Here is a 52,351-nt window from a genome sequence, read left to right on the forward strand (position 1 = left end):
TAATAACGTAATGTTTTGAAAAATGATTCATATACTGCAACTATAAGACTCAAATATAACACTCAACTGACAAAGATTACAAACAACATTAATCACACGTATTTCACATATGTAAAATGTACTCAATGAAAGTTTATCACTGACCTTGGGTGGGTATGACCCTGTGGACCTTCCTGGCTCCTTTAACCACTGAGCCTTGCTGAGGGAACATTTGCTGCTGAAAAGGGCGCGTGGCCTCTTCTGGAATGGAAACACAGAGATGTCAATCAGCAGGGTTCCACAACCCTATAGCCCCTTGATTTTGTGCTTGGTCCCTAGATATTCTTAGAAAACTCCTTGTGTCTTATTTACATGACGTATTGAATGCACATACATGGGTACTGTAAGTGTATAACCTTGCAGCAGCATGGGATAATATACCAGGAAGTATTGTACCAAAACTGTTAGCAAGATGGGTTTGGTATTCAGCTACGTGCCCTGTATGTTAAAAGCATTCCTTTAAATATTAAAATTGGTTAAGATCCGAATGAGATCTTATAAAAAACTTTGGGGACTTGAGAGAATAAATGGCTAAACATGAACATCTTTGTATGAGGTAACTCACACAAAAATATTCTTCTCCATGATCAATGTATTTTAAGAATTTATCAATGAACAAAACATAACTTAACTGACCCATCTTGGCAACTTTAAACACTGGTTTGGTTGAGTCATATTTAGAGAAGATGATCGTAAAGTTTAGCATTTCAGTAAGTACTTCACATAAATATGAGCCTCACACTGTGAAAACAGGGCTTAATGCATGTGCATAAAGTGTCCATAGAGGCTTATAATGGACAACACATTAGGTTTTCATAGACTTTTTGAAGACTGCACAGGCTAATCATGTACGACACTTTACGCACATGGCTTAAGCCAGGTTTTCTTAGAGCAAAACACATATATAATAATAAAACATTTCTTTACCTTCTGTGAAGATGTCAGTCTGTGAAACGGTGGTTGTCATGATGGTTGTTGTGGGAGTTCTGGTTGTCATCTGCAATCCATGCATAAAAAACTCCAGAAAACGGTTATTATAGAAAAACAAGAGATGTGTTTGTCAGAAACACAATGCCCTCCACTGCGCCATATATTTGACCTTTGACTTTGAAGGATGACCTTGACCTTTCACCACTCAAAATGTGAAGCTTCATGAGATACACATGCATCCCAAATATCAAGTTGCTATCTTCAATATTGCAAAAGTTATGGGAAATGTTAATGTTTTAGGACGGAAATACAGACTGACAGACGGACAGTTCAACTGCTATATGCCACCCTACCAGGGGCATGAAAACTTCAACTGTTTTTGTTTGCAAAGTATTCAATATAATCAAAGGGAAAAAAAAGTCAAGAGTAGTGGTTCTTATGCACTTCTCTATTAATCTAATTTTTCTTTTGGGATTATTGTAGTTTCAAAAGTTGACATCTGTTATTGTCTTTGAGTAATGTTCTGGTAGCCTACCAACAAAGCGACAACTTAATGCTTGCAGAAAAGTTGTTAACATCAAATGGAACTTAAATAGCTTAAATTGTTTAAGATATTTAGCTAAAATAATTTGTTTTTAGAAATCAAGAACTGCATTTTGCAACAATATTCTTCTGTTTTGAAGACCATTTGAAGATCAAGACTAGATCTTGTATTGTCCACAAACTGAACTGATAAGCAGAATTTGCCTTACATTTTTCAGCTCTTCTCTGCAAGGTTTACCACCACCTTCTTGCAGTTGTTGAACATCTATAGAAAAAAGTAACATAATTTCCATTTATTTGTTCTTTCTGACAACCACTGTCATCAATAGGTGAAAGTTGACCAATTCTTACAATTTACAATTCAAATCTCTATCCACAATTCTCTTATTTTCTGTATTTAAAAAAATATATATTGAATGTTGAACAAGAAAAAATTGTCTTTAAGAGAATACAAAAGGAAAAGACCCTAAAAGACTTTTAAGGAGTGAAGGTCTAATGACCCAAACAATACAAATGTGAACTATCTAAACCTTTCATTAAAAAAATAAAGACAACATGTTTTATCTTTTGGAATGTTCAAATTTTCAATTACAGATCTCAATGGAATACTAACAAGAATTATGGTATACCTGATGCATTCTCCTGAAATCTGCAACGGGTTCAATCCTGGAACCAGACAGCCTCTACAATGGACACATGTTTTTTTTAAATGACATTTGAACACAAAAGTAAGACAACACATACCAAAATAATGTGCTTTTTATGTAACCTTTGTTGACCAATTTTAGTGTTTGAAACCTGTTTGATTTAGTTGGGCAAGTAAAGCTATTCTTTAGTTGAGTAATTATATAATAAAATAATTGTTCCCTTTCGTTATTTATTTTTTACGAAATCAAATGTTTAGATATGCACATTGTGGTTTGTTCACATCTCAAACTTGTTATGAAACACTCATCATTTTTAAAATCTTATTACTATCCTTCATTCAGCTTCTTTTTTTAAAACAAACAAAAGATGCGTTTGTCAGAAACACAATGACCCCTATTGCGCCACTTTGAAATAACATTTCAATATATCATTTGACAGGTTTGAAATCATCTCCCTTTTAAAGCTTATTACTTCCCTTTGATTGTATTTCTTTACTTTTGACCTTTAAATTGACCTTGACCTTGAATTTTCACCACTCATAAGGTGCAGCTTCATGAGATACGCATGCATGCCAAATATCAAGTTGATATCTTCAATATTGCAAAAGTTATGGCCAATAAAGTTTTCGGAAGGACAGACTGACAGACTGACGGACTGACGGACAGTTCAACTGCTATATGCCACCCTACCGGGGGCATAAAAACAACCTAAGCTTAAAAAATAAACAACCTAAGCTTAAAAAAATTCTCCTAAAACCTTCGCGGCTGAAAGCAGTCGATGACTGTGCAATCTGATTTCTCTTTTCCTCCACATCATTCCTTGTCCAAGAAAATTGCAGGGACTTCCCTGCCAAGTAGTTCTCCACAAACTGAAGGAAATTCATTTTCACAATTTAGCATTACTCCAGCTTTCTTTATAACATAACTATAAACAAAAAGACCAACAAATTTCAATATACATGGTCCATTTGAATGGTCCATGTAAAATCAAACTTTAAGCATTTGTAAAAATCTTTCCTGTGTATACCTACATTATCATGTATATTGCATACTCATATTTATATAAGTGAGGTTTTTAGATGCTGTGGTTCCATTTTCCCAAAATTTTCACTGTCACAGGTACTCGGTGTTTGCAAAAATGTTGAGTCCATGCTAAATATGGTGGCTATGATTTGCAGTAATTAGATTTTTTTAAACTGTTATGAACTACTCTTAAATTTTTAAAAGTAATATCTACATTTTAACTGGTACCTATTTACGTAAATATGAGGTGTTTACGGTGTAAATGCTCACCACAAGTACTTTGATGGTGCTCATTAGTATTTGTTTCAACACACCCTACCTGAATTACATAGACACCAAATTAAGTGCAAACAAACTGCTTTGTGTGAGGAACACTCTCTATGGTCCATGACTGGGGATGTGAGATTTCCAATCCTGGCCTGAACCTCTCATTCAGAGATGCAAAGCAAACGGATAACACTCTTACATTTACACGATTTTTTTATACCTGCAACAATATTCTAATTTTTATGAAAATAAGTCTTGCTACTGGTATAAACTTCTTTTATTTTTCCACAGCTCAGTGATCAGAGAGCCTGCATAATACTGCCCTAAGTCCAGGTTGTAGCATACACTGTTAGCCATGTTGCAGAAGTAAGTTGCCTAGCAGATGAAGTGACCGTAATATAAATCCGGAACTCAGGGAATCAGTTCCCATGGAATGCATATAACAAAATAACATTGATTTAATGATGTTGTTATAAAAAGGATCATAGGTATGGATTATTTCGACAGCAAAAGAATAAGATATATAACAGTAGTTGTGATATAACAGATATCTAAATAACATTCAACATTCTGAAATAAAAGAAAGCAAACAAATAATTACAATTACCTTTAGTTTCAACTTTGTATTTTATATTGTAATGTTTTCTGTCTGTCTGTCTGTCTGTCTGTCTGTCTGTCTGTCTGTCTGTCTGTCTGTCTGTCTGTCTGTCTGTCTGTCTGTCTGTCTGTCTGTCTGTCTGTCTGTCTGTCTGTCTGTCTGTCTGTCTGTCTGTCTGTCTGTCTGTCTGTCTGTCTGTCTGTCTGTCTGTCTGTCTGTCTGTCTGTCTGTCTGTCTGTCTGTCTGTCTGTCTGTCTGTCTGTCTGTCTGTCTGTATGTCTGTCTGTCTGTCTGTCTGTCATATACACATCAGGTCAAAATGAGGTAAGGGATGTGTTTATAGTGTTCAAAGACAACATTAAAGAGAGGATCAAAGCTCTGTAGGATTGTGCTATTGACGTTATAGGAAACATGTCATTTTGTAATAGCCTTACACAGTAGGAGACGTACCAACAGACAGGCCAATTTCTATATGCCTCGAACATCAGTAGATGCCGCGGCTCAAAAACAGAGAATGAAGCTAAACTGTGTTGTTCTAACTGAACAGTAAAATTTACATACTAAATGCATAAAAACAGATTTGTGGTTTCTTCCTTCACCTGATGATTCTCTAACACATCAAGCCACTCCTCGAATGTCCGAAATATGTTCTGGTCCTTATAATGGCAGACAAAAAGAAGACCGATAATTTTAAGGAAATTTGTCTTGTTTACATACATACATTATTTTCTCCAACTAAATTTTTTAAGTATCCATATGTTGTTATACAAGTGTATAAGACATGGCCATTGAAGTCTTTCATTGGTTTGTAACAAAACAAATAAGTGTAAAAAAAAAATAACTCTTGATACAAGCAAATGATGAACGGTAGTAATGAGGCACACAAACTTGGCAGACAATATGTATTTGACCATAAAGACTAGAGATGACTTTGAAAAAAAGATATGCAGAAAATGAAGTAACACCAGTTCGTACACAGTACTCAACTTACATCATAGAGATTATAACTCAGAACTTTGATACAATCTCCCCATCTGCAGCACTTTTCTTGAGCCACATGAGAGATGATATGTTCATCTAGCTGTCTTATGGAGTGGAAGTCTTCCTTGCAGGATGTCCATTTGCATGAATACTCTTATAACAAGCAAATTTGTTGAATTGATATCCCCCGCCAAATAAATTTTATTTAAGGCCCGGTCACACCGAGGTAACGGACAAGAAACGGACACAAAATCATTTTATCCGTTTGTGCCTGTTTAATGTCCGTTTCATATTCGGTGAATCCACTCCTTGTTCGATGATGTCCGGTTACATCCGTTCCGTCCGTTGGGAAGTTTGAGCATGTTCAAGATTTTCTACCGGATAGAATGGACAGAGACTTCCGTTTGATGTGAGGTCTTCATACCTTAGTTTACGATTTGTTCAGAACTCGTGCATTACACCTCCTGGTCCACCATCAGACAACTACCAGACTAATAACAGACTTGCAACGGATAAACCGCAACGTTCTGGAAACCTAATGCATGTTCAACAGATAATAACAGACAGCTTACGTATACAAAAGTGCGAGAAGTGTGGCGGAACAAAAGTATGGACATAAATGTAACCATAATAAGTCTGTGGGTAGAAGTATCATTTCATTTTGGTACGCCTTGTGAGAAGGACATGTACAATGGAGTGTCGAGCTTGCATTAAATTATAGTGTCAAGCCACCCTCGTGCAAGCCCAGATTGGCCTTTTGGATGCTAATCTGGCTATGCATCGTTTTGCTCAAACGAGAGCAAGGACACGGAAGCAGCACAGATGGAGGGTCAGGGCTTGGCTAGGCCCAGAGGTGTCAGTTCAGTCTGTATGACCAACTTATGGTCGAACTACGACGAGAGGACCAATGCGCATTCATCAACTTCTTGAGAATGCCACCTGAGATGTTTGATGAGATTCTCGCACGAGTGGGCCCAAGGATAACGAAACAGCGCAACAAATACAGACTTCCAATTGAACCAGGGATGAAGCTAGCAATGGCGCTGCGGCATCTTGTGTCTGGTTCGTACGTACGTACGTATGTATGTACGTATGTATGTACATCTGTATGTATGTATGTTTGAATATACATTTTTATGTGTATGTATATTATATGATCAAAAATTATGAAGAAACTTGTGTGTTTTATCCACTTTCAGTCGATTGGCCGTTTTTTGTACGTTGGTGTTCAGTACTTTCCGTTTCTTTCACGTTGGGAGAATGTTTTGTCCGGTACTAATGAGTTACACTGCCGTTTTATCCAGTAGAAGTCCCTTACTCGCGCGGTAATATCCGTTAGCCGACCGTTAATTATCCGCTTCAAATCCGTTAAACGTGCGTTTTTTCCCGTTACATCACCGATACTTGTGCCGTCATTGTGTGTTTCCTACACTTCACACACCAATTGCAAGAGTCTTAAGCGGCAGAGCATGTAAATTTTATCATCGGATAACCAAAATCTGCATTTTTTGTCAGTTTTCTCGCCGTTACATATTTGTTAGTCGATCTGACCGGGCCTTTATGGATGAGTGTAGAACTAAAAGAAAAGGTATAGTAAAGAAATGACTAAATTGATTAATAATTCATCAAGTTTGTGACCTTTGACCTCAATATGTGACCTTGACCTTAGCCCCTAGGATAATGGGTGTAGAATGTGAAGCACCCCCAGATGATTGAGAACAACTATTGCAAGTTTCATGGCATAGTAAAGGAATTACTAAATAATGAATAATTCATCAAATTTTTGACCTTCTACCTCAATGTGTGACCTTGACCTTAGCCCCTGGGATTATGGGGTTTTAATGTGAAGCACCCCCACATAATTGTGAACAACTATGGCAAGTTTCATGGCTCTGGCTCATGTGTTTATGGAGATAAAGCTCTAATCTTATATTAAAAAGCATTGTTTTCAATATACAAAGGGCCATAACTCCGTTATTAACAGATGGTGTACAATGCCATTTGGCGTGCATCGTCCTCTTATCCATATATATACTCATACCAAGTTTCAATGAAATCTGCCAAATCACTTCCAAGATATGGCTCCGGACACAAAAGTGCCGGACGGACGGAAAGACGGATGGATGGATGGATAATGCCAAAACCATATATCCCTCCACCTATGGCGGGGGATAACAAGCAAATTTTGTAAGTGCAGATGTGGAAGCCAAAGTAAATTAACTTACAGTGTCCACATTTTAAACTTGAGTTATTATCATTGACTAAGTTTTCAACAAATGTTATTTTTGTTTAAAAATGTTAATGGAAAGGCAAGGCAAAATAGAGACTTATTGTGAAACAAGTCAATGGAGATAAGCCTACTAATAGCTCTTGATGTGTATTGTGGAGTTCACCATGATTTGTTTTACTCTATGTTTGTTTAATTTATCTATAGATTTATATTTTCTATTAGTATTTTACGCAGATACACATCTAATCGGAGCCTCTGTTAATGTAATAAAGTATGTTACTGTTCTGTTTTTATGTTAATTACTAAACTAAAAAGAAAGAAAAAAGTAAAATTTGCTATATTGTATGAATATAGCATACACACATTTTTAATGTTGAAATCTTATATAGTTTCTGAGATATAGCCCTAAAACGTTTTTGACGGACAGACAGATGGACTGACAGACTGACCGATGGAAACGCCAAAACTATATCTCTCTGCCTTTGGAGAGGATAATAATTCAACAGAAAGTAGAAATCATCAATAAAAACTTGATGTATCTCAGTGTATTTATTATTGAGGAAGTTCAATTGTCTCTAAACTGAACAAAACAGTTATTTAAAATACTTAACATGATTTGATACAAATATTAAGAAGCACTTACAGGTCTAGGGTTTCAATCACCAACATATGATAAAATTGGTTCTCAATAACAAAGGATACAGAAAATGTAAGAAAAAATCACTTAAAGATTAAAATAAATATATATGGTTATTCAATTAATAATATATATTTGGTCATAAAGTACCGGTCCTGGGTTTTTCTCAACATCATTTGAGAGCATCAACATTCGCTGGGACAGGTTGACATATTGTTGAATACGCAGCTGCATCATGCTGTAATGAAGACCACATTGTCCACACATATGCCCCAGAATCATCAGTCCAAACATCTTCATCCACATGGTGGGTGGGAAATGTTCGAATGTTCCTACAGAACAAAACATGTTAATGATTTATCATTTCAAGTATAAAAGGCAAGCCTTATAATTCTAAGAAATCTTTAACCTCTGTATCAGGTTAATATCATCCTAGCTAGCTGTGTGGATCTTGGTAATATACCCATTAAAGCATTCCTTAATGTTATATATATAAAACATTGTTGCATTGCTCAGTTAAGTGAAAATAAGTAATATCCATATCTGGTCACACAATAAATGTATAAATAAGGCTTAATTTATACACTTCAAACTGTTTCTCTTGACAGATAACAAATGTTGACTCAAAATTTCTTTATTTCCATTAAAGATCGTGTCACTGCATTTGGTTACAAATTTGAAATATGATAAACAAATGTCCAACAAACATAAATGCCCATAAACATCCAATCAAAATATTCAGAAATAGAGGTGCTCATTATACTAACAGTAATGACTAAGTTTGGATATATATTTTTAACATACTATGTTCTGCAAAATATTCTCCTGCAAACCAGGGTTGCTAATTTAATAAGCTAAATTGTATCTAACAGGGGGTAAGACTATTCTGATAATAATCCTTGTTGTGTTTCTCAAATTTCGATGAAACACTTAATTTATCACATACTAGCTAGATTTAAGGTTGCCATAGTGTAGTGGATATGGTATCTGCCTAGCAAACACTAGGTCACTGGTTGGATCCCAACTGTGGAAGCATGCTTTAGATCTCCCCAAAAGACACCAGTCCTATTAATGATCCTACCCTGGAAACGGACTTGAGGCCGTTTCACATATTAGCTCGATTTAAGGTTTTCATGGTGATGTGGATATGGTATCTGCCTAGCAAACAGGAGGTCACTGGTTGGATGCCCACTGTGGGAGAATTCTTAAGATCTTCCCCAAAGACACCTAGTACTGATCCTACCCAGGGAACGGACTTGAGGGCATTTCATGCAATCTAGCTAAAACAAATAGGTGTAATTAAAATAGCAAGATTAACTAAAATGGACATACCAGTTATATAGGGCTAGAACTATCAAATTGAGTATTGTGTCATTAGTTGCTAGAAGATACAGAAAGCATCATATTGGAAAGTGCATATCAAGACCTCCTTTCTTTTGTTTCTTCATTTGTACTTAAAAAGCTTGTCAAGCATACGCAAGTTAGGGATTTAAAGTAATACTATAGGTGAAGCTCTTAGCTTAATTTTACCCTCTTTTCCAGTCTCTAATTACTTGATGTGGCGAATGCAGAAGTTGCTGAGCAAAGCATCTTCGTTGGAGCAAACAACCCTGCATTCTGGACACCCAATGTGTGCCTCCTTTAAATATAAAACTTTGTGAAACACAAAAATATATTTAACATTTATTTTTTTTAATTTTAAGCAGGGAAAATAAATACCAAATAAACAAGAAATTTGAGATTAGTTTAGATAAGAAAACATGTACTGTAAGCAAGTTAGTTCAAATTACAGTGAACACCATTTCAATATTTTCTTATCAATTAATCAATAATTATGAATTTAAAAACAACAACCTGACAGTATCCTCACATCAATGTGACTGAACCGTCAGTCAAAAAATGTTTGTGAACTGACAGGGAGATATCTGTTATGAAAGAAGGTCCAAACTATTCTTGCCATTTCTTATATTATACTGCAAGTGTCAGTGCTTAGTGCTCTGGGTATTTTATATTTTTATCGACCCACTAAATTAAAAGTATTTTATTCAGAAAATAAGAAAATAATTAACAGACCATGGATGCTATCTATCCTAAGAAGCATAATTATGCAAGGTACACTGATAAGTTAAATTTCTTACCTTTTACAGCTTCATCAACAAAGGACAACATGCAAGTGGGTTCTTTTGTCTGCAGGATCGTGCAACTTCTTTCCTCTTCTTCTGCCAAAATATTAGTTTAACATACTTGGTAACCAACATTATTTATAATGATGACAGTAAATATATTTTTTAATTACAGACAATGATTATATCTCAATCATGCTTTCTCACCAGGTATGTTCCACAGATATTTGAAGCCTTCACTTCCACTGCAACTGTCCGGGCAAGTTCTAAAAATATACAATCCTTCGTACTTCTGTAGGACATCTGAATTATGGAAGATATACACACATATATATTGCCAAGTTGTATGATTTTGCTACAACAGTGATTTATTCCTCTATCATTATCACAAAAGAATCACAAACCCAACCAACAGCAGAGTTGTCTTCCTATGCTAACACCTAAATCTCTGTAAGGGGCTGAATTTCATGAATCTTGTAAAACAAGAACAAATGTACTTCAAGTATTCAGTTAATTATATGGACTGGCAAACTATGAATAATTAAAGAACTTAAAATAAGTATTGATTTTATCAATATTAAAAAGGTGTCATCATTTTGCTGGAACATTTTGCTGAATAGATTTAATTATTTTAAAAGAAAAATCACCTTAATCCGTTCGTATTTTTTACCACTTATAGATAAATTTGCAAACACAATAAGAATATGAAACCCATTTTAGATTTTTTTTTGGAAAAAATAATCAATTAACATCACACATAAAAAGGTTTATTAGACTTTAAAACTCATCGAAAAACAACACTTAACAATGAACTCAACAACATCAACAACTATTAACAGGCGTAACAAGATGGCCATGCACACTTTAGCATTGGATAACTATGTTTTTGCTTAAAACAATTTCATCAGAAAATATATGGCCTTGCTCTCACAACTACAAGTAACATGTCACTTCCTTAACCCCGAAACTTGACCTTTCATGAACAGTCTTAGATTTCTGGAACTTAAATTCAACATGAACAATTATATACATGCTTCTGCGGAAAGCTTTAACTACTGCAAATAAAGAACACATTTATGATGTGGCCCTCCGTCCACAACCAAGATTGAATGAAGCTGGCATTAAATAATTGTTGATTTATTGCCGGATCCAAAAGTTTTTAGAATGACATACAGGGCAAATGGAGAGTTTAACATATAGTCTCCTTCGGTGGTAGGGGACATATAAATAATTCCATATCACATTCAAAAGAAGGGTTGAATAAAAGAAGGTTTAAATGAAAACTGTCATATTGAAAAGTTAAAAATTAGTCTCAGTAAACTGCATACCTCCTTCCGGCCTAAAATTGGTGTTCGTTGATGTTTTCGTTCCTCGCAGACAACCACCACCTGCAAAAGACACATTCTTTATACAAGAGAACCGCATAACAGGTGCCACGCTCGGCTGCGAGAGCTTGTCAGATTTTTTTGATTTTTTTAGAGGTCACAGTGACATTGACCTTTGACCTAGTGACCCAAAATGGGTGTGGCTTGTAGAACTCATCAAGGTGCATCTACTGTAACATATGAAGTTTCAAAGTTGTAGGTGGAAGTACTTTGATCTTAGAGCCAATGTAAAGGTTTTAGCACGACGCCGGCGGACGGCAAGCAGGCTATGACAATACCTCGGGTTTTCTCCGAAAACAGCCTTGCTAAAAATGACAGAATAAAAAATTTAAAAAAAGGACAACAGTTTAAGTAAAACCTATAATATATTGTTAACTGCTTCTTTTCTTTTTTTTAACTTCACATTGTTTATGTTTTGTTCATTCTGTAAAAAAGCCGTGAAAACGACTTACAATGACAATGGTATAATTGCTAATACCTTCTTCATTATCTTGGGATGTAGTGAAGTCTTTTGAAATGGCTTGATGACAGAAGTCGCAGCAGCAGCCTGAAATTATGTGTTTAAATACACACAAAATGACAACCAGACATTGATTCCCCCCACACAATTTGTTTGGACATGGCCAGATCCAATAGTCAGTTAAAGAGGACATGCATCTATGCAAAAGCAATATTATATTTTCTCAATACTTGTAAAAACAGGACAAAGCGCCATAATTATGACAAAATCAGTAACAGCTAAAACTTCTTTCTTTATAATCTCACCTTAAACGCCATTCAGCTGTGGAAATATCAGCCAAGTCCTTCCACTGTTAAAGATTGCCAATTAATACCTACCATATAGTGGTGGGTTGGGAGGGGCGGGGGTGGTGGATAAAGAAATATGGAGAGCTAGTGATACAACTTTTAAGCTGAAAGAATATGTGCTCTAAAATACTAAATGACTTAGATGATCAACAAAATGTATTAAACATTTAAATGAGTTAAGAGGACAGACATTTGATTAAAAAGGAATTAAATCATTAAGCAACAATGCTTTCAATACATGACCATAATGCTGCCAATACATGGTACGTGACAAAAGTGGCCTAAACACGTTCAAACAAGTTTTGTCTCCATAGGAATGCCCCCGAAAAACGCGTTGATAGTTATGTAAGACAGCTAAATAACAGAACAAATTTTCGAAACCTTAATGAGACTGTAAGTTGAAGGTCAAGGTCAAAGGTGTAAAAATGTGTGTGGGTTTGGAAAGGCCTTGTCCATATACACATGCATACCAAATATGAAGGTTACATCTGAAGCGACATAGAAGTTAAAAGCATTTTTTGAAACCTAAACGCAGATTTTGAAACCTAAACGCAGACCTTTAGTTCACGGTAAAGGTCAAAGGGGTCAAAATTTGTGTGCGTATGGAAAGGCTTTGTCCATATACACATGCATACCAAATATGAAGGTTGCATCTGAAGCGACATAGAAGTTATGAGCATTTTTCAAAACCTAAACACAGATTTCAAAACCAAACCGCTGACCCTAAATTCAAGGTCAAGGAGTCAAAATTTGTGTGCGTATGGAAAAGCCTTGTTCATATACACATGCATACCAAATATGAAGGTTACATCTGAAACGACATAGAAGTTATGAGCATTTTTCGAAACCTAAACATAAATTTCGAAACCTAAACGCAGACCTTAAGTTCAAGGTCAAGGTCAAAGGGGTCAACATTTTTGTGCATATGGAAAGGCCTTGTCCATATACACATTCATACTAAATATGAAGGTTACATCTGAAGCCACATAGAAGTTATGAGCATTTTTTCAAAAAAGTGTGACGGACAGACAAACAGACAGACAGACAGACGGACAGTTCAATCACTATATGCCCACCTTCGGGGGCATAAAAACAACATTTTTATCATAACTTGTTTTCATACAAACAAGTATACCATTCGAACAACATCTGCGTATGATTTCGTATTTGCATCTGACACCATGGCTGGAGTGGAAACTGGAGGCCAGACACAATCAAGAACAACAGGCTCAGCTTCAATCTGTTGGACATCAGGCACTGGCTGCATGTCATCGAGGACTGTCTCTAAACAGCCACGAGCACCACTGGCATTTAGATGAAGGTCATCCCGGGTGAACATGTTCCTTGTCTAATTGAATATACATGCAAGCATTTGATTTATTTTCATGTTTAGAAAAATACCAAAAAATGTAAATTGAAATTAACAAACATAATGAGTTTTTTTTGCTATAGAAAGTGTTCCAGATAAGTATTCATGCAATTCAAATAACTGCATAAAAATTATTGAAAACACTCCTATTAAAACAAAACTGTACTTTTCTCTGGTAGAATATAAATGATATGTTCACATTAAAATCATTTTTAGAAGGAGTTATTGAATACAATAGTCCCTGTCTCTGCTATCTTTTATTATTCAAGAATTCTGAATTTCTGACACATGTCATATCTCGTTATTAACTGTGAAACACATTCTGTATATTTCTTTGTTGTGTATTTATTTAAAGAGGAAACCATTTTGTCACAACAGCAAATCATTACATCTTAAAGTTGAAAATATAATTGATCATTAAATAAAAGTTTTGGGAAAGATTTACAAACAGATTTTTTTAAATGATCTGAAAAACATAGAAACATGTTCAAGAAGTCAGTTACCTTCTGGTACACCAGAAACTTAACAAACAAAACCTTAGGACAGTAGTCCTGTAGAAGTGAGTTGGCTCCTTTAATCCTTTTCTGTATGGCAGGCAGACGTCCTTCTGGTATCCAAAAACCTTTTCTATAATCTTCACACCGAAGAAGCACTTCTAAAAAGACAGCTCGGTGTCTGGACTGACCTGATGGACCAAATTGCACAGGTCAGTTACATCTCTGGAAATATTTCAATAGATACAATCATTCTCATTAATAATAATATGTAACAAGAGCACCGCATAACGTGTGCCATGCTCGGCTACGGGTGCAGTTTTGAATAAATGAAAGCTTGTCAGATTTATTTATTATTTATTTTAGAGGTCACAGTGACCTTGATCTTTGACCTAGTGACCCCAAAATGATTGTGACATGTAGAGCTCATCAAGGTGCATCTACATATGAGGTTTCAAAGTTGTAGGTGGAAGCCATACATACCATACGTCACGGATTGTCCGTGATTGTCCCGGAAATGAAGAACGTGTCCCGCAGTCCCGGAAATCTGTCAAATGTCCCGGATTTTACAAAATCCTTATATACATGTACCTTATCTTGGGCTTAACTGCACCTCGAATCACTGTGTTCCCACTAATCCGCAGAGTCTCCATGGAAATGCCTACCCGAAGAGGTGACTACGCTTAGTGTCAAAATCGATCAATTAACAGGGGTCCTGTTATCATATCGATTTTCTCACGTTCGCAGTCAAACCGAAAAGGCGGCATTGTTTCATGTGGTTGACAAATAATTATATGATTTGCATTCCCCGGTTCAAAACATGTACTCCATTTGTTTGTCTTTTGAATGTTTACTGTATGCGATTGACATTTATTTGTCGCTTGCCATGGAAATATACCTCTAGGAGATGACAATATGTGTAAACCGATGATGCAGTATTCACAACAATAGCCTTTCATACAACATTAACATAATCTCGTTATTTGCAGATTGTATTAAATCTTGCATTTCTAATGTTGTAAATACACGTGAATATTTCATGAAAATATAACAGGGAATCACATACAACTTTGATGAGCTTTAACCTTGTATTTATATGGTCATTTCAGAATTGTACATAATGTATGCTAATTACATTCATCAGATTCAATGTGGTTTAGTATCACCAGATAAATAATTTGATTTCTTTGTATAATGTACTCGATAAGGAATAATACGATCGCTGTTTGTTACATGTACTTACCTACTGGCTATCAGTCTATTGAATGTCTTTCGTGTGCCAGCTTTAGCAAATGAACTGAAACTGTTGTGTTTCATGAGTGTTTATTGGTTCATTAAATGAAATTTAAGTATTCACAGATCAAGCGACGGATGGGCGGTAAATTCAAGTGCAAACAATAAGAGAAAGTGGGAAGAGTTCTTACCAAATCCTTGTAGCGTGTTAAACGCGTGTTATCAAACATATGAAACAAACGAATTGTTGATATATGTTATTCTTACGAGCCTCTTACTATTAAAGACGCATAAGTGGGTGTAAAGTAATCTTAAATAGCATCACAACGCAGATGATTAATTTTGTAAAAGCATTAGTTTAATTATGTGTCAATGGCTAAAACTTCTGAATAAATATTTAAAACAAACAAGCTTTTACCGCGATCATTGTAAGAAAACAGTATTAATCTTTTACGAGTCGTTTTGGTTTCTCGTTAAGCAACTGAATTTGTTTTATTATTTTTTATTTAAATTAACACACATTAGTGTTATTGAAGGATGAACATTGATTTTTTCGAGAGTTCTTATCTATGTAACACACATGGATGCATCTGTGAATAGAGGTGGAATTGAAGTATTTACGTTGTAGGGATAAATTTTCAAACTGTTTTTCACCAGTCTATAGCGCAATAGTCGGATGACTTTAGTGTACGTGCAATATTGTTTAAAAAAATGTTTTTAAATTATGTAAACGTAATACAACCTCATTCCTGACACGCCGGAAATGTGACTAGTGCATATCAATATATAATTGCTTAGCTGTTCTGTATGGACGTTTTTGTTGCCGGATTATTTTCTGTATTATTTATCATGTGGAGGCCATGAGAGCTTACAAAGCAAAGAAAATAGAGGAGCAAATAGGCAAATGATATAAGATGATAATATGTTTGGTATCATTATCATGACATGAGAGGTTATGTTGGGTTAATACACGAGTACATGATAAAAACCTATAATTAACATCTAAGCATAGAATCTGTAAACTTCAGTAAAATAGTATCATTTTTAAAAGTACAGTAGAAACAGTATTAAATCAAAGCGTCTGCATAACGATATTAATTTACGAAATCGTACAAACAAACATATATGCGAATGTGGAAGCACTTCGCAAATTGCATAAGTATGGTAATAGAAGTATTATAGTATACAGTAATATAAACTGTTATACAGTACAACAATAACTGAAGTGACATCTTAAACGAACACACAAAGCACACTATGGTTACCTTGTATATATGGACAGTGGCTGTGCATTGAATTTAACTCTTTACTCTTGCTTTCGTACCTGACAAGTATGTGATTACACGTGGCACGCACCCACAACGCACCCCCCATACCCCACCCACACACACACATTGTTGGAACGACTGACATATTTATAAGTTTAATACAGCATTAGTAATTTTTTGTCTGATACAGCTTAACTTCGCATCTGAAAACACAACACTCAAAAGTTTTAAATTGGTTATATGACTTTCTATTGTGGTCCTTATCAATATAGTTTAAAGTCTGTCCCTGTGGTCAGAATGTGTTCTTATATTGCAAAATGAAAACATATGTTCTCTGAAGTCAGAGCTCCATTATGTTTAATATTAAAAATTAAACAGTGTACAGGCGTTCCCTTTACAAAGAATGGGGTCAAAACTGGTAATAACCCGAGGTTCATGTGGTTTACATTGCTTAAAAAGGAGGCGTCATGTTAGTCACGTTCAAATAAATTATGTCACTGGTGACAACAATGGCCTCGCAACTGTGGTCATGTGGTTTAAATATGTTCTAGTAGTCGATTTAGTAGACAATTGACAATAAACTTATCTGGTAAAGCAAACAGGCTTAATGTTTGCGCTGTTAATATTTAGGAAACCACTTTTTCTTCTAGCCGTTCTCCACGAAAAATGTTCGAATTACAAAAATAGGAAAATCGGACACCCATCGGGCCAAAAATTGCAAGTGCTATCTGGGTTTTATGTTTAAGTGCAACATGGCTCCAGAGCATTTCTGTATTAAAATTGCATTCACAATAGTACATTACATCAGTAATACTTTTAATGTAGAGTTCTAGAGTTTGTATCCGAGATAATAGTTCATATAGTTTGTACCCTTTCTGTCGCTTTTGGAGTTTCCAGAAATTTAAGCACTCCAAAGAAAATATCCTCAACTGTCTCTATGATCTGGTCTACCAACGCCATCTCTTGTGCGTTCTTACCATACAGATCTGGAAAATAGTATATACATAAAGGCACGGTAAATGATTGCTGTCCAATAAATGTACTTTTGAATATTGAGAGCTGTTTATCTGAAATGTTTTGACATATTCATTTTGACATAAATTTTTTTAGCATGTCGTTTTGACAAACGATTTGAAACAATGCACTTTTCATTGCCTTTGTACACTCGTTCAGTTACTTTCTTTCCGGTCTGAAACATAGCATGTGATATAATTATCTTAAACAATTCTACATATATGTCGATAACATTTTTGTTACATACGTGTCTGACAAAATGTGTGCTCATAAAAAAAATAATCATAGTGATAAATACACATTTCGAAAGCATTTTATGGTATACATGTAAAATAAATGTAATTACCAAATTGCCTGGCCAGGTAGCGAGATATCGCCATGCTCTGTGTGATGTTCGTCCGCCCGTCAACCTCGAGCACTGGTACGACATACTGGGGCATTGCTGGAATATTTAATAATTTCTTGTAAGCAAATATGATCCGCGCTCAGACTCTGGGAAAACCGGGTTTCATTCATGTGCGTAAAGGTTCATCCGAGATTAGCCTGTGCAATCCGCAGAGACTTATCATGGACGAAACTTTCCACTTATATGGTATTTTTCGTTTGAATGAAGTCTTTTTAGCGACAAATCAGTTTAAGCGGAAAGTGTCGTCCCAGATAAGCCTGTGCGGACTGAATCTGATAAGACACTTTACACACGTGCAATAAGCCCAGTTTTCCCAGAACGAGGCTCATAGGATTCGGCCATTTCCTTTAATAATGCGATCTCATGTGTAACCATCGAGTCCCTGAATGCGACCTTTATGAATGTCTGTCCTTATTACCTTGCAAAGTTATAATAACACACGCGAAGAAAATTTAAGGTGCATTACATTTAAAAGCGCAAGTCACTCACTGTATTTAATACCGGGCCACTCTCTGAAGAAGTCTATTCTACGGTCGACGAAACTTTAACCTGCGGCTGAGAAAATCATTCGAGATAGTTCACCACGGCCTTTCCAGTCGAAATAAAACAATTTGTATCTGTGATCTTCTGAAATCCGCAAGTTTTAAAACGGTTAACCAATGGGATACGATGTTAACGATGGTTTCATGGTTTTCTCTCCTGTTGAAATGCTACACATACATGTATGATCAATATTTGTGTCATTAAAGGGCAAGCAATAGAAAATAGGAAATGAAAATAATTAATTAATTGTATATACTAGGTATCCAATAGAGTTGGGCTTAGCATTCATTTTAGCTCAAATATTGCATCATAAGTTATATTATAGGTCGCCGTTGTGTTATGGATATGGTGTCCGTCTTGCGACCGGGAGGTCATGGGTTCGATCCACACTGTGGAAGCTTTCTTTAGATCTCCCCCAAAGACACCAAGTACAGGTTCTAGGCCCAGGAAACGGACTCGAGAGCGTTTTAATAAGCCTGCCGCTAAGTTATATTTACCGTGCGAAGCTTAATACGACAGGATCTTAAAGATATTAATACGGAATATGTGAAACCTTATTAAAGAGTATTTATTAACGCAGAAATACATGTATGAAACTCGCGTGTCGTCTGCCGTGTGCTCTGCTCGTGGAGCTGTCCTGTGAGGTCGTCGGATCTGATTCCCGGGAATACACACTCGAACTTTCGGTTTTCCGAGAAATGAAGAATGAGGCCGACGCCAACCGCTATCAGGATGGCCAGGAAACATAGCACAAATGCTATACAAAAAGAATAGTACAGTGTATTACGAATTCCAGAGATATTGTGTTCTTATACTTGCAACACAACTGGGTGGTCGTTTTCATAATTCCATTACTTTCTATGTTTAAGGTATTATTAGAAACATGTTGTAATAATAATAATAATAATAATAATAATAATAATAATAATAATAATAATAATAATAATAATGATAATAATATAGTAATAGTAGTAGTAGTAGTAGTAGTAGTAGTAGTAGTAGTAGTAGTAGTAGTAGTAGTAGTAGTAGTAGTAGTAGTAGTAGTAGTAGTAGTAGAAGTAGTAGTAGTAGTAGTAGTAGTAGTAGTAGTAGTAGTAGTAGTAGTAGCAGTAGTAGTAGTAGTAGTAGTAGTAGCAGTAGCAGTAGTAGTACTAGGAGGAGGAGGAGAAGGAGGAGGAGGAGGAGAAGGAGGAGGAGGAGGAGAAGGAGGAGCAGCAGCAGCAGCAGTAGCAGCAGCAGTAGCAGCAGCAGTAGCAGCAGCAGTAGCAGCAGCAGTAGCAGCAGCAGTAGCAGCAGCAGTAGTAGTAGCAGTAGCAGTAGCAGAAGCAGTAGCAGTAGCAGTAGCAGTAGCAGTAGCAGTAGTAGTAGTAGTAGTAGTAGTAGTAGTAGTAGTAGTAGTATATATTTGTTTAAATTGAAATCTTACACAACCGAAAAAAGGGTAACCTGTGCGAATAGTTACGTGACAGCGCGACCCCTCGGCTCAACATTTCCCCTTGTTGCTAGATCCGATTTTATATCTTGAGTCAATGTTTATACCCGGTAAATATCACCGATTTCCAGTCACTGTAATTACCCGGTCAATATCACAGGTATTGAGTCACTGTAATGTCCTGGTCGATATAAATGGTATTAAATCACTGTAATTACCTGTAGCAAATTGTATAAATCTGGAAAACTTTTATCCAGCGGATAATTTTCGGTTATCTTCAATTGCGTGATAAGATAACCAAAAGTTATCCGTTGCATAAGAGTTATCCTGATGTATACAATTGGCCGCGGCGCCGGTCGATATCACCGGTATTGAGTCACTGTAATTACCCGGTCGATATCATCGGTATTAAGTCACAGTAATTACTCGGTCGATATCACCGGTATTGAGTCACTGTAATTACCCGGTCGATATCCCCGGTATTGAGTCACTGTAATTACCCGGTCGATATCACCGGTATTACGTCACTGTAATTACCCGGTCGATATCACCGGTATTGAGTCACTGTAATTATCCGGTCGATATCACCGGTATTGAGCTACGGTAATTACCCGGTCGATATCACTGGTATTGAGTCACTGTAATTACCCGGTCGATATCACCGGTATTGAGTCTCTGTAATTACCAAGTCAATATCACTGGTATTGGTCAAGATCACCGATATTGAGTCACTGTATTTACCCGATCAGAGGATAGTATTCTATAATGACACACACTTTGCAAGAGTGTCTGATCATCGCTAGCATTGTCAAGTTACTAGACTGGACAGTTTGCCCAGGCATAATTTTTAGTTGTTCGCGTAGAGAACAGCTAATGTTGTTGCTGAAAATTTCAAGTCAGTTCGTGTTATCTACGGAAAGCCTAATACCCGCTACACATTCATTATCTGTGCGAGAAAGAGTTGTATAAAATATGCAATAGGTTTGAGTTCTCTAACTATATTCATTCACAAATCGAAACATTATGTGAATATCGTGTAAAATGGAATAGTTACGAACGGAGCTTATATAGAAAATAATCAAAACACAATGTTTGTATTATACGTGTCGCGGAAGAGATTGTTTATGAATAAAATAGTACACTATCCGCTGAGTCAAAATGACGAAGTATAGGCCATTCATAATCTTAGGCTATTAATAGATTCGTGAAAACAACGCAATAGTATAAGGTTACGCTTGTTTATATGCTCTATATTTATAAACCGTTGAACACGAGTTCAACAATAACTTCAGGGAAACGATAGACAACAACAAAAATGCTTCATACTCGCTGAAACCGAATAACAAAATATAACGAGAATTATCTGTTTCGTAACCTCGTTCATGGTTCAACAGCGGGGTTTGATTTGATATTAATTTTCTGGGAAACGTTATTTTGTTCTCAACAGATAGCGGCGATCGTTTGTATTTATGGGTGCTAACAACGCAATAGTAGAAGGTTAAGGTTGTTTATATTCACAGTACTCAATTTATAAAACGTTGAACACGAGTTCACCAATTACTCCGGGTATACTATAGACAACCTCAAAAATGCTTTATAATCGCTTAAACCGAATATTAAAAAACAACTAAATATAACAAGAAAAATCTTTTAAAAAGGTAGTCGGCGTGAATGCTGACTTTGGAATAAGGTTTGCAATTTACGTTTCTAAATAAATAAATTGAAAACAAACGATTAACTGTTTTGTGTTTTTGCACTTGTAAGTCGCATATTCACCGCATGAAATGTGTGTTATCATCGTCAAACCACAAATTAGTGTAAGTAGATAAAAAATATACTACGGAAGTGCACATCATATGTGTCCTCACATGCCTTATTATGAGTATATTTCTTCACTATCGCAATATATCGTCTGTTAATATTTGATTTAAACGCTATTTTCTTTCGACGCATTCAAATCACACTTTCATAGACGCGTCATGCGAAAATGGGTCTTATGCGTTTCGGCCAGCGTTTCTTAAACGCAACATGTTCATTTGCGCAGTCTGGTCAGAGACGATGCTGTTCGCTATAAAATCAGTCAACGTGTTATGGACTCATTATGTATCTCCTTACCAGACTGAGAGATGCGCAGGCTGAGTGGGCTATATATATATATATATATATATATATATATATATATATATATATATATATATATATATATATATATATATATATATATATATATATATATATATATATATATATATATATAGCCCACTCAGCCTGCGCATCTCTCAGTCTGGTAAGGAGTATATATATATATATATATATATATATATATATATATATATATATATATATATATATATATATATATATATATATATATATATATATATATATATATATATATATAGCCGACTCAGCCTGCGCATCTCTCAGTCTGGTAAGGAGATATATATATAATTTCTAGCTACATACTTATAACCTATGATAATAGAAAACATTCCATCTTAGAACCATGCATATGTAAATTGCTAAACCTTTATGTATGGGGTACAACTCTTTTCGAACACCTTCGAATTATTTATAGATCAAAGGGAGAAAATACATCCAGTTCCTAAAAAATTGTATATAAGGTAATTGAAGTGATGGTAATATTAAATTTTAGTTATTCAATATCAATAAAACTTTGGATTGTTATCCGCTTTAAAAGCGTGGGGATATTGTACTGATCTCCGCTTTTTCTGTCCGTCCGTTCGGTCACTATCTGCTCCTACACTATCAGCACTAGAACCTTGAAACTTACACACATGGTAGCTATGAGCATATGTGCGACGGTTACGGCGACGGAATTTTAATCTGACCCCTGGGTCAAAAGTTATGGATAAATAAAAAAATTGGTAAAAAAAACTCATTTTACTAAGAACATGCGACGCACATGATAATAACTTTTGACCCAGGGGTCAGATCAAAATTCCAAATAGTGCACCGTCGCACATATGCTTATAGCTACCATGTGTGTACGTCTCAAGGTTCTAGTGCTAATAGTGTAGGAAGAGATAGTGGACAACCACGCCCACCCAAAATTTTGTTTTAACATAACTTTTTCATGTATACACAAATTGACTTCAAATTAATACTGAACATCTCTTATGAGAACACGGTCTATCTCGACCATCCATGTCCACATTACCCACCCCAGGGCCATTGATAAAGGTAAAGGCAGCTTGGTTCCCGTCCTCTTTCATATTTTTCGAGAGGTCCACGGGTACTACTTCCCCGTACCCCCAAATTTTGTTTCGTACTAAAAAAATTTCGTACCCAATTTACTTGCGTACCCAATTTTTTTTCTCGTACCCACATTTTTTTCGTACCGAATTTTTGTTCGTACCCAAAAAAAATTTCGTACCCAAATTTTTGTTCCTACACAAATTGTTTTTCGTACCCAAATTTTTTCGTACCCAATTTTTTTTTCAAATCCTGTATAGGCGGAAAGTGTCGTACCATATAAGGCTTTGCGGACTGCACATGCTAAACTGGGACGACATTTTACGCAGATAAGTTTAGCGCAGACATTTTACGCTGATAAGTTTAGCGCAGACATTTTAAGCAGACAAGTTTAGCCGAGATTTCCCAGAACGCGGCTAATTTTAACTTTGAATTAAACCAGTGGGCTATCAATATTGCGAGCAAGATGCTGATACTGATACTAAAGAACCCGTTGATGTGGTTTGGAGATTCAACACAAATTAATGGCTTCCTATCAGAAATGCATCAATATACGAACAAGCTCATTGCTTATTTTACCCTCCGTATTTCTGTAAAAGTGACTAAGCAGTATTACTGATCCTGACATGCGAAAACCAATAAATGAATTTTAAATCTGATAGTAAATCATCAACGGGATTATGTTTCTAAAGCGAGCGACTTTTTTGTGTACGATTTAGTATGTTTTGAGGTAAATAGCTCATGCATAAGATGCGTTTGTAAAGTATTCCTCTTCATTTTTTATTCAGGAAGTTTCAAGTTGTAATATACATAAATAGAGTTTATTTTGTTCTTTTTTCATTATTCTTACATTTATTTAACTTAAAAAAGATCAACTCGAAATACTGCAATTTATCACACAGGCTTAATTAGATTAGGCTAATAATACTATCGGTATGTACATCAATGCAATGTATAAGTTTCTGTTGTTTACTCTATATGCCATTGGCAGCTTGTCTCAAGAATTAGATATCGAAATATACCGACAAAATAGAGAATTGCTCTTCACATAATGTCTATCGAGTTTCATTGCCCCTATATTCATGCTTTGTATTAAACCTCTCGAGCCAAACATAATGATCTTATTTCGATGGAACACGTTCAAGTATGATGTGAAACTATTTTTTCCTTAACATCGGCATGGTCGTTAGGCTTTCCTTCATAGGAATATGTCTGTTACATATATAATACGTAAGTAACCAATTCAGTGTCATTAACGTCCCTCTCATCCATTTAAAAGTATTAACAAACTGACATGTTTTAAGATTAATTTGAAATTCAAGGTTTTTATCAGATGGACTAACATTAGTTTTTTAAGTCATATAATGTGAGCACGTCTGGAAAAAATGGTTCCTGAACGCCTGGATAGGCTGCCCTTATTTACAAGTTTGCTATTTTCAATTCAGTTTTGTATCGAAATGCATTGTGCTAAATTTTGCCATTTACGAACAGCAATGAGATTTTTAATGACCCTCGTCATGCGAAAATGGGTCTTATTCCATATGCGCCCATCATATACAAAAATGTATATAGCCCACTCAGTCCCCGCATCTCTTAGTCTGTTCAGGAAATACATAATGAGACCATAACACATTGAGTGATTTTATAGCGAACAGCATCGCCTCTGACCAAACTGCGCAAATGCACATGTTGGGATTAAGATACTCTGGCCGAAACGCATAAGACCCATTTTCGCATGGCGCGGCTATTAAAGTGTGATTACAATGTGTCGATTTAGAAAACTGCTTGTAAATCAAATATTAACATACGATATATTTCGATGGTGTAGAAATACGCTCATAATAAGGCATGTGAGGACACATATGATATGCACTCATGTAGTATAATTTTTATCTACTTACACTAACGTGTGGTTTGACGATGATAACACATATTTCATGCGATGATTATGCGACAAACAATTGCAAAAAATACAATATTTAAACTTTTGCTGTCAATTTTATTATTTAGAAACGTAAATTGCAAATTTTATTTCAAAGTAAGCATTTACGCCGACTACCTTTTTAAAAGATATTTCATGTTGTATGTAGTTGTTTTTTATATTCGGTTTTAGCGATTAAAAAGCATTTTTGTTGTTGTCTATAGTATACCTCTAGTAATTGGTGTAATTGGTCTAGTAAAACTCATGTTCAACGTTTTATAAATGAGAACTGTGGATATAAACATACTTAACCTTCTACTATTGCGTTGTTAGCACCCGTGAATACAAAAGATCGCCGCTATCTGTTGAGAACAAAAGAACGTTTCCCAGAAATATCAAATTTAACCCCGCTGTAGTGCAATGCACTATGAAAGAGGTTACACAGCATCCCTATATACTTTATCAGTAGAAGTTTTATTTTCCCTCATCTATTAATAGCCTCAGATTATGAATGACCTGGGCACAGCAAAAATACTACGTCATAAAGACGCAGCAGATAGTGGGCTATTTTAATCATTCATTAACATTCTCTTCCGCGACACGTATAATACAAACATTGTTTATTGAGTTTCTTTCTATATACGCTGCGTTCATAATCATTCCATTTAACACGATCTTCACATTATGTTTCCATTTGTGAATGAATAAAGCTGAAGAACTCCAACCTCTTGCATAAATTATACAACTCTTTGTCGTTATCAGGTTTATCGTAGTTAAGAGCAAACCGACTTGAAATTTTTCGGTACTAACATTCGCAAACGAACAACTAAAACTGCGAAATTCCTCATTCCATCGATAACGCTGTCCAATATTTGGAGACTTGGGGTGGTACTGAAGCAAATATATTACATCAATATGTTATATAACCACGTACGTATCTTCTGACAATTTATGGTATAAGAACGAGGATGCGTTTTATTGAGTATTGAGCATTCCGTGTATTTGATAATCTGAGGATGTTCAACTGAATAATGCTTAATGACGACAGTGACAAATGCATGTGCCTTTGATAAAAAATAACTCATCCCGTATTAGTGGTCATTTCGGTGTTTCATCATAACGCCTATGATATTTAGTTGATGAATCATTGTGAGACAAGTCAATCCAGTTTGCGTCCAAAAAAACAGCGCCACTGTCTGCAGAGAATACACGATTCGTGTTATTTTAAGAAAGAAGAAATTCATTAAAGAAAATATCCATATCGATAATGACTCCGGTAATTATCATTAAACGAGCAATACCACTTTAAAAAAGTCTAAACACAGTGGAAAAATATGTTTTATTTGTGTTCAACTGCATGTTTCTTATTAAGTATTGCGTTCACAACATAGAACTTACAATATGACATATATATGAAGACTATAACAATGTGGTAGCAAGAAATATAGACTTTATTAGTTTGCAGCAAGCACTTAAGTAACTTTTATGTTGCGTTAGGCTGCGTTAGTGATGAACAAGTAGATCTATTCTAAAAGGTAGAAACACGAACCAAGCGTTTAATGTATTTTTTACAATGTGCTGGGATACAAATTACAACAAAGGAAGATTATATCTTTAAGTTAAAACACACATGTAACGTTCAAACTGAACAACACACGTGAATTCATTTGATATTAAAAAAGCATTCGCACATGTTTTCTACAACAAAATTCAATAACATTTTAACAATCTAATTAATGTATGAATGCTTGCTTTTAATGGAAGTGTTGCTTTTCCCCGTTCGTTTCTTTTAACGTCAATATGACGCGCTTAGATTTAATGTTGACTTTAAGTTTCAAACACACAGCACCCAAGGATCATCCTACAGAGTCGCCGTTGCTAAGAAGCCAGGACATTCTGCACTTCCCCGTTGCGTTATCATACAAACCGGATGGCGCGCAGCCTTACAAATCACGAATATAACAAAAAAATAAACGCCTGCATACTATTATATAACTGATTTGAAAGTCATTTTCTCTCCTGAAAGAAAAGCGTAAGTACAGCGACAATACGGGATTCATTAAGGCAACTTTGCAACTTTATACGGGCTATATATAAACACTTTTATCCGTTTGTAGTTAATAACTGTAGTTTAATTTTTTCTGATTACTGTCATGCTACACGTTAATGCTGTATTTTGTAATAAAAAAGCATGTTAACGTTAAATGGAATGCGAAAAAAAATGTTATACACGTTTGTAGAAAACTTGTTCAAAATGCTTTATAAAGCAATTCTTTATCGGGATTTTTTTACAGGTTTTAACCAACGTTCAAAATGCTGAGTTTCGCTTTCACACTGACGTTCGTCTTGATCGTCGTACACCCAGACAGAGGTGCGGCAAATCCAACTATGGTAGACATATGCGCCGGATGCAGTATGAAGAATGGCGTAGGCTTCATGAGACATACTGATTGTAACAAGTTCGTCCATTGCTACGAAGACGGAGACAGCAAAGTCATTGGAGTAGTACAGGAATGCGGCCCGACAATGGCGTGGGATCAAGACCTCCTGACTTGCGTCGCCTCATCAACTTGCGCCGCCTCCTCTGGCATATGCGCCAGTGCAAAGGACGGCGCCACATTTCCTGACCCGGCGAATTGTAGAAGTTACTGGAACTGTTGGAATGGGTATCCGACCAAACACTGCTGTTCAGATGGTCAGTATTACAAAGAAAACACCGGGTGTACGCTAGACAGCTATAATAAATGCGATGGATGGTGCTCCATGTATCAATTGCCTACGGCAAAAATAATGTGCAATAACATTCGACCGGTACCCGGCAGTCCGAGAGAATATGAGCAGTACATTTCTGGCTGGGACTGGGTCCGCAGACCTTGTCCTGTTGGTTTACAGTATGTGCAAGAAGATTGCGGTTGCACGAAGTTTTCTGTTATAGAATTGGACACGTCATGTCGGCCAGAAGTGCCTCTGCTATTCAATGGCTCATATGACCAGTCGGTCACTTATGTTCGGTACGAGAACGTTGATATAAGGGGTGGGAGAGGAGTCTTTAACGGTGACAATAGTCAGCTGATAATACCGCGTTTTACAAATGTAGAAACCGACTCGATTATCATCAAGGTGAAATACACTTCCAACCACAGAGACCTTTCGCGACCACATAGTATCATCTCCAACAGCGACTGTGGCCTCACATCATCAATTCTCATCACCGAAGACAGCCAACGAATCAATTTCCACGTTGGTACGGTTACCAGATCGATGAACTTCGATACCGTAGTATCTGTAAACCAAACATCTTCTAATGATAAAGAAATTGTCCTCCGATTCAACAAAGGGGTGCTGGCTGGCCGACTGGGCTCCGATTCATCCGTTAAGTTTGGTATCCCGGGGGATATTCGCGGGACCCACTGCGCTCTTCATGTTGGCAAGGCCGACGTGGTCAATGGCAATTGGTTCAAGGGAGCGATGGAAGAGTTGTCAATTTACATGTGTGACATTTAGAACGACACGAGCGTTTATGATTGCCAATTTTGTAACCATACTCGATATTTCGAAAGTGTGACCACGTAAACAGTTTAGGTCTGCTTTGGACATGGCAATACATACGTGTTGGATACACGTATAATTATATGAACTTCCATATAGTATGCAGTATGACGATGTTTATTATTTTGGTTAATTCTTTAAGTTTTGAAAGGATATAGTGCATCGTCAAGTTCTATTCCATTTTTTGAAATTATTTACTTGGTATACTTTCAATTAACTTACTTATACATTTACATGTATCTGTGTTCTTTATGTGCACACAATAAAATTTGTTGTTCAATATTCTTTGGAAAATACCCTTTCTGTTATATGAACTCCTCTAATATATTTAATAGGTTCTTACACACTTCAAAATCCATTGTAATAGGCATCGTTTTGCGTCCATGTAAAATAAATTGACACATTGTATACATACATGTATGTTGTGGAATATTTACCTACGCTAAATGGCCTGTACATGGTCACCCTAAAATCTTTTTAAAGATAAGACGTAAGAAAATACATTTTTATTTTTATTTGTTTGAATCCGTTGAGAGTAAACGCCGCAAATTAAAAAAAAACAACATAAGTAATGTTAGATTCGTAACATTTTTGTTTAACATAACATTCATTTTACTGTTAATTTTCGTTTTTCAGAAAAATAAGTTTTTTGTGAATACTTGTGCGATGCAACCTTGATATACGTGTATTCTACTTGATTTATTCAATAGTAAAATTATAGCCTACAAAAGATGTCTCAGAAATTTTTTAAACGCGCATGATTGATTACAAGTTATATACAAATATAGTAGGCATGCATTTTCTAAATAAGAAAACAATGCTTTTACTTCAGATTCTGTAAAATTTCAAAACAAAATGCCTCCGATCTTTTATAATAAAGAAATTTTTTGATTGAATGTGTGTGATGGATAATACATTGTACATTGGTGGAGTATTGTACTTCAAAAATGTCGTTGTGACGAGATACAGCTTTGGTAACGTAAACGTTTTGAAAGCTAAATACATACACAACGTGTTTCTAAATAACAATAAAAACGCGTCAGAATGTAACTGCAATATGGGGAAACGATTTATATATCCACACAATTTCTTCTTAGCGACCCTGGGTTAAATTGATGATCAAACCGAGTTCGCCTAATCTTCACCTTGCAGCCTCATGCGATGATTGGACGAATTTATTTCAAAATATACACGTAGAAAACATATAGGCGAAACAAAAGTTTCGTTTAGTTAAATATATTCAATCGAAATCGTCGACAATTCTCTACCATTTGTAATTATTAATAAGCGGATTTAATTAGTGTCCAGACAAGTTCGTGAATAATAAAAAAATAATTAAAGGTTTATTTAAAAAGTATGTTGGATATAATATGCATGCGAATAATATCGATTTTAAACACTCGGATGCTTTATTTCACCGAAAGGGCTTGAAAGTCATGTTTTGGGTTTGACTTACAGATGCTCGACATACATGGGAATATGCAGTTATAAATCACACTCATTCCGCAGATTTGACGCACATGTTCACACGGAAAACGATCTAAAGACTTGTACGTTCAAGAAAATTATTCAATGCATGCTTAGGTTCAACTTGCTTTGGTTAAAATGAAGGAAAATGTCGAATATTTAATTAAATAATGTTTAGTTTGTATGAAATACATTCTATTATGATGTTTGAAAGCTCTCGGTGCCTATCCGATATATACTTTAATGTACCCTTGGTACTTACGACATGTTTTGATTTGTTTTAGGCTTCCGTATAAGAAAACACTTTACAATTCATTTTGTGACAATAATCAATTTTTTTGACATATTTCAGTCTTTTTATGAATATATGTGTATTAGGGCTTCTACATGTTAAACAAACCAACTGTTTTTTTATGAAACTGAAATGGTTTATATCTCCGTTGTATACTGCTACATGCTTGTGAGCTCTATTTTAGTTTCCAGAATATGAAGTGATCGATGTAAACTGGTTCTTAACTTGACCATATATCGTTTTTCTTTAAATATTGACAACCCATGCTTTTCCCATCTTAGTGAAAAAAGAACATCAGATTTTGCGAATTGCCTTGTAGCAAGGAGTAAAGAACGTAAATCGAAGTTTATTCAATTGAAAATAGAACAAACTATCACCTGTTTTCGAAAAAGGTTACCCATGTTAAAACAATTATATTGTATTGGAAATCTGATATATCCCTATTGGCAACAAAACATAAACACATTTCTTGTAGTTTTTCAAATTTGAAAAGTAAAAACGCAAAAATTGATTTAAATGTACAGAAAATCTTATGGTAAATCACCAGAAAATGTTTGGAACAAATAGTTCTTATTTCAGTTAAGTTCAATTATATTTCACTCATTTTGTATATATCATCTGATGCCAATCAACACGTCTACGTATGTAGTCTACATTTTTATAAAAAAATGCATGGATTTCAATTAACGTATTGACAATACAATACCATTAATAAATTTTATAGAAAACAACCTTTACAACATAAACAGTTAATTTAAAACAAATGATTTCATTAAGCGACACAATCATAATGGATGCATCAACGCTGATAACAAAGTCGCTTATATAAAATGTGATAGATCGGCGTCTTGAAATATAATATGAAATAGCATGTTGCAGGGCAATCGTCCGGATGCAATGGTGTTCAGTCAACCAAACCTTTTAATGGGAAACTTCATACGTAGTCAAATGATCGTGCTGCATCTTATGACGCCGAGAATGCGGAAACAAATATAAAGGGACAAAAACATACGTCATGTTTTGATGTGTATTTAAAAAATACATATCCAACATTCATCGTGTAATGTTGTGATTAGGAATCTTAAGGCTTGTATGTCTAGCAAATGTATGCGATGGTTTGGTTTTGTTTCCGTGATCCAAATGTTTGAAATGTTTATGCTGTTGGAATTGCTGAATATTGTGCTCATATTAATTTCACTTGAAAATGATTCATTAATAAAAATTTGCATTCGCTTCGTCCACACAAAACACTAACATCTAGTATTGTACTGCTTTTTTTCTGTATTCTTTTATTATACCTCATAACGTCATGCACATATGAAATGATACAAACTTCCGCCCCAAAATTGTTATTGTTATGATACTATATTATTACACATTCTATTATACTTTATATTTATCCAGAATGATAAGGTGAAAAATGGGTTATTACGTTTTCATATTTGGAAAAATTATTGTTATTGGCACTTTTGTATGTCTTCTTATTAAGAATGTATTTCAATGTACGACATAGTAATTGTTTAATTTCATTAATTTCGCTTTTAAATAAATTTAATTCAACATTCCACTTCTATTTATCTTTTCTTTATACTAACATGTTTGTGCATATACACGAATACTATTCATGTGTATTGTTTGAGAAGGGAGATATGCTGCTCCGAAAACGTGTTCATAACCTTTATCAATTTAGATGATACGTCTTAACACACTCATAAATGCATTGTGTGCGAAAGCAGTGTATTAAATATTATATTCAGAAAATTATATTCGACTTGTGTAAGTTTAGCATCGAAAAAGAATCGGATCCTTCACATATTTGACCAAACAATCTCACGAATTGCGACGAAACTTTTGTCACCAAACCCAGTGCCTTTTCAGTGCAAATGATCTTTCCGTTGTTACGATATAAATTGATGATATGAACATAATTAAATAAGACTTTGAAGTGATTTGTTCCGAGTGTTTTTAACCGTTACCTTTCGTACAAACATAGAATTTCTCTGAGACGTGTAAGAACACTTACAATGCTTGAATTATTAGTTGTCTCAAAATAAAAATTATCTTTAATTGAATTGTTGTAATCGTTATACAACGAATAAGGGCCTGTTTGTTTCAATGACGCTTAGTTTAAATAAACAAACGTTCAAACTTGCATTCGCAAAATGGATTGTATGCAAACTGAAGATAAATGTGCGATGAAAACTCTTTCGTTAAGACATTCCATCAATAAAGGTTTACAATCAAAATTTTGTTATTTGCCGACCAGCAATATCATTAGTCAAAATTATGAAGATTTATAGAAATATATCAAGTGTGGTCATTGCTTATTCATTCTGTCAACGCACTCCGTGTCGCATTGAATTCTCCACAAGAAGTGGTATGATAGTTTGATAAGCCGGTGTCAAGCGGCACTTTTTTTGCATAGATAAAATCAATGTGGTTTATGAAGGCATGTGCATCTCGCCTGAATGAAAGTTTAAAATGACAAATCAATTTTAAAAATAAAATTGTATGACATGCAATCATACGATGATGCTCTCTACCCTATTGGAGCATGAACGAAAGACCTGTATACGAGGGATAAAACGTGTCCACATTTTAGCGCTACGAGAAAATTCAGACCAAAGTAGGATGTACTTAGGGGATTGTACTTAATAATACATATATTTATTACATTTATCTTCATATCATACATTATTTCTTAAGAATGTTAAATTGTAAAGTAATACACGCATCACCCATTATTTCAATTTTTGGAAACAACACTTATTATAAGCTTATTTTCGACGATAAACTTGTATTTGTCGTGAAAAAACTTATTTACGTACACTGGTATCATCCGTCCATATTCTAATATGCATCCGTTTATTTAAAATTAAGATCAAATTACGATCGTACATATGTGACGCCGTGTGCGTTTTTATTTTCTCATGTCCAAGATATCCAAAGGGTATATGATATATCGGGCAGAAAATCGTTTTTTGTTGTGGTCCTAAATTGACAATACCGTTACCATGAGTTAGTAATTTCGCTTCCACGAAGTTACTAAGTCGTTTCAACTTTTAAGGGGGCATTTCACAGATTTTGGAATGTATCAAAGTTTGTCATTAACTGCTTTATATTGATACATGTAAACATTCGATCTAAAAAGCCCCAGTAAAAAAAACAAGAATAAAATTAAAGAAAGAAAAAAAATTAACCCTCAACTGGGCTCGAACCACTGACACCTGGAGTAAAAATCTATCATTTAGACCACTCGGCCATTCGTGCTCGTACAAAGGGTGAAGTAGTTTATACTTTATATAAGCAACCCTCGTAGTATCAAAAAATATAACGACAACAACAGAATATTCCAATATATTCCATCGTTCGCTTTGCAAGGCTTTATAATTTTTAGGTTTTTAAATCGTCAAAAGATGCATATAATCGAAATGTTAGAGCATGGTAAATGCTTAGTATTACTGTTTCCTCACAAATATCCTAACTACAACGAAAATTTGCAATTCTGAAACGATTTTTTAAATTGCGTCATTATACCAAAACGTGAAAATGCCCGTTTAAGTAACACGACTAATTAAGTCGTACCCCAAAGTTTGTTGTCTCGTTAATACGACTTACCTGGTAGCTGCCTTGAATAACCAATTCATTCTCACAACGAATTTAGTCATTCTCAAAACTAGATATGTATGTGTTTGAAAGTCGTTGTTACGAGATACTACGTATTGGTAATACAATAAATAAAGCGTGTACATGTAACGTCTGTGTCATCGTTTTAAATGACGATGATGCCCTTCTAAATACATGTGCTTTAATGTTGGATCATGCAATGGGCCTTCGTTTCTGTATTCTCTATTTGCATCAAATCGTAAGTACTCGCAGTGTATTGACAAATAAACACATTTTAAACGTTGAAATAAATAAGTAAAATAGCTACAACTGTGTTCAGCATTTTGTTCCGATTCAATCACTTAAGCATTTGTATTAAATCCATGATTTGAGATCATGTTTAGAATAATCAATATAATGTTCTGAATCAAGCATAACCGATTGAAGTCCTTTTAATAAACGCAAAAGAGTAATCTGTATAAAGTTTTATGTTGTTTCATTACTATTGGATCTCACAAATAAATATTTTATGATGTAATTATTAAAAGAAACTATATTTAAAGAAAATGTGAATTCGTAAAAAAATATTCCATTTGTTTGAATTAAGTCATTTAGCTAAGACCCTTAATAGGTGCAACAATAAATGATGTTCTTTTCAATAAGATAACGGTATGGTGCATTAACAGAGATCTAAGGCTTTTTAAGTGAACCTTTTGAAACAGTCGAAACGTTATGTCCGCGTTTGCAAGCTTGAAACGATGAATTAAAAGTGATTGTTATAACTTGTTTCATTGTCATCAGATACCAGGAAGTCCTAATTTAATAACATCTAAATTTTCACGGATTCAGCAACGAATTTGTTGTAAATTCCAATACAAACAATCAGTATAAGTGTGACGGGTTTATACCAAATCCTCGTAAACCAAGATGCATTTGTAAACGTGTTTGATAAATAATGTGAAACAAATTTATATTGTGAATAATTGCCGCTAATGCGGGTTTAATATATAAAGTACAAATTGACTGTAAAAAGCTACGTGCCTCTTACACGAATTCAAAAATAATTTGTTTGTTTTTGATAAAAAACAAGTAAACATTCATAGCATACTCGGATATTAAGAAAAGTTTAAGTCAAACTCATAGCATACTCGGATGTTAAAAACAAATTAAGTCAGTTATTTCCTTAAATCTTGAAGACAAAAATAATTTTGTTTATACGAGATTCGTAGTGTGAATTTAATTTATCGAAAGGTTGGTTTCATTTCTGAATTGCCCGGAAAACCCAAATTAATCTATACAACAAATCGACGCTGACTGCCAGTGTGGACTTGTGTTTGTATTTACAAACCATAATACGCATATGTATCTTACAGAATACACAATAGTTCTTGCATTTTTATTTTTCAATAACATAAGACATATATTTTGCTGCAACCAAACGCAGAAAAATCATATATCTGATTTCTGGAACGGTAAATAGATTTTTTACCTTTATTATGATGTCCTTTTCTTTTTCAGCCAAACTTCTTTGTAAGCTTAATACTGGTCAATACTATAGCACAAGTGCATGAATAAACAAGGAATGAGTTGAGATTAAGAAATAATATTTAAATTGAATACGTGCACATGTATTGGATTTGTTCGGATTCATTAAAGCATGAAAACGCAATGTCTTATCCCTGATGTAAATATATTTCTTGTTAAGAAAGCATTGATAAGGTAACGATATTGCTTACGAGGTTTCCACATATTTAGATGAAACTGAATGAATCGGATTTCTGTTTTATTTTGTCAGAATTCTATTTATGAAATGATAACAATATTTCCTTTTTTTATTTGTGTATAAGTTTAATGCAAATGTGGCAAGTGCATATTCGACTTTGCTTAAGCCATTAATAATTTTACAACTACAGTAAAACTGCGTTATGTTTTATATTCCATTACATTTTATGACAAAGATAAATTATTTATCATCTAACCATTTAGAATAAAAACAAACACATTTGTTTAGGTGTCATGACAAGCAGGGTATTTTATTTCTTGAAACACACGCACGGAGTGGGTGTTTGTATCTGACAGGGCTTTCTACACATAAATGCAAGAAACAAATTTTCTGACGATCGTATGTGCTCAATGTGCAACAGATATCGACCCCAATGGCACCGCTCAGTTGAAGAGTCTCGAGACGTCAGTAAACGTTGCGACATCCTTCTCATATATTTAAGAACTGAAACGATACTAAATCCATTCTGTAGAACACGTCGTTATACTTATCATTAAAAATGCTCATGCGTTACATGTGAATAATTGAATATTATTAATACCCATCAGACGTCAAGCCTAAACTCAAAATCATACAATTGCACAATTTAACTACACAATTCAAAATCACAAGCCCAACCAAGGACGCCACGGCCCTAACAACCGCCCGTCCGCCGCCGATGCCCAAAGCGCACCGAGGACGCCCCCTATGCCCATCCACAACGCCAATTTGCGAAAAGTACATAAAGTGAAGCATTAGTTTTGATAAAACAGCTGCGATAATTACAAGATTTATTCATTACCATCAATTAAGAGAAGTGCACATGACTTCACGTACACCCCAAACAATAATCGGTGGTAACGAACGATTCAGGTGTAACCGCGAGCGGGATACGCAACCCTACTGGTCATTTTTCATTTTTCTTTTAATGGCAGGGGGACGTATGAGGACCCATGGCTCAAGACCGGTGTCTAGGTGCCTTCATCACCTCCTGAAACCTCTAATTTTAGAGAAATCTACAAATAATCCGCCGTTACTATATCGTAAACGTTAAGTATTCTTTTCAGAAAACTATGTAAATCCCATGGTAAAATGTCCGGAACCAATGCCCCTTTCTATCTCAAGTCAGTCATCCGTCTGCTCTCATAAAACTCACTGAAACACATAAAACATAATATTAACATCAACACACAAACAGAGCATAAATAAATAAAACGATTTAAATCAAGTCTTCGCTCTACCCTGCTTGGCTGTCGAATGACTAAACCTACAAATCTGTGCACGAGGAAATCTTGATTTCCGCACCATTGGACATATATCACCTTCAAAAACCTGTATAACCAGTTTATTTATTCACACAACGATAATAAATACATTTATGTTTTATATTCCATTACATTTTATGACAAACATAAATTATTTATCATCTAACCATTTAGAATAAAAACAAACACATTTGTTTAGGTGTCATGACAAGCAGGGTATTTTATCGACAGAAAAAGAACGGGGCAAAAAAACAACGCACGACTAACAACATACAACACCAAGTACCATATATATTTACAAATCCAAACGAGAAGAAACAATTGTTTGTGTTTCATCCGAATCTCTCACGCAGCGATCCTAAGCGCCAACAGTCTTCCACTGCCCATGCTTTTTTAACACTATCAGATACACCGCTATTTGCAACAGCAGTTGCTTCCCTTGACCGAAATGAATGCAACCCGTGAACATTAGGTTTAAGTCAAATTTCACGAAAGATGTGGTGCAAAATATCTAATTGTCTACTGTAACTCATCTGCTTTGAGCCAACTAAAATGTATTTATTCATTTTCTTACAATTTGTTATGTTTCTAAACGAAACATATATTGCAATATCTAGAATAGTTTCTACCAAGATACATTTTTTTCAAGTAGAAGACAGGGCATAAAACTGCATTTGTTTTACAAAATGTCAAAACCTGTTCGCCCTTGCACAATTGAACCATTTTACTATTGAAAATAATAATTATAGCACAATCCTCAAAAAATCTTGTATCGCATCCTTTCAATTCAAAGTCCCCAAACCGCCAAACCCCCCAAAAGACGCACCAAACACACCGTTACAAATCTCAAATCAAAGAATCAAAGCCTCTACACATCCGCTTTAGTCACTAAGCACCTCCGAACCAGCGGCCCAGAATTGGCCCTTTTCAATCCATCATCAGAAAACACAACCAGACCAGAATTACAACGACCACACGATCCCACAACCCCATGAGCCCACGAAATGCCACACACAATCGCGTCTACCCCAGAGGCAGACAGACACGAAACACACACACCAACATTTTAAATTGACTTTCTCTAACAAAACCGTTTCCCTTGCTTTCTTTTTTGCAAGTATTTTCCAATTTGAAATAAATATTACCCTTGCTATCTTTTTTGCAAGTATTATACTTTTAAAACTATTATTTTTAACCCTTGCTTTCTTTTTTGCAAGTACTGTTTTTGCTTTCTTTTTTGCAAATATTCCATTCCTCGTGTACTGTACACGACTTCGTAAGCACCAGGTGCAAACGGACATACACCAACATGGTTTCTATACATACTTAATGGCTATACAAAAACAACATCCATTGAATCATTTCTACACATATAAACACGTGAACAATCCCAACTATACCATAAGTATAGCAAAACAGTCAAACCATTCATATCACCGATTCACATATAAACGACATATAGTATAGTTAAATTCGAATAGCAAGAACATTTCTTGAAAAAGGTCTTGAACTGAAACAGAGTGGTTATTACTCATACAAATAGTTTGCCCTTTGTCAAACACAATAATATCCTTCTCAAAGTGCATTTGTACATTACCAGCCTCAAATAAGAATGGCCAAAATGCTGCACAAGGCCATCTGTGTACCACCAAAACGCCATATGCGTTGCATTCTAGAATGTGCAAAATAGTTTTTCCTACGAGATAAATAGGGGCATCAACCAATTCAAATCGGCACCCCAAAACTGTGTACAGCAATCTGCTTCCGTTTCAAAATCAAAGAATTTTAAATTATATCTTTAAGTATTTCTATTTTTAAAAGTAGCCAAGCGATCAATCAAAAACGGACCCGAGCTACCATTTAAATACTCAAAGAAATCTCGTGAGCTTTACCATTCATCTGTATTGCTCATTTTACTTATACTGTCGGCAATGGTGTTTAATTCTCTTGGAACCCATTGTATTTCTAGTCCTATATTCATCTTTTAAACACATACTAAAAATGCTTAGTGCTAGATCATGTTACTCAAGTTTAGAACTTCCTACCTTTACCAACTTTACACGTGATTCAGAGTCAGAAAACCTCTTAACAGCCCCCCCCCCCTTAAAAAATTTCCATAGGCACGTAAAACTAGAACTACTCCATTAATTATTCTATAAGTAGAACTTGTATTGCAATCTTCATTTGACCATATATCGTGAAAAATGAAACCTGACATATGAACAATATAAGCCCCACTAGCAAACCCACTTGCATCACTGTAAACTTTTAAAACTTTGACACATGTAGTTTTACTAAAATGTCTCGATTGTATGCCATCTATGCGACCTAACCAAAATATAAATTCGGAAATAAATAAGCTATCTGGTTCAAGGGCTATAACTCTATGCAATGACGGTCTAGAAACGATTTCAGAATAAATATATCTAGTCATTTACCTTGCCAGACTACCTATAACAGGCATCATTGAAACAATTTTCCCCGTACATCTAGCTAAATCCCTTGCCGAAACCATTGGCATGGAAGAAAATACCTGTAAAAGAGTATTTTTAAAATCAGTTATTCTTCTATCGGGAATTTGAAAAGAAAACATTTGGCTATCCCAGATTAATCCTACCCATTCTAGCCTCTGAACTGGTACTTATATTGACTTGTCCTCATTGATCACAAATCCAGCTTCCGGCTTCATTCACGGCTACACTTGATTGACTAACAACATGAGGGATGTCTTTTAATTCTTCAATACAGCCATTATTTTAAATATCCTGCACCGACTCGTTAACATCTGCTAATCTATCTGCTTTAAAGCTGATTGGTTATTTCCAGATACACATTTTTCAGGTAATTGTAAAAATGGTAATGTGTAAGCGCCGACAAAACAGTCAATTATATCAGGATTGGCACCAATGATTTTCCGAAAAAAAGGACATGCCTCTCTTTAAACTACATTTTACAAGAGAAAAACGTGAGAAATGATACTTTTCTTCACAATGTGCGTATTATTATCTGTAAACCAAACACGTCAATCAATTCTCCTCTATCCCCGAGGGCCTACCTTCTTGACCGCTACCACGTGGTCGCTACGTGTGTCCATTTACTGTGCCATCCCTGTCCCCGCCGGCGAAGCATTCTCTCCTCTCATCCTGACTGTCCATATTAATAAATTGCCAACTCCAATACGACACAAAAATAAATCAAATTTCACAATTAAATGTGGTTGAGAAAATAAATAAAACGATTTAAATCAAGTCTTCGCTCTACCCTGCTTGCCTGTCGAATGACTAAACCTACAAATCTGTGCACGAGGAAATCTTGATTTCCGCACCATTGGACATATATCACCTTCAAAAACCTGTATAACCAGTTTATTTATTCACACAACGATAATAAATACATATAACTCGAGGAAACACGGGACTGACCTCGATGCTCGAGTAATCGCAGGTTTCGAGTAATCCATGGTATTATTTGTTTTCACTGTCTCGGTTAATGATGCTTAACTCTGACTGCACACGCTTTATTTACATGTAAGACGGTGCTAGAGAAAGAAAAGGCTTTGTAAAAATAGCTTAAGGTTACCGTATAATAAACTAAACAATAAGGATGATCGTAAATTCAATTAATTTAATCAACATACATACAAAACACATATATAATAAAAATATTCAATCCATATTCAATGTACATATAGCATATTTAAAATAGAACACAAGGTACGTACATGCACATGAAACATTATCTGATACGCTCTGTTCTTATACCATACATTTTATGATAATTATTGATTGCTGGTAATTATTTAATTATCTTTAAAACTGTGTAGCCTTGATATGCATTTCGAAGGATGACAATTTCCAGTGTTTCTCAAACTGCGACTAACTTCACACCTAATCGAGCGCCTTTTGTCTGCTTGATTGCGCTGTTTTCACAACTCGAATATTTTAAGCACCGACCAGACGAGAAAGTGTCCTCGAATAATTGCCAGTTAATTAGGTGTGAAATGCCTTTCAGGGACCGGCACACGTCATTGAGTTATCGAAAATCGCATGTTTGAGATATTGCGGGTTATTTTTATATAGAAATTAAAGGAAAATGCCAGGGACTTCCTTAAATGCTCGAGTTATCGCCAGTTTTCGAGAAATCGCAAGCTCGAGTTATTGCAATTCTACTGTACCGTAATTTGTTGTTGTGTTATTTACCTTCTCAAAATGGATATTTTTAGACTTGACAACAGAATAATATGGCCAAAATAACATCGATTGAACACATTATTGATATGAATATTATTGTAAAGAAACGAAAGTCGTAATACAACGGAAATAGGTATAGACCGGGCCTACTGTAATTAAGAACATATCTTAGAACTAAGTAGCACTCATACAAGCTCTTTATGGCTAATTTATCAATATAGATCTAGGATAGTGATTTAGGCTTATGTAAAAAACAAATCATAAACGTCATTTATCCAACTGGTTAACACTTGATTTTCCTTAAAAGTCTTTAAAATTTTGATCAAGGAGACACTTTTGGCCCTCGGCAGTGGCTATCGCTGTGCAAAGAAACAAATAAATGGTATGCTTGAAGGCACTTGAAGATAAACTACCAAAGTACCAAAACAAAACACTCCATAAGTCCTTGTATATTAGACTATTCCCTTAGCGAGCAGGTGGCATTTGAGTTGTGCTAATATCACATTAGCGTCATAATTTTTGACGATGCGAACAGCATCGTCCAAGGTATCATAACCATAAAAAAAAATTCACAATGGCGACCTATGTACAAGACCGAGCCAATCCGATTGAGATAACTCGATTTTTCAGTTACTTCCCTTTTGCATTCGCCACTGCGTAGGAGATTGCTCGTCATTGATAACATTCTCCTAGCAGAGTTGTCGTTCGTGTTTCAACATTCAACAATGGCCGCCACCATGAGAGTCTCGATTCAAAACTTTCTTACTGCATAAATTGGCTTGTTTCGCTATTTAGAAGCTGTCATTTAGGATATATGAATTATTTATTCACTAAATCTCCGCTTATGACAACAATAGTTGGAATTCGAAGGATATATACTCGATGTGAATGACGGACTTTCTGGATCGTAACAGTTTGACACGGCAAAACTGACATACTGGTATTTTTAGTTATCAATATAAGTCAAATTGTGCTTTATAAATTGTATTCGAGCATTTTGCGACTTATTGAATGACTATGATACCCGATATCAACATTTCATCGGGGACTTGCAGATCACCAAGCTGTCCTGAAATTCAACATTGATTTCAAACTCTTTACTGGTTTGTATACTCTTTCTTAGTGTTAGTACTTTTTATCATTTTAAAGTTAAATGAACTGTGTCACAGTAAAAGAGACATTAAGGCGATTGTGGCCAGTTTGGATCTAGATCAGCCTGCAGTCGCTTGAAAGCTGTTTGCTTAAAAGCGTTTTTCTGACAATGACAAATAATTTAATTGGATACTGATTTGACTGCGCTTTTCCTGTGACCTGGCTCAAATAATAGAATTGGCATTAACCAAATTATTTATTTCGAACATTAATAAATTGTTTTTCTTGTCCCTCTGGATCAATGACTCCAGCACTTTCCTGTTGAGAATTGAATACTGCTAAAGGCGATGCTAGGGTGCGTGAGAGATGTTGCACCTTCCAGTATCCCTCGATTGTTCATTGTCGGCTCGGGTACTACGTACATGTACCCCGGGTACTCTTAAGTATACTTACATGTATCCCGGGTACGGTAAATATACTAAAATGTACCCGGGAAATTTAACACTAAATCAGTCGTTGTCGACTATTTTTTTGTAATAATTATATATACACATCAGGGCTTAACACTAACTTTTTTTTTAACTAGCCCGTTCGGGCTAGTAAATGCAGAACCTACTAGCCCTGGCCAATCTTTCATGTGCCCTGACCCAAGTATTATAAAAAACCTTTATAAATATCATTCAACTTGTATTTTCTTGTGCATGGAGATGCGCAATTATGATAAAATCATTCTTATTAGCTTGCCTTACTAATGCTATTGAATTCAATATTCATCTTTTTAAGACATCTATTTGTAATCTTCACGCCATTTCTGGAGAAATTTTCTTGTTTTTTATTTCCTCATACTTTCTCTTACTTTCCTCCTTCCCTTTTCTTTTCGTATCCGAGGAACCTCCATCCCCACCCGTACAGCCAAACTTAAACAACGACATGAACGTTAAAACCTTTTTTACATAGATTGCCGGGTTACCGTCTTACAAGAAATGGTAAGTGAATCTTAGCAAAATAACGTGTTACGGTAGTTGTAGCAATTGTACAGGGTTAACTCTCTACTAAAAGCTGGGATCGACCATTAATATTAGTTTTGCGAAATTGAATTGCGTAAAAAATATTGTCTAAACACTTCTAATCTAAATAAAGTCTCTATCTTCCTCTGAATGGATTTATTAATCGTCTAAAGGATGGAATAACTTTTCCATAATGACAACACATTAAAATTATTTAAAATTGATAAATAACTATTAATTTTATAGTTACTTTGTGTTAATGTCGAGTTTTATACCTTTATCATTCCGGACAATCCTGGGCGATCCCGGCTTTTAGTTTCAAACGTATTTTCATTGAGAAAGCCGTCACTTCGAGGATACCAATAAAAAACCGTGTCTAGCGGCATTCCGTTTAAAAATAGGTACTGACGTGTTTTACCTGGAAAACCGCCGGGGATTTTCTGAATTGTCGGCCTCTTTTTGATTGCAATCAGGGGGTTCCGAATCTATTTCGAGATACGATCCGTTTGTTGTCTCCGAACTCACTCTGGGATTTAATTGTCATCTGATCGTACTGTATTAAGATTTTTGCATCTTTGAAAAGCTTATTTAAAACGCAGTTTATTGATATAGAACATATAATCCCGCCCCAAATACACACGACCGGTCGGGCATGTTCCTGGGACATTGGCTAGCCCGGACCAAGGTACGGGCAGTGAATGTCGTTCGGACGTGCCTTAGTGTTAAGCACTGCACATTTATGTCAATTTTCTGTAGAATGGCCTCTATATTATCGGAACACATACTCAAAAAGCATGTTGATGCAGTGTTTTTTGAAGAGGAGTGTGTTTAAGATAATCGGTTGCGCGTTTTACGACACCGGATTTTGGGCGCGAATACAACTCAGGTACAGTCTAATATGGACCGAGTACAATTACGTTTATTTACCGTACCTGAGGTACATGTAAGTATACTTAGAGTACCCAGGGTACATGTAAATCCTAAATCACCTAAATCCAGATTTGCTATTATAGACGTGTGGAAAGTTTTAAGGGTGTGACACGTAAGCAAAAATTGGTCATTACCCAGAGGCCACAACTGATCTATGACTGTATTAAAACAAGAAAAATCAGTGCCTGATTTAGATTTCCTTAGATAGTTCAATAAAAACTAATTGCATAAGCCTGGTAACAGTTTAACGGTAATGCTACCAATGTGTCACACCAGGGTCTTGAATTTGAAATCTAGGACATGCATGGTCATTTCTTCATGAAATCAGGACACAAAATTGTATTTTAAGTCCTTAATTGACCTGGCTATAGTTCTCAGATTATTATAAGCTCAATCAGTATATTTATATCATTAATTATATAAATATTAAGTGACAATTCTTAAGTTACAACAAAACAAGCTTCAATTAAAAGTATAAAAATAGATCCAGTGCCATAAATTTATTTTGGTTGTTTTCTTAAATAATTATACAGAAATGTACATATACACTGTATACATACAACTAAATAGAAAGAGCAAATAAAGAAAAAAGTAAGCAAAATCGCACTACTACTTCATTATCAGACATTCCATATAATAGATATCTATATTATCCGTGTTATTTTGAAACTTACATTTTAACTTAATCACACACATTAAACAACATTTATTGCATTTTGCTATCGTTTATTTCGAATTAAACAACATTTTTTTACACTTTGTTATTGTTTATTTGTTGTTCATGTATTGTGTACAGTTTATTTATAAGAACGCATGAAATAACACATAAAACATTTTTAAAACAAATACAATAATGTTTATCGACAATGTCTTATTGTAAATAGAAGATAAAGATTCTCGGCAAAGCATGCCAAGCAATGCCACTTCGAGTTCAGGGCGAAACGACGAAGGGCTAAACATCCAGGGTGGAAAAACATTGGGCGCGAAACATCTGACGACCGTTGTAAGGTTGAATGCAAGATGAAATCAATGCTGAGAGCTTCCCCCTCCACCCCACACATATTTAACACTGGGTGTTTTGTCGCGACAAAAAGAATGAGCATATACTGTTTCAGATACAGCACATCATGATGTAAAAAATGAGTCAGGCCGACCGTAAAAAATATTTGTTTGGCGTAACGTGACTCGGTGGATCAAAAAGAACTGTTTTCTGAAAATTGGTGTGGTGCAACTGACGATTTAAGATTACAAATAAACTCCTTTCAATGTAATTTCAGTTGCAAATAAAAAGTGAAGACCCAAAATCATTGGTAGTATTTGTGTTCTAAACTGGTGAGTTGCACCCAACTGGTTTGAGTATAAATATTTATATTCAAGAATTATTGAAATTGAAATATTTGACCCCAAAAACCGTGGGGTGCAGCTCTTGGATCTTAAAACTTTATTTTCAACTGGAATTCTAAACTAGTGAGTTGCACCTCACTGGTTTGAGTTCAAATATTTATATTCAAGAATTATTTGAATTGGAATTGAAATATTTGACCCCCAAAACCGTGGGGTGCAGCTCACTATTTTAGTCGACAAATAAGCCCATAAATTTTGGATCTTAAAATTTTATTTTCAACTGAAATTCTAAACTAGTGAGTTGCACCTCACTGGTTTGAGTTAAAATATTTATATTCAAGAAATATTGGAATTGGAATTGAAATATTTGACCCCAAAAACTCTGGGATGCAGCTCGCTATTTTAGACGACAAATAAGCCCATAAATTTTGGATCTTAAAATTTTATTTTCAACTGAAACTCTAAACTAGTGAGTTGCACCTCACTGGTTTGAGTAAAAATATTTATATTAAAAAAATATTGGAAATGAAATTTAAATATTTCACAAAAAAAAACGTGGGGTGCAGCTCGCTATTTTAGGCGACAAATAAACCCATAAATTTAGGATCTTAACATTTTATTTTCAACTGAAATTCTAAACTAGTGAGTTGCACCTCACTGGTTTGAGTACAAATATTTATATTCAAGAATTATTGGAATTGAAATATTTAACCCCAAAAACTGTGTGGTGCAGCTCGCTATTTTACACGACAAATAAGCCCATAAATTTTGGATCTTAAAAATTTATTTTCAACTTAAATTCTAAACTAGTGAGTTGCACCTCACTGGATTGAGTTAAAATATTTATATTCAATAATTATTGGAATGGGAATTGAAATATTTGACCCCAAAAACCGTGGGGTGCAGCTCACTATTTTAGACGACAAATAAGCCCATAAATGTTGGATCTTAAAATGTTATGTTCAACTGAAATTCTAATCTAGTGAGTTGCACCTCACTGGTTTGAGTTAAAATATTTATATTCATGAATTATTGGAATTGAAATTGAAATATTTGACCCCAAAAACCGTGGGGTGCAACTCGCTATTTAAGACGACAAGTAAGCCCATAAATTGTGGATCTTCAAATTTTAATTTCATCTGAAAGTCTTAACTAGTGAGTTGCACCTCACTGAATTCAGTTAAAAAATTTATATTCAAGTATTATTGGAATTGGAACTGATATATTTGACCTCAAAAACCGTGGGGTGCAGCTCGCTATTTTAGACGACAAAAAAGCCCATAAATGCATTTCTTCTTCAGACTACGTGATTTTTCACGAAGATCCAGGGTTGTTGCCAGGAACCATCTGGTCAGAAACTACTATGACGTCAGAGAAAACAATTGTTCATAGTTAAAATGTTACAGGGCTCATGGTCCGAGCGTTTGGATCCAACAAAAGATTAAAAATAAACAACGTGTACACTAGGGATTTCATTCCAGTGGACCGATCGCACATTCCAACCCGTGAAACAGCTTAAATGTGGCCTCACCTGAAAGACATTGCGGACCATGTGGCACCTCTACAGTCATGTGATGTTGGCCTGTTGTTAGAATATAACTGTCCCCAAGCCCTAGCACCCCTACAGACAGTTTAGGGAAAGGGGGCGCAACCTTACGCTGTACTTACCAAGTTGGGCTGGATCATTGTTGGGTATTGTAACCACCAGTTGAGTTTCCATCATAGTGCAACATGCAATCGTGTACAGATCAAGGAACTACCCCCTTTGTCTCCATGAGATACCATTAAGGTGTTAGAATCAGACTTAGCACATGACTTAACTCATGACTTAAAGGTTTCCCAAGATGACATAACCTGCCTGAACATAATGAAGGATAATGTGCTGCAACGTGAAGATAATCACCAAGAGATGCCACTTCCATTTAAGGAAAGGCTTATTTTGCCAAATAACAGAAGCCTAGCTGTTATATGGTTGTCACACCGTAAACAAAAACTAAGCAGAGATGATGAGACCATGGGAAATACAAGGTATTTATGAACGAGATTTTCAATCGTTGTGATGCAGAGTTTGTACAAGAAAGCATCAGAACATTCAATACCAAGGCAGAGGGGTTTCACACTAAATAAACTACAAAGCATGGGCTATTGGGTTGTTGGTGGGAGTAAAGTGGTAGCTAACAATATTTGAAATTGTGTTGAATGTAGAAAACTCAGAAGACCAATAGAGTGTCAGAAAATGGCAGAGTTACCAAGTGACCGTGTGGAAGAGTACCCACCATTTACACATTGTGGAATGGACTGTTTTGGACCTTTTATGGTGAAACAAGGTCGTACAAAAATCAAATGATATGGACTTTTGTTAACGTGTCTGTGTTTGCATGCAGTGCACATTGAAATGCTTGATGATATGTCAACCGATGCATTTATAAACATTTTAAGGCGTTTCGTGGCAATTCGTGGAACTGTAAGACAAATCTGCTCAGACCAAGAAACTAATTTTATAGGTGTTAAAAATGAACTTTTTGCAAAATGTGATGTGCCTAAAGTAGTGTCTTATCTTGCAGAAAAACATTTTGATTTTCTCCTAAACGCTCCAAGTGCTAGCCATTACCGTGGTGTTTGGGAGCGACAAATTAGGACCATTAGAAATGTAATGAACTCTGTATTGCTGCTGTGTCCAGAACGTTTAGATAACTCTTCATTGAGAACATTGTTTTTACGAAGTGATGGCTATCATCAACAGTCGTCTGTTGACTGTATGTGACATAAATGATGCAAGTGAACTAGAACCACTTACACCAAGCCACATACTTACCGGAAAATCAGATGTTCCTGCACCACCACCCGGAGACTTCATACGCGAGGATCTCTTCCTGAAGTAACGATGGAGACGTGTACAGTATCTCATTGAACAGTTTCGGTCGGGATGTACAAGAGTACATTGCTGCCATTTCATTAAAGAAGGTCAGAATTCGAGGAAAAGCTCCAGTGACAATTCTCGAACGTAGTGTACATAAATTAGTCTTGCATATTGAGCATCAGTAACTAAATACTTTTGAGTGTAAAACATGTGCTGTGACTGAAAATTATGTGTTTGAATATGTAAATTTTGATCCTTGTTATCATAAACTTTAGTCTTACCTTACTTAGATGAAAATTTGTATTTGAATTTTTTGTTGATGCAAACATGTGTATTTTTTTACATGTACATGTAACTGTGCTTACATGAGACTTACATTAATATGGTAATATTTCTAGATTTTATTAAGTAGCAACTGTATGTACCTGGTATTATCATTCTGTATGCGAAGAAGTTTTGATTTCTTGAAGGTTCATGCAAGTTGTATATCTGATGTATTTAATGCCTTTTAACATTTAGAATTCATTGTTTGCACAAATGTATGTTTAAATTTTTTGCTTAAAGGCAATTAATAGTTGTGCCCATGTTAACTTGGCTGTGTGTTTTCCTAATCTTTTATTTTTGGAAATCATAGATGATTTGGAGGGAGTGTAAATGTCTCTTGTTAACTTTAATTATTTGTAAGTTTGTAGTTGACCCCAAGGCCGAGAACTGTCTTCTGTGAAACATTTTGTTGATACTGGTTGTAAATTATAATGTGACCTTAGCCCGGTATCTTTGAAAAGCTTTGCAAAATTCGTCTAATGATCATGATTACACGTGTTATATAACACCATTTAAATGTGTAACAATGTTGATATTAATTAACTCAATTTTAAACGTCTTAAGGACCTTGTTTCGAAAACACAGGTATTTATGTTGAACTATTATGTATAACGTATTAAAAGAATGCTGTATTATATGCTGCTAACGTATATTGACTGAAATTTCTAGCAATGTAAAATGTGCGCCGATAGCGTCTTTCTTCGTGTTGAAATGCAAAATATATAAAATTAAGTGTTTTGTTGTATTATGTCGAAAAATGGACATTACTATTGTGATCTTCAAATATAAACGTCAGTTGTACTGTAAACGACTAAACGCATTTATTTCCATTTCTTTGTCATAACCTCTGTTCAATTTTAGAATCAAAAGAACGTAATTAATGTTTGATTCTAAATTACAATATTGGATATATACGTTTTGGGAACTTTCTAGATTATATTTTTCCCTTAAATATGAACCTTCATTCTTTAACAACCATACATTTGTTGTATTAGTTAATTTCGGTTTTTACAGTTATCGATGAATAAAGAACATATGGAATAGTGAATAGTGTTTTTGAGCCGTTGTAGATAGCAACTTAATATTTGGCATACATATGTATCTCATTGAGCTGCACATATTAAGTCATGAAATGTATAGGTCAAGGTCATCCACAAAGGTCAATGGTCAAATACTTTAATATTAGCCATAACTTGTGAACTATTGCAGGTAGCAACTTGATATTTGATATGTATGTGTAGCTCATGAAGCTGCACATTGAGTTGTGAATCTACAGTCACATTTTGAGGGGTAAAATGTTAAGGTCAGGGTCATTTTAAAAGGTCAAAGGTCAAATAGAAATGTCAAAACCTGTCACATTAGATATACCAAATCTTTTTTTCCAGTTGATAAAGATACATCATATTTAGATGCATGTATATCTCATACAGCTGAATATTTTCACAATAAGCCACAATGAAAATGTGTTCTTAAAATGTTGTAATGTTATACATTATTTTGTTAGATTTTCTTTTGGTTCTAGATTTATGAATAAAATTATGAGTTAACGTATTTTTCTTCTGGTTTACAAGTCCAAAGTTGGTTATGATGCAATTGATAGGTTTTCCCTCCTCCTCCGGAATGTGCAGAACCTGAGGGTTGCATTACATAACCTAAAACGTTGGTACATTTAAACTTTAAGGTGCACCTCATTAGCTTTTGGATAAAGAAAAGTATATCAATTTTTAAGGGGTGCACTTTGCATCAAAAAATTATGAGTTGCAAAATAAAAAAAGACAAAAAGTTGATGGGTCTATTGGTCCATTTGGTATTTAAAATGATGAGTTCCATCTCAGTGGTTCGGTTCTGGGATCCCCTATTAATATTGTATTTGCATCTAGCATCAATAGTTCAATACTGATCTGTCAAATATAAATCTGAAGTTCTTGCATTATTTGTATAGAACACTGCCCCGCCTCCTGGCGGCTATGTTTTTCAACAGACCGGAAACATTTTACAACTCGAATAGGACAAATGTTCTGACCAAGTTTCATGAGGATTGGGCAATTATGTGACTTTTAAGGTATTAACAAGGTTTTACTTTAGCAATATTAGGGAAAATGCCGCACCCAATAGTGGTCGTGTTCTATAACGGACCCAAACTGTTTTCGAACTCAACCGAGATATGATTATTACACAATTTCACAGTTTCAGAGCAGGTTTCATAAACATTGCATGATAAACGTGACACCTAATGTATAATGTAATAAAGCGATATAAAGAAAATGACACGCCCCATGGTGGCAATATTTTTCAACGAACCTGATCAATTTTCTAATTCAGTTGACGTATATTATGAACCAGTTTCTTTAAGATTAAACTATGACTGTTAGTTCAAGAGACTCAGTGATAACACGTTTTTTTCTTTAATAACACCTAGGGACCTAGTTTTTGACCTCACGAAACCAAGTTTAATACTTAGCCAAGATATCCTTGGGAAAAATCCAACCCAGTTTCCTAAAATTGGACAATAAATGTTGAAACAAGGTAAATGCTGACGACCCACGACGCACAATACAAAACGGACAGTAGTATTTGTAGTAGTAGAAGTAGTAGTAGTAGTAGTAGTAGTAGTAGTAGTAGTAGTAGTAGTAGTAGTAGTAGTAGTAGTAGTAGTAGTAGTAGCAGTAGTAGTAGTAGTAGTAGTAGTAGTAGTAGTAGTAGTAGTAGTAGTAGTAGTAGTAGTAGTAGTAGTAGTAGAAGTAGTAGTAGTAGTTGCAGTAGTAGAAGTCGTAGTAGTAGTAGTCCATATAAACTGACTGTCAGAGCCTTTGATAATGTTTGCTATGGCGGCTCTGGCAGACCATATGCAACCCTTCATAAACATCGGTGCAGTTCAGCGCAGAGAATCCGTGCGCTTCACTAATCAGACGTCGTTCGAGACAAATTATGTAAAATAAGAAATAAACTTCATAAACATGTTAAATTTACCTGAATGGCAACCTACGGGTGTTATCCTTTGCATGCACCCTATAAAAACACGACGATGTTTCAACACACTTTCCTCGCTGACATGTTTTATGTTTAAATTTAAAACAGTGTATTCTGTATTGAATAACACATCGTTATCGACTTTGTAGGCTCCAACACATAACCCGACGTGCAAAATATTGGTGTACTGCGACCTAACCAATATTGGGTCAATTTTCCAGTATGGCGGATACAGCGTACGAAAGCATAACTAAGTCAATAAAAAGCAATTATTTATTGTTTTAATGGTACCATTCGTATGAGTTTGTGGTTAAGTCAGGTAAACGTTGATAAGACTTGCAGTTTCAGTGTTCCTTAACCATTGCATTGTTGATTAAATTTTGCACCCATGGGCTAGAGCCGGCGCATTGCAACTATCAGCTAACCATTGGGTTATAAAGCTGGAGTTGAATTATTGCAACTAGTAGTAGCAGTAGCATTAATTGTAGTAGTAGTAGTAGTAGTAGAAGTAGTAGGAGTAGTAGTAGTAGTAGTAGTAGTAGTAGTAGTAGTAGTAGTAGTAGTAGTAGTAGTAGTAGTAGTAGTAG

The 52,351-nt window shown here is 35.2% G+C and overlaps 2 protein-coding genes and 1 long non-coding RNA gene across 3 annotated transcripts; 1 reads left to right on the forward strand and 2 right to left on the reverse strand.

The window, feature by feature from the left end:
• Positions 1-2,146: 2,146 nt before the first annotated feature.
• LOC127834564 (uncharacterized) lies at positions 2,147-11,437 on the reverse strand. Its single transcript, XR_008027999.1, has 7 exons — positions 11,347-11,437; positions 10,226-10,284; positions 10,034-10,114; positions 9,449-9,534; positions 8,046-8,227; positions 2,917-3,028; positions 2,147-2,195 (listed from the first exon to the last, which is right to left on the reverse strand). It is a non-coding gene; the product is annotated as an uncharacterized LOC127834564 (long non-coding RNA).
• A 5,530-nt stretch (positions 11,438-16,967) lies between these two features.
• Positions 16,968-19,283, reverse strand: LOC127834556 (S-crystallin SL11-like). The gene is made up of 4 exons (XM_052360544.1): positions 19,124-19,283; positions 18,484-18,621; positions 17,935-18,030; positions 16,968-17,560 (listed from the first exon to the last, which is right to left on the reverse strand). The coding sequence occupies exons 3-4, from the start codon at positions 18,026-18,028 to the stop codon at positions 17,430-17,432; spliced, it is 225 nt and encodes a 74-aa protein (XP_052216504.1). The 5' UTR covers positions 18,029-18,030; positions 18,484-18,621; positions 19,124-19,283; the 3' UTR covers positions 16,968-17,429.
• An 8,121-nt stretch (positions 19,284-27,404) lies between these two features.
• LOC127834552 (protein PIF-like) lies at positions 27,405-29,412 on the forward strand. The gene has a single exon (XM_052360540.1). It carries the CDS (start codon positions 27,420-27,422, stop codon positions 28,608-28,610), a length of 1,191 nt encoding a protein of 396 aa, XP_052216500.1. The 5' UTR covers positions 27,405-27,419; the 3' UTR covers positions 28,611-29,412.
• The last annotated feature ends 22,939 nt before the right edge of the window (positions 29,413-52,351 follow it).

The sequence above is a fragment of the Dreissena polymorpha genome, chromosome 6, assembly GCF_020536995.1.
Source record: "Dreissena polymorpha isolate Duluth1 chromosome 6, UMN_Dpol_1.0, whole genome shotgun sequence".
In the NCBI taxonomy this organism is placed as follows: Eukaryota; Metazoa; Mollusca; class Bivalvia; order Myida; family Dreissenidae; genus Dreissena; species Dreissena polymorpha.

Coding starts and splice junctions, on each gene's coding strand:
- LOC127834556 (XM_052360544.1), bottom strand. CDS start 18,028: ATGCCCCAGTATGTCGTACCAGTGCTCGAGGTTGACGGGCGGACGAAC. Junction 17,561..17,934: donor CTACCTGGCCAGGCAATTTG/GTAATTACATTT, acceptor ACTATTTTCCAG/ATCTGTATGGTAAGAACGCA.
- LOC127834552 (XM_052360540.1), top strand. CDS start 27,420: ATGCTGAGTTTCGCTTTCACACTGACGTTCGTCTTGATCGTCGTACAC.